The 72,089-nt window shown below is 39.0% G+C and overlaps 1 long non-coding RNA gene across 1 annotated transcript; it reads left to right on the plus strand.

Moving 5' to 3' along the window:
- Window positions 1-21,915: 21,915 nt before the first annotated feature.
- Window positions 21,916-26,049, plus strand: LOC138406480 (uncharacterized). Its single transcript, XR_011239918.1, has 2 exons — window positions 21,916-24,499; window positions 25,522-26,049. It is a non-coding gene; the product is annotated as an uncharacterized lncRNA (long non-coding RNA).
- Window positions 26,050-72,089: the final 46,040 nt, after the last annotated feature.

Raw genomic sequence — 72,089 nt, forward strand, 5'->3', positions numbered from 1 at the left:
ATTTCAAGGTCAGCTTTAATTTGCCTCAATTTGAGATACCTTAAATTAAGTTTAAAGTGAGAATGTCATTGTGGAAATCCTGAACTTGAATATACCTTTGCATGCTTAGTGGGAGGGGGCTGTGAGTTATAAGAACACAGATTCTCCTATGTTCTTTGCTCATTTGTGCATATCAATCAGGTGATGTGTACTAATGAGTCCATCTGCAAATGCTGAATTAAACTTACATAAAGAAGTGTTTGACATTTTGCTTGTTTCACAGAAATTGCCACCACAGCACAGAGTACAAACACGGTTGTGGTAAATCATCTTAACCAAAGTACCTTGCCTGCTACGCCCACTGGGGGGTTCTGCATATGTTCCCTGTTTCATCTTAGCACGCTGCTCGGCTAACCAGGGAACATCCAAAGAATGGAGCCTTCAGCGCCAATCATAACTGTGTCCCCATTTGCAACAAATGGGTAAATCATAACAAAGGGTTCCTGACTGAACTCGGAATTAAATGGTTAATATCTGAAACTATAATAGTTCAACTGAATTGTAGAAATCTAATGTTATTTTAATGCTACCATTACCTGTCTTGACATGTACTGTAGATGCTTGAGAGAGTGTCTGAGCCAGGGACAGTAGACATCACTGAGGTTCCATCAATAAGGTGAGTATTGAAACACATGATATTTTACAATATACTGTGATGTAGATTCTCAGAAAGTTACAGAAATTTGTGGGGAAAAATTGTTTGCAGATGCTATGAATGTCATGTTAATTTCTGACACTCAGTTCACATTTATAGAGTTGGCTTGTTTTGTCAAGAAATCATCCATGTAAAATAAAAGAACTTGGAACAAATTATTTATCATGTATTGCTCTATTTCTTTCTTTACCATTGTCACATTCAGTATGGCCAGAGGCATTATGTTTTCAGGTTGTCCATCCATCTGTCTTGCCCATTCATGTGAATGCGATATCTCATGAACAACTACGTTATGTTAGTCAAAGGTCAAAAGGTCAAGCTCACATGACTTTGCATTGTTTTGAATACAATTTATCAGGATTGTCCAAAGGAAATATCATTACATGTGGCACAAACATTCATTTGGACTCAATGATGACTTGAATAGAATTCAGTTGTCAAAGATCAAACGGCAAGGTCACTAGGACCTCACAAAGTTCACTTCTTGCCTTGTAAATGTGATATATCCGAAATGCCTTCAGGGAATTTTTTCACATTCACATGAATTTGGGTTTCATTTTGGTAGCCAAATGTCACAGTGTTCTCACAAAGTATGTCAATATTTTTCCTTAAATTGATATCTAAAGATCAGCTCATGGGAATGTCGTCAAACTTGGTAAAAATATTAACTTCAATTCAAAGATGAAGGATTCCCTTCGAAGTTAAAGGTCAGAGTAACGTCACTGTGAATGTGATATGTTAGGACTGTCAGTAGGGAATTTCATTATATCTGGTAACTTGGACTGCTTGAGGGAATTTCTTGAGATTATATCAAAGAATAAAGTGATTGAACAGAGTAAGGTATTGAGATGAATCGCATATGATTCAGACTTCACACCAAACACAGCAGATAGTAGATTCAGTAGATGGGACGCGGGACCAAAAATATTTTGGGAACTTTTTAAAAAGAAGACCATCAAAAGTTTTCAGGATCTAAAAAATCAGTATGGATTAAACAATCAAGATTTATACAGATATCTACAGATGCAGCATTATATGGAGTAAACTATAAAAAAGTTTAATTCAGATGAGCCTGAGTCAGGAATCATTAAGTTATTCATCTCAGCATATGATTCAGACCAGGGAAAGAAACTAATCACAAAACTATATAAAGAAGTGGAAAGATTAAAGGGTAACAATATGACATATATAAAAGAAAAGGGGGGAAAAGAGGCTGGGTGGCAGTTATCAGAGGAGGAATGGGACAAGGTAAATGAAGGACAGTGGAAAACAACATGCTCCCTCTCATGGAGAGAATATGGTTGGAGGAACATTGTAAGATACTTTATTACACCAACACAACAGAAATCTCAAGACACGACGTTGGAGACTGTGTGGGGAAAATAAGGCAGACCATTTTCATATCTTTTGGGGATGCCCTTGTATTATACCTTTTTGGCAAGAGTTAAAGAAGAGTATGGAAACAATTCTGAAAGTGCAAATTCCACTTTCATTTGAAGTTTTATATTTGGGAAAAGAGAACCAGGAGATTAAATACATATTTCGAATAATGGTGGTGGTGGCTAAAAAGGCCATCACCAGAAAATGGCTAAAAAAAGATCCACCAAAAATAGAGGATTGGGTAGATGTAATGCTCGATATATATAGAATGGAGAAGCTGACTTTCTCAGCTAGACTAAAATCAGAAACTTTTAAAAACTACTGGGAAAACTGGATTGATTTTGTGTCTCCATTGAGAGCAGACTTTGTGCAATAAGGACAGTGTGTATTGCAGAGTGTTGACCCCCTTGGTTCAGGCTACAAACTTGTTTATTGTTCATTTATTTATTTGATATGTTTACCCCAATCATGAGACAAGGAACAATGCAGGAGAGGTGTGAAAATAAGGACAAGAGTGAAAAAGCGGTTCATTTTACTTCACATTTACTCTACTGTAACTTTACTTGAGAATTCATGTCCAATTATGTCTCTGCTCTGCGGTGGAAGTATAGGAATGTTTTATACTGTTGTAAAATTATACACATTATGTAAAATATTGATGGAATATTGATATGTGGAATCAATAAAAAAGATAATTGAAAAAAAAAAAAAAGCTCTGGGTGTTGCAGGTCAAAAGATCAAATTTGGAGCCTTTTGGGTTCAAATGTCTGGTTAGGGTAACTACACATGCTCTTACTGCTGCTGGTGTTAGAATAACTTTTTGAACATAAAAACACAAGAATAAACAAAAATACTGTTCTCTAAGTGCTGCAACTGAAAGTAAACATTACAACCATAACATGAATATGCTCTAGTATTAGAATATGAGAAATTGAATGTTACTCTGCTACTTCAGCTAACTTGCGGGAGGATGAGGTTGTATTTAAAGAGACCACTTTGGTGAGAGAATGGGCTGTGATTGGTGGGTGACTGACGAGCACCCATAAACCTATCGGTAGCTGAGCACATGACTCTGTGTCCTGCATGAACTAACACAATGCTTCATTAGTCACAATTCAAGTTCAGGATTTCTACGATGACATTCTCACTTTAAACCTCATTTAAAGTATCTTGAATTAAGGCAAATTAAAGCTGACCTTGAATTATGATCAGTCAGAATCAAATTGTGCAGAAATCTGAAATGGATATCTATATCATTGAGCATTGTACAAGTTACATTGTACAAGTACATGTTCTACTGAATAAGGGATCAGCCACTTGCTATCTGTAAACCCCCAACCCCCAAGTGAATCTCCTTATATCATGCTAGGTGTTGTTTGGGCAAAGAAAAAATTAAAAGAAAAAAAGTCTAATTTTTGCATTTTAGCAGGTGCTCTTAATAAAAAGGTTCCCTTTTTAGCACCATGCATCTTATCCACTGAAATATCCACACTTACATCACTGATATAAACATATACCTATTGAGATTTAATTAAAGTAAATGGAGAATTACAGGATTACCTCCACATTTGCTATGGTTTGAGATACTGCTGCTAGTGCGACATCTAGTGGCAGTGAATATCGCTAATGAATATCATATGTACATAAACACTCTCAGAGGTGGGTAGTAGAACCTGTGGTGAACTTCAGCTGACATAAAAACTCAAAAGCTTAAGTTTCTCCAGTTTGGACGCGCTCCTGATGTAAATATAAAGTATTTAAATCTAGCAGGGCCCATTCTGTTCAATCTGTACAATTTTGACGATTGCCCACTGGTGGATTATTTTATATTCAATTCTTGTCAATAGATCACTTTCTCCTAAGTCTTATACACTGGACCTTTTAAGAAAATACTTCATTCAATACATTGTACTCATTTTCTTGTGGACAGTTTTTCATGCTCAAAAATCTTTGCTTTAACCCTCCTTTTAAGTGAATTGTTTTTTACTTTATTTGAAGTAAGAGTAGTTCAGTTAAAGAAGTCAAAGTACATTTCAGAACCTGTACTTTTATACTTTTACTTGGTTAAAGAATCCGAAACAGTGGTTAAACTTCAGCTCAAGTTATTTTTAATACAAGTATCTGTACCTCTACTTGAGTAAAGAATGTGTGTGCTTTTATCACCTCTGCACACACATACACACACACAGTGGATTTTTTTTTAACAACAGGGAGACCACAACTTCGCAATAACACAACGATACCCACAAGCAACAGTTAAATTCGAAAAAACAAGCTGCAAAGCAACCAAACTCACGCCATGCAGTAGCAAACTGCCAATACAACTGCCTGGACACTCCAAACAATTTGTAGAGCAACACATAATGTCCTGAGCACGTAATTACATAGGCATCAGGACAAACACCAAATGTTAGCTCTCAACTTGAACCCGGTTATGATGCTGTGGCAAGACTTTAGAGTACAGCATGAATGTACAGTTCATGCTCAAAAACCTATGTGCTGGATTTTAAAAAGTCCTGCAATGGCAATGGTTCAAAAATTCCTCCACAGGGATGTAAAAGACTTAAAGTTATTGCAAATAGAACAGTATTTAGGTTTTGGGGTGGATTACCTTTCAATGGGGGATTTAGATTAACTCTTTCCTTTCAATAAATCCAATGATGTACTCACATTGTCTTTACCTTATACTGTATTAAAATGTGTTTGATGATCTGCAACATTGCTCAAAAAACATTCCTCTGTTACGTCATGCTGTCAAAAAATAACTTGATGATGTGAAGAGCTATTTTTTTCTCTTATCTGTGAAGATAGTTCTTGATAAATCTTTATAAGGCTATATGTTTGGAGTCATTGCTATGTGCATGATTGTATTATGCATGTTATTAATTATAATATTTTTGCACGGCACTAAATACAAACGATTTCTGCATCATCATGCCACTCTCAATTAACATACAGAAACAGAAGCAAATGAGACAGAACTGTGGTTGTTCTCTAAGATGTGATACAGTTACATTTTGTTCTGTTGTTGCCTTTTAACTGAAGTGCCAGTATGTATGACATGTGTCATATCAGCCTATGTTGTGGTGGCTGGTCATTATACTGTCTGGTCCATCGGCCATCACGGACCAACATCCTGTCTGGTCAACAGACTGAGGCCCCTGCTGAAGAAATACAGAGTCACTGTGTACTTGTCTGGCCATGACCACAATCTGCAGGTATGTAAGTGAGTGCACGCTCAATCATAAAAAATATCATGTGTAAATGATACACATCAAGGAAGTGTATCTCAGTGTGTTGTTATTTGTCTGTCTGTCTCTTTGACAGTTATTTATTCTTTTTCATATCCCACTTATCACACTGTGTTTGAGAAGAGTATGTGCAAGATTGCCCCTCTCTGTACAGGAGGTGGCATTCACTAGTGGGTGCTACAAAGACTGTACTTGTTGATAGTTCAAAGCTAGTTTGCATCATTTTCTGGCACCAAGACTGGCATGTGCCCACATTACACAATCACAGGTTTTATACATTTCCAAAAATTAGAAACCATCCAGATAGTTATTGGGTTAAATGATACTTTGTTTCAACGGATATTACTGGTCAATATAATTAGTCATAAAGATGAAATCTTATTTATTTTATATGAGCCAATGTTGACATATTGTTCCAGGAAGATGAGCATTTGTTTTTCCTGCAGTTGTATAACTTACAGTCCAACAATTGGCTTCAACTTATCTCAATGAAGTAAATGATTGCACAATGTGATGGCTACTGAGTAAAGACAACATTAAGAATGGTACACTGTAAGCCTTATCTTCACTATGCAGGTCTGTATGGCACAAAATGACCGTAAAAAAACTAAAGTCACTGCACAACAGAAGCAGAAAGGGAGGGGGGATTGAAAAGATGGAAACAATTACATAGAATGATACACTGTGATGGAATATATCTGGTAACTTCATCTACCACTTGTATGATATGGTTTTATATTTAATTTTATAATTACCTCAACATTATGAAGTGATCTGTGTGTCTGTAAAACACGTTGGAGCAAGAGGAATCTACTGTGCAACGTGAGTGTTGCAGTCTAAGCATACAGATGTGTTGATTGTCAATATGTGTGTGTCAGTGTAAGAGGGAATCAATGTGCTGCATAAAGCCCTACAATGAAATAAGATTGGAAACAAGTGGTTGATATGAGAACAGTTCAATCAGGAGAGACTTTAACTTGACAGTTGAATATTTTTTTTATTTCTATGCAATTAAGTCTTTTGGCATTTTGACCCCTATGTGATGTCATCGGCATCAGAGGGGTTGATGGAGGAATAATTATGAATGACTCTGCTGGACTGGACCATGGCTTCGGATTAAACCGGAGGAGATTGGGTTGAAGGGGAGTTACAGCGGATCACTAATGACAGCTGACTGCCGGAGAGAGGAGAAAGGATTTCAAATTTGATCACAACCGCACGACTGGCTGGATGAGATTGTGGCAATATCTGAATGGCCATTCAAAATGCCCACAATCAGCTGATTAATAATAAGAAATATATATAGAGAGATAGATTTGTGAGTAATTGAATATTTCAAATTTCAAATTTATATAGCAAGGTATCACAACAAGCAGTTGTCTAAGGGTGCTGCACAAAAGTCCAAGTCCAAGAAGAAACACAAAATCCAACTTGTTCCACACCGAGCAAGCATGAGCAACAGCCGGGAGGAAAAACTCCCAGGTGTAAGAAACCTCCGGCAGAACTGGGCTCTGTGTGGACGGCCTCTGCCAGGAACGGTTTATGAGAAAGTCTTCCTGAATTCCAAAGATGAAAGAGTACCTGTGGCAGCCTTCACTTGTCATAAAAACTCAAGAGGCGTTTAGTTTGTCCAGTTTTTACTACTGTAAAAACATGGTGGCCTCTGTAGAGAGGACCTGCTCCCCATGTAAATATAAAGTATTTAAATATAAATGGCTCATTCTAAGAAAACAACAATCGTACAATTTAGATAAAACACACTAGTGAAAACATCACTAGGATTACTTTGTATTCAGTTTCTGCTCCCTTTCACCTAAATCTTACACACTGAACCTTTAATGAATTTTGTCGCTGTATCTTGGTCTAATTGAGCACAACATTGATGCCTTTAATGCTGTCTGTCTCTGTATTTTTAACAGTTCATCAGAGAGGATGATGGGAGCTCATATGTAGTCAATGGGAGTGGGGTGGTCAGCGATCCTGACACCACTCACAAGGACAGTGTTCCTCAGTCCTGGCAGCTCTACTCCAGTCCTGTCAATCACACAATAGGAGGCGTGGCTTACTTCCAGGTCACTGAGCATAAGATGACAGTCACCTTCATGCAGACTAATGGGAAATGTGTTTACCGCACAGAGCTGCCAAAACGTATAGTCAGAAGTAATGGAATGCTCTAAAACTGAAGATATGATTACTGATATCTTTGGGCGATGGCATGTTACTATTAAGTGAAATGTGTATATATTAAGTGTATATTCATAGTATTTTGTACTGTATGTAATGTTTTACACATGTAACAAAATATAAACTGTTTTATGTCTTTTGTTGTGCATTGTATTTCATGATGGAGGCCTCAATGTGCAGGATGAATTATAGCTCTACTTGCATAGAAGTAAGTAGTAGAGAAATAGTTTAGCCAAGTAGAGCATTGTTAGGTTTGCGACCAAAACATCTGCTCTGCCATTTTCACTCAAAATTGGACCAAATTAATATTTGATTGTCAAATTACTGCTTTTATTTGTTCAAGTTTTTATTTACTTTGCTTGCTTTTCAGTCAAAGCACTTCCGTTTTTTAAAGTGCTATATGAATAAAGTGTATTACTAGCAGTAGTAGTAGTAGTATCAATATTATTATTATTATTATAGTATTCAAGTGAGTTTACTATGAGTGAGTGACGACAACAAGTTTCTGGAATCAGTGTGGGCGCCCATCTGCCTTGACTAGAGGAGAATAATGGAGGAGAGGAGAGATGAGTGGATAAGAGGGGAGAGAAGAGAGAGACAGCGAGAGACTGTTGTTGTCATAAAAATATAAATATAATGAATAGTGATACATTGAGATGCAATTATATTATTAATAATAACAGTTTATCATCATCATCATAATCATAATATGGTGGTAGTATTAGTAGTGAAATTTGGAGAGAGAGGGAGAGAGATAGAGAGATGGAAGCACAAACAATGGACTTTAGTTACATGAAGTAATATGATAAAAATATGGGGCCACAGGCACAGTTCAGTGCATGTTGGGAGTTGTAGAAGAAAATTGTTGTTGTTTTCTCTATTTCTTTTGATATTTTTATGCACCTTTCAAGTTCCTGCTTTTCTTCATGACATCGATCTTTGTGTTTACTGTATCTACTTTCCCAGGAGGATGGCTTTTGAGACAGCTTTCCTGATTACATGTTGTTATGGCCTGGCTGGCTGAGACCATAACAATAATAATAATACATGTATTTATACATAAAATGCAGCTAAAATGTATTATCATAGCAACAGGTCTTGATTTGTTTCTTAAAACTATCAACAGAAGAAACATGTCTGATGTGTGGTGGGAGTTTGTTCCAAACCTTTGGATAGCATAGCATAGGAAAGCATAGCAAGAGAAAGCTGCTTCCCCAAACCTTTTATTGTTTGTTTTGGGGACATTGAGCAAGCCCGCTGTAGACGACCTGAGGGAATGATTCGTAACATATTCCGATAAACAGTCAGAGATGTATGACGGTGCTGTACCATTAAGAGAATTAAAAACAAGTAAAATAATTTTAAAATCAATCCTCAGTGATGCTAGAAGCCAGTGTAAAGACACTAAAATAAGAGTAATATGGAATCTTTTCCTATTTCTCATTAAAACCATGGCTGCTGAATTTTGCAAAAGCTGTAGGCGATCGATGGATTTTTTCGGTAATCCTGAATATAGTGCATTACAGTAGTCCAGGCGAGAAAGTATAAAAGCATGAATCAACTTTTTGGCAGTTTCCAAAGTGAGGTACAGTCTTACTCTTGCAATGTTTCTTAAATGATAAAAGGCAATCTTTGTGACATTGTTTATGTGTGGATTAAAATCTAGTCCTGAGTAACACCCAGGTTCTTTATTTTTGATTTGTTTTGCAGCTCCAACTTTGCCGATAATCTTTTGTCCTTGAACATTACAAGATTTTCAGTTTTATTTTCACAGGCAATTTAGAACTTGGTTTGGCGCATCAGAGTCATCTGGCACTAAATAAGGGAAGACACATGATGGATCAGATTTTTCTAACAAAAAGTAATTTTCAAAGAACTAAAACAAAAAAGAAATTCAACTGATAAGGCTGACAGGAACTGAATTCCAGACCAAAACAAGATCAAATTAATGCTACAGAAATCAAAACTCATCTGAATGGCAGGATGAGCATGGCTTTTATTATATGAGGCAGTGGCCAGCTACCTCTACTTCACTGATGGCCCCCAGCTCCAGCCAAAGCAGGATCTTGCAATACAAGACACACAAGCAAGTATACCTAGGCAAGATGCTGAACCCCAAATTGCCCTTCATTGAAAAAAAAACTGTATGAATATGCGTGTGAATGGGTGAATTGCAAACTGTATTGTAAAGTGCTTTGAGTGATCATCAAGACTAGAAAGGTGCTATATAAATACAATCCATTCACAAGCTCTCACATCACAGTGTGAATTCAATTTACTTGAACCCCCAATGCATACAGATATGCCACATCAGCAGGGGTGCTGAAGGTGTTTATCACATGACTTAGTAAATAATTGGAGCATAATTGTATAATAAATTAGCCTGTCCAGGACTTCCTGGAGTTGTATTCACATTTGTTTTCACAGAGACCCCTCCATCGGCAAAGAAATGAGTAGATAATGAGTGAATTTTCTTTTTGCGTTGAACTATCCATTTAAGTGATGATTCAAAACCTAAACTCTGAATGTTGACCATTAGAAAGAATTGTACCGCCTTGTGTGATGTCTCTCCCCACTCTGCAGTGAGTAAAACACATCTGAACAAGCCACAACATTTTTATTCTTTCACAGAATTCCCCAAGCGGTCGACAGGTAACAAATGCATGGACTACTTTTTCAGCATTCTTTGAGATGAGATCTTTCTCATTTTCATATTTTGTAGGTGGAAGAAGGCTGTCCCAGAGGCTTGTTTTCATGTAACTCCAAGGTTCCCCACAGTAAAGCTGGGGGCCAGGCTTAAGCCATTCAAGATAACTGGGTTCAGACCTCTTTATATACAGTCTATGGTTCAGACAATGTTTCTCTGAGACATTTAAGTACTTCTCTTTTGTTTGCCTAAAACCATATTATATTGTATGGCATCAAGATGTAATTATCTGTAGAAATGTCAGTCTGTGAATGTAACAAATGGTTTCATTTGAGGTTTAATTGATGGGTGCAGAATGGCCCTGAAACACGATATTTCCTTTGATTACTATCCTACCTCATTACCTCTACCTTCACTGTGGCTCTTCATATTGTAGGCATGGACAAGGCTATTCTTAATTCTTGGTTATTTACCCAAATTTGTAAAAGACTATGGTTTATCTTTTCTACTTTGTATTTGTATTTTGGTTTTCTTACATGATGCCCATGGGTGATCATGACCATCTCATTGCTGAATATTAGTTGTGAAACCTTATTGTTGTTTCTATCTTGGCATAGAAATTGTGTTATCTCCCTGCTAAAATTTGTAGAATCAACAAAATGCATTCTGTCCACTTTACTCTTTGGATTGACTAAATGAAAATAATGAAGTTAATCTGGGTAACTTTACAGCTTTAACTGTAACTGGTGAGATTACTCGTCTCTCAAGGCCAGAAGACAAAAAACAAACTAAATTTATGAGGGAGGCTACTAAAGTAGATTACATAACATATAAGTATCTGCTAGAGTGGATTTTTTTCAAACCCATACAGAATTATAGAATCTAGAATTATTAAAGTAAGAGTGTAAAAATATGAATGCCTTTTGTCAAGATTTAATAGACATAAAATGGATCAGGTTTCACTTTTTAGATTTTTTTGTCACCCTTTGATGAAGATGCACAGAACTCCTTTTACAGTAAAGTTCTTAAAACTATAGATGGATGTAAGCCCCCTGGACATCACTTAGGGTTAATTAACAAGTACTATTGTTTATTCAGTGTGTTGGGGTTCTGGGTTCTGCACATTCAGTCCAAGCATTTTTGCAATCCTGACATCTCCAATTCCATCTCTAATAAGGCACAGACACAAATTGTAATATTTGCTATTTTCCATTTAACAGAACTGAAATAATAAATGGTTCTGTTTATAACAATATTTATCAAATGTTAAATATTTTCACCAAATACAAAATTATCTGCAAAAAACAGACGTATAACAAAAGCATCATATACAAATGTGTTAATTTCAATTAAACACTATAAGTTACGCATCAGATACAAAATAATATACACAAAGTCTTGATTTCCCATAAAGTGTTGCTTTCACCAGACTAAAAAAATAAATGTGAAGTTAGAAAGGTCTCTATAAAATGAAATAAATAAAATGAAATGGTAGTCTTTATCTACAATTATCAAATACCACTAAGCAAATACAAAAGAAAATGAATGAAATATAACCGCTTCAGTAAGATGACTATCAGTGTTTCCATCTTTTATTTTTTGCAGCATGAAATGATAGTAGTAGATGAAGTAAGAATAAAATATGTTCAACATATTCAGTTTCACAGAAACTAAAGGAAGGGTGGATTCCAGTGTTTGACAGTGGAACTTTGAACTACTACTTTCGTTGCAGGCCTCAGTCCAGTTCAGCTATACCGCTTGTTCCCACAATAATATGTGTGCATGTGTGTGCATGTGCTGAAACACACACACACTAAACATCCCGGAGTGGCACTCCTTCTTTGTCCTTTCTCAGAGCTTTCTTCCTCCACTTGCAACAGACCACTGCAATGGCAATGATTATGCCAATCAGTAGCAGGATGAGGAAGATGGCAGCAGCAGAGTATGGGTAAACTCTGTAGCCCATACTGCTCACTTTACCTATCATATCTAAAAATGGCTGTCAATGCTCACAATTTTTTGGCCTCTAACATAATTAAAATGGTAACTTCCATGAGAGATACAGTGGTGTACATGCACAGGTGACAGTCTCCCTCCCTTCTCCACAGCTGAGATAGGCAAACCTGACTGATATGTTTATATCAGTGATGTAAGTGTGGATATTTCAGTGGATAAGATGCATGGTGCTAAAAAGGGAACCTTTTTATTAAGAGCACCTGCTAAAATGCAAAAATTAGAGTTTTTTTCTTTTAATTTTTCTTTGCCCAAACAACACCTAGCATAATATAAGGAGATTCACTTGGGGGTTGGGGGTTTACAGATAGCAAGTGGCTGATCCCTTATTCAGTAGAACATGTACTTGTACAATGTAACTTGTACAATGCTCAATTATATAGATATCCATTTCAGATTTCTGCAACATACATTTTGTCCATAATTAATTATGAAAATAAATCCAGTTTATGATTTGTGATATGACAATTTGATTCTGACTGATCATAATTCAAGGTCAGGTTTAATTTGCCTCAATTCAAGATACTTTAAATTAAGTTTAAAGTGAGAATGTCATCGTAGAAATCCTGAACTTGAATTGTGACTAATGAAGCATTGTGTTAGTTCATGCAGGACACAGAGTCATGTGCTCAGCTACCGATAGGTTTATGGGTGATCGTCAGTCACCCACCAATCACAGCCCATTCTCTCACCAAAGTGGTCTCTTTAAATACGACCTCATCCTCCCGCAAGTTAGCTGAAGTAGCAGAGTAACATTAAATTTCTCATATTCTAATACTAGAGCATATTCATGTTATGGTTGTAATGTTTACTGTCAGTTGCAGCACTTAGAGAACAGTATTTTTGTTTATTCTTGTGTTTTTATGTTCAAAAAGTTATTCTAACACCAGCAGCAGTAAGAGCATGTGTAGTTACCCTAACCAGACATTTGAACCCAAAAGGCCCCAAATTTGATCTTTTGACCTGCAACACCCAGAGCTTTTTTTTTTTTTTCAATTATCTTTTTTATTGATTCCACATATCAATATTCCATCAATATTTTACATAATGTGTATAATTTTACAACAGCATAAAACATTCCTATACTTCCAACGCAGAGCAGAGACATAATTGGACATGAATTCTCAAGTAAAGTTACAGTAGAGTAAATGTGAAGTAAAATGAACCGCTTTTTCACTCTTGTCCTTATTTTCACACCTCTCCTGCATTGTTCCTTGTCTCCTGATTGGGGTAAACATATCAAATAAATAAATGAACAATAAACAAGTTTGTAGCCTGAACCAAGGGGGTCAACACTCTGCAATACACACTGTCCTTATTGCACAAAGTCTGCTCTCAATGGAGACACAAAATCAATCCAGTTTTCCCAGTAGTTTTTAAAAGTTTCTGATTTTAGTCTAGCTGAGAAAGTCAGCTTCTCCATTCTTACCATTCTTACTTACTTTGTCTCTCACATCTCCTTTTACCGCCTGCCTCTAAAGGTTGCCTATATAAACTAGTTTATGACAGTGGAGCCAAGCTTTTTGGATCTTTTTATGTTTGTTTTTTTTATCTTTCTATTAATCGTTCTATTACAATATAAATTCTTGTAGAAGGGTCTCTTAAAATTGAGTTTTGATACTTTATTATCATTATTTAAAAGTGCAGTGTGTAAGATTTAGGTTAAAGGGAACTACTGGCAGAAATTTAAGGAAGTACAATCCTCATGATGTTTTCACTAGTTTTCTTTACCCCAGAAAAGGCCCTTTATATTTAAATACTTTATATTTACATGTAGGGGGGTCCTCTCTAAGGAGTCCACCATGTTTTTTACATTAGTCCAGACTGGACAAACTAAACACCTTTTGAGTTTTTATGACAACAAAGGCTACAACAGATTCTTTTTCATGTTTGGAAGGAGAGGGTGAGGTGAGCTGCAACATGAAATTTAAACACTAGATATCACAAAATTCTACACACTGTACCTTTGAGTTGATATGCTAAATATGTTATATTTATATACTTAAGAGATCTGTTTTTATGGGCGCTCTGTGTCTGGACAAAATCTAATGAGGCTGTGTAGTCTGCTGGATGCTGTTTACTTGATGGCTTTTCAAAGGCAACAGGACATATACTGTATAATGCAAAGCAATTAATTGAGGTATGGGGAGGGCAAATGAAAAATAAAATCTACATCAGAGGAATTATCTGGAGCTATTGTTATGGACTTTTAATGGGGATTCATGTGGAACCCCTGTTCTGACACTGTACAAACTGCAGCTGGGCTGTTATATTTCTCTCTATATATATAAGACATAAGCCCCAGAAGCCTCAGGTTCAATCTGCATCATTTCTCTCTACATAATTTGATTAATCAAACATTTGTTAGAAATATACTGCACTAAAGTAGAATATGATTGGATATGAGGATCTACCAAAGATCTTGTGTTCTACTTCTTATTGGTTATTTAACACATCTATTCTTTTACTATCACAGAAAACCATATAGTCGTAAAAGTCAGCCAAAATTGGGGAAAATGCAGTGATGGGTTTGTCATCACCCAATTAATATAATGTGATAATTTATTTAAGAAAATGCCTTGTTTATATTTCTTTTAGCAAATGTAAAATTACTACAGGGTGTATCAATGTATCTATATGTATCAGCTTTTCAAATGTGGACAGAGGCTGTAGCTATTCACAAAGATGTGAGTGCAGTAGTTCGTGTGAGTGGCTCGTGTGAGTAGCCAGAGTTCGTTTCCAGCTGAATGCTCCGATGGTATTTAAAGTTTGTTGTGGCTCAGAGAACAACGGGCCTCACACACATGTACACACACATAACTCTCTTACCATTTCTGTGAGAGGTTCAGGTTTGAACACTGCTGTTATATCGTGCTTCCTTGTTGCATATTTTTGTGCTCTCAAGAGTTTGTTTAAACAAATCGTAAATTAATCAATGTCAACAGAAAATTTATCAGAAAATTAATCTGCACAGGAAACCTTTAAGAAGATTCAAATGAATGGAATTGTCATGTGCTCATGTTTCCCGGTTCCCGGTTCCCGGTTGTTGAGTGAAGTCAAAACCCAAATCGTTCATGAAGGAGCATAACTAACTTCTAGCTCTATAACTACTAATTATTTTTGTTGACCATTATTGGAGGCACTGTAAAATTGTAACATGCTTTTTAAATCCTTTTCTTTTCAGCTACTTGCAGATATACATCTGCATTTAAGGTTTAAAAACATTCCTTTTTGATAAAGCCTATAGTAAGGGCTGGATCAGGTGAGTCCTGAACCATCCCTTAGTTATGCTCCTATAGGGTAGACTGCTGGGGGAACTCCCATCATGCACTGAGCACTTCTCCCCTTCTCTCTGTCTCTCTGCCCCCCCACATTCATTTATTTATTTTAATACATATCAATTACTATGTTTCATTTTTCTTCCATAGTCCCTCTCTCTCTTTCTCTTATTGCAGATATCTCTGACTCCAGAACTGCAGGAGAAAAACTATTATTATTATTTTATTAACAATAATACTTCGGTAATTAATTATTATATGAATTGTTGCTGCTATCATTATTAATCAATAACTTCTTTACACTGTTATTGTTTTCATTATAAGTAGTCAGATCTGATACCTGATGTTGCTCGAATGTTCCTGGTCTCTCTCGCCTCTCTCTCCCCCTCCTCACTATCTCTCTCTCTTCTCTCCCCTCTTTTCCACCCATCTACCCTCTCCTCCCCATTTTTCTCTGCTCACCCCAACTTGTCGAGGCAGATGACCGCCCACATTGAGCCTGGTTCTTCTAGAGGTTTCTCCCTGTTAATGAGGGAGTTTTTCCTCTCCACAGTCTCCAAAGTGCTGCTTATTGAGGGAACTGTTGGGTTTCTCTATATTTAATACAATTTTAAGGTCCTGACCTTTTATATAAAGTGCCTTGAAATAATGTATGATTTGGTGCTATACAAATAAAATTGAATTGAATTGAATTGAATACACTCAACTAGCAAGTGGCTGCAAATGGGTCGTCCCACTATAGAGCTGCACCCAGATAATTGCCAAAAGTAGGATTTTCTAACTTCAGAACCAGGACAATGGAAATGAGCAATAAACTTAAATCTAAGGTTGAAGATAAAATATTTATCAATAAATCAATCAAATTGTATTTGTATAGCCCATATTCACGAATCACAAATTCAACTTGTCTCATAGGGCTTTAACAAGGTGTGACATCCTCTGTCCTTAACCCTCAACAAGAGTAAGGGAAAACTACCAAAAAAACCTTTTTAACAGAGGAAATAGAACTCAGAAAGAGCCACATGTGATGAATCCCTCTCCCAAGATGGACAGAAGTGCAATAGATGCCACGTGTAATGGAGAACATCAGAAAAATAAGAGTATTTACAGCATTGGTTAGAATAAACAGTTTGTAGCATGATGGAAGGTAAATGAATTGAGGAATTATTGTCAGTAATGGTAGCGTATCTGAGTAGACATATTGTATATCAAGCAGTCTTTTTGTAATCATAGTCCACGATCAGCTGCCACCACGATTAGGATACACCATTATAATCCATCATCATGATCCACCACCATCAGCAGCCACCTTAATCATGGTCCACCACTACGATCAGATGCCAGCACGATGCAGGATCCACCATTATGATCACGATCTCTGATTCGCGATCCACCATCATAATCCACGACGAGGCCGCAGTCGCAGCCCTGGATCTGCGAACGATAAGGCACAAGGACTCCGGGAAAGAAGTCAAGTCAGTAACATGAGACATTAAGTTATTTGATGTGATGAGGAGGGAGAAGAGGAAATAGAAGCTTCATGTGTCATGTGTCCCTCGACATTGTAAACCTCGAGGGACACATGACAAAAATTAGCAGCACAACTGAGAGCAGATTTAAGACAAGCCTGGACCAGCTCTAACTATAGCTATATCATGATGTATAAAGAAATAATAGATACATAATAATAATAATAATAACAATAAATAATAGACAGATAGACTGGGACATCCCTGGACTGTTGAAAGAAGGCAGGATGGCTCTATGGATTTTTACAGTTAACTCCAGATTCAGAACATCTGCAGCCTCAGCAGCTCTCAATCCAGTCTACAACTGTACAGTGTTGGACAGTCTTTGTCCACTGCAGCCTCACGTCTGTTCTTGGCTCACAGAGTGGAACCTGATGTATAGACCATCCACCTCAAGGCTGGATGTGTTGTTCATCCTGAAATGCTTCTCTGCTCACCACAGTTGTAAAGAGTAGTTATCTGAGTTACTGCAGCCTTTTTGTCTTCTCCAACCAGTAAGACCATTCTCCTCTGACCTCTCTCTTTAACACTCTGTCTACAGAACAGAAGATCAGCAGTTACAGAAGAAGTCAAACCATGCTGAATACCATACCACAAGTCACTGTAATCACATATTTCATCATTCTGATTTAAAGGTCAAGCTGTATCTGCTTTCCCCAGGCTTTTGGTCTTTGTCCTTACCTGGGCTAAAAAATAGCCCCTAATTTCTTCACTGTACGAGACATGCAGAGATTAATTAATGTGAATTTTTCTTATCTCTGTGTAAGAAAAGATGTATTTCTACAACATCAGTGTGTTCTTTCAGTCATAACATTAACTTGTTTTAAACCTTAAGGAAAATCAAGTCTTGCTGTCACAAAATCATCTGTATGACCTACAGACAGATTATTTTATACTCACATGAAGAATTTGACTACATTCCCTTACAGTGTGCTCAGACAAGGATAGAGATTACTGAATTACAATTTCCCCTCACCATTACTGTCTCTGCCTGCACTTTCACATGTTGCTGGAAAACTGAACAGTGCAGATGATGGATGGATATTGACAATGTATACACCGGCTGTGAAGAACATCACAGCTATAGTTGTATGTTTTAGACAGTGAATGTTATTCTGTGAAGTTGTAGATGTCATTGTGAACTAAGGTTTATTTAGGATGTACAGGATGGTGTATACAAAGTGAAGTGAAGCCAGTGTAGGAGTTTAATGGCAGCTTTGGTGCTGAGTCAATGATGATACTGACCTCCTGTGGATTTTCTCCAGAATTACTATTGTACTTCAGTCAAGGGAACAAGTCCTTCCCTTGAAAATAGAACAACAAAAAGTGCTGCTATTAGATGCACTGTATGTATGAATGTGTGTGTGAATGTGTGAATGGCAACCTGTAGTGTAAAGCGCTTTGGGTGACCAAGTTACCATGACGTAAAAAAATATTTTGTCTTTGGGTTCAGGAGGCAGACACAGTCTCTACATGCCATTCACCCATTCACACACACATTCATACAGTGCATCTATTAGCAGTACTTTTTGTTATTCTATGGGGCAATTTGGGGTTCAGCATCTTGCTCAAGGACACTTTGGCATGCAGATTGGGAAGATTGGGGATTGAATTGCTGACCCCCTGGTTGGAGAATGACCACTCTACCCCTCAGCCACAGCCGCCCTAGTATTAGAGACTTTGTGAAATGGCTACAACCTTTCACAGGCTGGGTGAACTAAATACTTGTTAATGATGGGGATTTTTGGTGCGTAGGGAGATTAATACATAAACTATATGACTCAGCCAGGAGCAATCAGGAGACCAACTGCAATTTCAAAATGTCCCAGTTTGTATAATCAGAGAAGAATTTTCCTGACAACTTTTTACTTTTACTTCCTATATTTAAACACAAATATCTGCACTTTATAGTCCTTAAATTCTCAAAACTGGCTTGTTACTTGTTTCAACCTCCACGGATGATGACACGACGTAAAAGACATAACAAGACAGAGAGGACCTCAGACGACCTCACTAAACCATCCAATCTATGGTAGTGACAGGGGGTGTCTACAAAGGGCAGGGACTAAATCAACACAAATACATTCCCCATCCATTTAATCCCTGTACAAAATGATCCAGGTGCTCATGCAGGACCATGGTTCACTTCAGTCTTTATTACTCTGTCTGAAATTTGGCAGCAAAGCTAGATTGTGTCTAGTTCTGTGCAGGTTGTTACCAATAGAGGAAAACTATCCCATTTTATGTGCCTAGCATTTTTTTTTGGTTTTGCAGGGTTATCAAAATAAAGCATTGTGTATCGTTGAAGTAAAAAATTCATTTTTACTTTTTACTTATGTACTTGAGTACATTTCAGAGCCTGTACTTCCTTACTTTTACTAGAGTAAAGTAGTTGTATCAGTACTTTTACTTTTACCAGAGTCTTTTTTTACTCAAATATCTGTACTTCTACTTAAGTAAAGAATTTGAGTAATTTTGCCACCTCTGCCTAAAACCCCAAAAGATCCTGTTAGTTACTTTACTCCTAGGCTAAAGGCTAAAATTGTCTTTTTTCTCCAATTTAGATTAAAGCTGGAAAAAAAAGTTGGAGACTAAATCTTCATCTTTAAATAAATATGACATTTCTGGTCTTTCAGGTTTATATATAAAATGTCACATTCTTAGCTGAGCTTGGCCAAAACATTTTCCTCATGAGAGCCACCCTATGGAAATGACCCCCCAGATGAACTTGAGGAGATGAATTTTATGTTTATTCAGTGGAGACCTGTAGCTTGAAATCCTCTTCTCTTTTGTTTATTTCCTGTTAGGGCAGGGTGGGCTGCAAAAAACAAGGTTAAACAAATCCAGCAGGATTTGGACAACTCAACATAATGTCACATCCAGGATCAAACAAAACAGAGATGATTCTGAGATAGCCTTACAAAACACGTCGACATGAGACTAGAGACTGAGATTGGAACGTTGTAAAGCTTGTGTTCTGGATATTTTCAGTGAGGCACATAGATGTTTGAGATAGAGACATGAGAATGTCCATGATCTAAATGTCTAAACCTTATTTGGATCTGTTTCCACCCAAAACAGTCACAAAAGTATTAAATAAACCACTGAACACCCCAGATAAGGTTTGTTCTGCTCTCAGCCTCTCCTCCGTGTGAACTGTCATCTCACAACTCATTTAGTAATCAGACAGCTGGAACAACAGACCCTGCTATGCTAACTATACAAGATTGCAGGAAATACTTTGTCAAACTCTCTGAGGGAAAGGTTTGGGGTGCTGTGAAGCTCATGGTATCCTGCTGGTATGCTGCTGACACTTACAAATATACACGCAAATATTTGACATAGTTCAATGATTCCAGTCAGGAGCAGCCTGTGGACAAAAGGTCCTGAATGCTAATAAACATGAAGAAGCACTGAGCACTCTGTCTCTCTGCCCCCATTTATTAATTAATTATGTTAATATACTATGATATAACAATAACAGGTGACAAGGCCTTACATCTATAAGTGTCCGCACATACATATACAGATCAGAAAATACTGTGACTTGCATGCTGTGTCCAAAAACTTCTGAATTTAAGAAGATATCTCTCTATATATACAATAGTGATTTTTATTAATGATTTTTCTGTATATTGTGCTTTATATATACTGTATTTTTTCATTTACCAATACCAGTACACATTTTAGAGACATTACAGTAGTAACAGCTCTACACTGTGTTTGCTTGATAGTAGAGACATCAAGAGGAGTCTGTGCTTCAGAGAGACTCGCTGGGAAACAGTGAACCTCTCAGTTGGATTGATCTCTGCTGTCATCTACAGCCCTGGAGAAGCCAGAGATAACCAACACAGAACCTTATTTAAACTTGGACAGCATTTTTTTGTGTCCCAGATGAGTAGGCTGAGGTAGACATGGAGAGGGAGTTCTTAGTCTGAATGATTGATTTCATTTCAACATTACATTTCTATTGCTGTCTTAATTTCTACTTTGTTTTCATTTTTTGTTGTTTTTATTTTTTCAAATTTGAAATGTTCTATCTGTTACAGCGAAGACACAAATAGGACAGGATAGTAACACTTGTGCTAACTGAGCTGAGACTTGACTGGCTAGTTGCAGTCAACAATTATGTAATACTGAACACCCTATGTTACATTTCCTCAGTGATGGACTCTAATATCTTTGTATGTCTCAAACTGAGATCAGGTTGTTTTCTGGGAAAAACACTAATGGCATCTCTAGTATGTGCGTCTGTGACACTGTACCAAGTGTTTGGAGACTGAATATAATCGTATACAATGAAATAATGACTACTTCAACAAAAATTATTACCACATACTACCACACAAACACCGTTGCTTAAAATGTGAGCTCACAGTTCTCTTGTGTGTCAGAATATTGTTAAAATAATACTTTGTGTGGGGGTCGTGTCTTTTTCAAATGTGCCGGTCTCCATCTCTGAGCGATATTGATTGGAGCACTGGACCTAAAGGGACCAGACTAACGTCACACTGCCAGAATCACAGCCAGATATCTCAAGTTGTCACAATAACACAGACACAAATAACATGCCACTTCCACCATGAACTGTGGTGGCAGTCACACATGAGTGAGTGATGAGATGTCATGCACCCATGGGATTTTTTTTAATGATCTCCATGTAGGCCCAGAGTGAACAACAAGCAGGGTCATGTGAACAATCATCCACAGGATTTTGCATCTATATACAACAAGTAGGTTAATGACTGGACCAGTGAGGCTCTTATGGGTACAACACATTTAAGTGAAACATGGACTTATCCTCTGGGTGCATTAAGAATTTCATGTGTTTCATGTGTTTTACGCAGAATTTACAAGAAGTCATACGGCTTCTTGTGAAGAAAAAAGAAGTGATAGGGCTTCTTGTAAATTTTGCAAGGGCTCCATGTCAATGTCTAGGCATTCAAAGAAACCACAACATCCCTTAGTTCCACTTCCAATATGAAGCAAGAGCTGGATTAGTGGAATTACTTTCACAGATACATTGGAATTTACAGTACTGGTGGTTTGTGCACATGGCACAGATGAAAAAAACACTTAAACGTGGTCAATGAAGATGCAAGTCATGTTTATTTATAGCTTGCTGGCTTCAGAAACTATCCAGTCTCAGCTCCGAAGATGACGAGAAACAGATGAAGTTGATTAAATATTTTGGAACACTAAACAGTCATGACCATGAAAGACCCATTGGAAAATAAAAGACTTGTGTGGGATATAACAAATCAGCCTTTTCAGATCAGTGGCAGGTTATTTTTGGAGAGACGATGCTTCTGTTAAGTGTTGATTTCCACACACCAACTTCTTACTCACATCCGTTGTGCCATTAGCCCACAGTGGGTCCAAGCAGAAGTGATTCAAGATTCAAGGGTTTATTGTCATATGCACAACAATTACATTCAGCAGTTGCTGGCAATGAAATGCTCCCCTCTAGCCTTGCTCAGAAATTACACAAGAAAAAAATACAAATAAAAATAGAATATAAAATATAAAAAATCGTCGGCCAGATGGCAGCAGGCAGGACAGTTAATGGTTTGGGTGCTGGGGTCTTTAACGATCTGGTTGCTCTCTGGGTGTAGCTGTCCTCCATGGATGGCAGCTCTGTCCTGGTAATACACTGAGCAGACTTCACCACTCTCTGTAGAGCCTTGCAGTTCAGGGCGATGCAGCTGCCATACCAGGCGGTGATGCAGCCAGTCAGAATACTCTCAATGGTGCACCTGTAAAAGTTGCAGAGAATCCTTGGGCCCATGTTGAGCCTGGCCGTCCAGGTCAGGTGATGTGAACCCAGAGGAACCTGAAACTGCTGACTCTCTCCAACATAATCCTGTTGATGGAGAGGGGGGCGTGTTTAACTCCCTGTCTCTTCCTGTGTGTCATCAGCAAATTTAATGATGGTTTTGAAGCTGTGGGTGGCCACGCAGTCATGAGTGAACAGGGAGTACAGGAGAGGACTGAGCAGGCAGCCCTGGGGGGCGCTGGTGCTGAGAGTCATTCGGAGAATGTGGTGCTGCCTATCCACACTGGTGTTGAGCCCAAGGTCTCCATGCTTGGTGACGAGCTTCAGGGTCACGATGGTATTGAACTCTGAACTATAGTCAATAAACAGCATTCTCACATGTGTACCTCTGGTCCAGGTGGGTGAGGGCAGTAGGAAGGGTGAGGGAGATGGCATCTGCAGTTGACCTATTTGGCCTGTAGGCAACTGCAGTGGGTCCAATGAGTCATAGAGGGAGTAGGTGATGAAGTGGTTTGCTTTCACAGCAACTCACAGCGTTCCCAACCTCAATGTTCAATAAAGATAACAAACTCCAACAGGCGCTAGGACAAATATGGCGCACCCACTGCAAACACAGGTGTCATCTCTGTCTGAATGTGTGTCTGCACAGTCAGTCACACAGTACAGTTTACTCTCTCAATAAACTAAGAAGGAACATGTGCATACCCTTTACCTGCATGCCAAGAAGCTATGAATCATTTAACCAGGTCAAAGTTCAAATCTAATCTGTAACAATTAAAATGAACAGTTAGGATTAGTGTTTGATGCTTCACCAGACAATACCTGTGACACAGATTTGGGAGAACTGATGATAGCGTCATTGATGATCAGTGATTCATGTTCTGTGGGTTGCTGCCAGTTCCCAATCAGTATGTGATGCATGTTCCGGCACATGTTAATGACATTGTTACTCCCTACCTTGACGAGTGTGCTGGCCTCAATCAAGGAGGCATTCTGGACCAGCACCATGGTTAGGATCTGGTTAGAATTTTTAGAGTTAAGGAATAAATGATAAAATTATAAAATAAAACTAATTTTACTGTTCATGTTTACCTGCCCCACTTAAGATGTCACAATAGTTCCATAATCTTAAATTGTTGACAACAATGTTAGAAATGATGAGGAAATGTGAAAATAAAGCTGAATGAAACTTGTTACAACAAACAGGCATTACCATTATTTATGTTCTTTCTTTTTCTTTTCTTTTTGCTGCGTCATTGGCTGAGGAATGCTCAGTGCTTCTTTTGATGTTAATATACCCTCTTATTTAGAGTCAGTTGTTTTGCTTTATCCTCTTACAGTTTTTTTCTGAAACAGGATTAATCAGGTTTATCAGCTGAGGTCATCTCAGCTCAGACTGGCAAGCCCTTTATCCCATCATAAAGGTACAGTGTGTTCTCACTTCCTTTGAAAAGCTCCTTCTGAATTCCCACACATACCTGACGCCCATCCCATATGCCTCAACAAGAACCAGAGTGTGCTGGTGCCCCTGTGTTGCAGTCATGCAACCTGAATCTTTATCTGATACCAATTCATGCTTTCATACCTGGTTTTGGAAATAATGTGCACACACAGTCATGTTCCAACAGGTGAACACCAACACACCAAACATCCCTCCTCTACATTCCTGGGCAAGCTAGGGCGTCATGTCCCAACCCAGTCTATTAAAGTGGAAATTCACTGCCTACACTCTCGACCTCAGTCTTCAGTATGTTGCAGTAAACCATGTGTCAAACCTGTTTTTTTAGGTATATTTCTGACCATAAGGACAAATCATGTGCAATTGTTTGGCCTCAGCACAGAACATTCAGTACATGAACAATGTAGTCTCACTCTAGAAATGACTCTTCCAGTGATCTGTTGTCGTTCATACTGCATTGGCCGGAACAGGATAGTACAAGTACATTTTTATATTACAGGATAGGCTGTGTGTGTGTGTGTAAAACCCATTAGTGCTACTTAATTGTTGGCATTCTACCTACAGCACACAGAAAGTATGATAAATAGTAGAAAATAACAGGGTGGAAGTAGAAAAGGCTGAAGGAGTGCTGTTCAGTGTCTAAAGTGGATATTTTGCAAACAATAGCTGCATGTTTGGTGGATATTTCTACCAAATACAATCACATGCACATTGGATATTGTAAAAAAAAATGCATTCTTAGCGTTAGCTAAACTTATCGATAACGAAAAAATATCATTTTACTAGTATTAACCAGTTAGCTGTCATTTTTGCTTTTGAACTTCAATAACTAGCTCCACATGAAGCTAGTAAGTTGACTCAAATTATAAAATATGCATGGGAGAGCTAATACAACTTGCTTAGAATTAAATTTCATTGTTTAAAAAAATTTAATTCTTGATGTGGTATAAAAAGGTACAAAAGATTGAGACCAGTTTGAGTGCACAGTACCTTATGATACTGTGAGGTATCAAGGTATTTGCTCATGTATGATGGTTACAGACCAGGATATGGCCAACCCTCAACTCAGACATAATTCTCTGCCTCTGCTCCTGAAAGAGGAGCAAATATTCACACTGTAGTGAATCATCAGTACAGGCAAACAGAAACCTGAGTCAGTTCAGGTGTTTGAAGAAACAACCCAGTGAAAACAAGTTGTCATTCGGTCAAAATCAGCAACATTGTCTCCATTGATGTTCTCTGTTCTTTTATACAATATGTCTTTTCTGAATCTGTCAAAGTTTGTCAACGTTCTTCCTGGCTGTGTTCAGGTGCAGACAGGAAGCTGGAGCAGTAAACACATGAGAACCCAGCCAGCCAGGAAGGCATCACTCTAACAGCTGAATAATGACAGCGGCTCTTCTTCCTCTGCAGGCTGCGGAGGCTCAACATGGGCCCAAGGATTCTCTGCAACTTTTACAGGTGCACTATTGAGAGTATTCTGACTGGCTGCATCACCGCCTGGTATGGCAGCTGCATCGCCCTGAACTGCAAGGCTCTACAGAGAGTGGTGAAGTCTGCTCAGTGTATTGCCAGGACAGAGCTGCCATCCATGGAGGACCGCTACACTTAGCGGTGTAGGAAGAAGAGCAACCAGATCGTTAAAGACCCCAGCACCCAAACCATTAACTGTCCTGCCTGCTGCCATCTGGCCGACGATTTTTTATATTTTATATTCTATTTTTAGTTGTATTTTTTTCTTGTGTAATTTCTGAGCATGGCTAGAGGGGAGCATTTCATTGCCAGCAACTGCTGAATGTAATTGTTGTGCATATGACAATAAACCCTTGAATCTTGAATCACTTCTGCTTGGACCCACTGTGGGCTAATGGCACAACGGATGTGAGTAAGAAGTTGGTGTGTGGAAATCAACACTTAACAGAAGCATCGTCTCTCCAAAAATAACCTGCCACTGATCTGAAAAGGCTGATTTGTTATATCCCACACAAGTCTTTTATTTTCCAATGGGTCTTTCATGGTCATGACTGTTTAGCGTTCCAAAATATTTAATCAACTTCATCTGTTTCTCGTCATCTTCGGAGCTGAGACTGGATAGTTTCTGAAGCCAGCAAGCTATAAATAAACATGACTTGAATCTTCATTGACCACGTTTAAGTGTTTTCTTCATCTGTGCCATGTGCACAAACCACCAGTAATGTAAATTCCAATGTATCTGTGAAAGTAATTCCACTAATCCAGCTCTTGCTTCATTCCGTCTACAAGACGGGCCTGAGCCGGCTTTACTTCCTGAGGAGGCTCGGGTCCTTCAATGTCTGGAACAAAATGCCCGCAGATGTTCTATCAGTCTGTTGTGGCGAGCACCATCTTCTTTGCTGTGGTGTCCTGGGGTGCGGGCATCAGGACAAAGGATGCCAACAGACTGAACAAAATCATAAGGAAAGCAGAGTCTGTGGTTGGCTCTAAGCTTGTCACCATGGAGGAGGTGGTGGAGAACAGGATGCTGGCAAAACTGCTGGCAATCATGGACAATCCCTCTCACCCCCTCCACAAAACACTGGACAAGCTAAAGAGCAGCTTTAGCCACAGGCTCATCCAACCCCGCTGCTCTAAGGAGCGATACAGGAAATCGTTCATTCCAACCGCAATAAGACTCTATAACTCATCTACCTCTGTCAGAGCCACCATCACAGAACTGCACTAATATACCTATCACCCTTGCACCATGTACCCTGTACTACACTACGCCCCATATACTGGAACATTTACTTCTGTGATATGTGTTAATTTAAACCATTTTGATATTACAGACCATTTTATACAACAATATTGTCTTTCGCACACCCAGTCTACATATTCTTACACTGATAGTATATTGTATAGTCAAGTACTTATATTTATACCCTACTATATACTATATATCATATCATATTATATCATACTGTGTATATTCTCTGTATATTCTTCGTATATATAAGTCTATATACACATATTTATACATGTGTACATGTTATTATTATTATATTATTACTACTGCTATTACTATTATTATTATTATATATACTGTTGCTGCCATTATTACTATATACTGCTATTATATTGGTATAATTACTATCTATATAAATATATATTATGTTATATTGTATACTATATATATATATATACTGTACTACTATTCTTATATACTATCTAACAATAACATTACCATCATATCATCATTACTATTACCATCATATTGCCACTGCACTACTTGTCTGCCTATTCATCTTGTGTTTCTGTTTTTGTTCTTTTTACCTCAATGTTTTGTTTTGTTCTATTGTATTGTGTTTTGTTGTGTTCTGATACACAAGCTGCTATCACGACTTAATTTCCCTCCGGGGATGAATAAAGTAATCTATCTATCTTTATGGGAAGTGGAACTAAGGGATGTTGTGGTTTCTTTGAATGCCTAGACATTGACATGGAGCCCTTGCAAAATTTACAAGAAGCCCTATCACTTCTTTTTTTTTTCACAAGAAGCCGTATGACTTCTTGTAAATTCTGCGTAAAACACATGAAACACATGAAATTCTTAATGGACCCAGAGGATAAGTCCATGTTTCACTTAAATGTGTGGTACCCATAAGAGCCTCACTGGTCCAGTCATTAACCTACTTGTTGTATATAGATGCAAAATCCTGTGGATGATTGTTCACATGACCCTGCTTGTGGTTCACTCTGGGCCTACATGGAGCTCATTAAAAAAAATCCCATGGGCGCATGACATCTCATCACTCACTCATGTGTGACTGCCACCACAGTTCATGGTGGAAGTGGCATGTTATTTGTGTCTGTGTTATTGTGACAACTTGAGATATCTGGCTGTGATTCTGGCAGTGTGACGTTAGTCTGGTCCCTTTAGGTCCAGTGCTCCAATCAATATCGCTCAGAGATGGAGACCGGCACATTTGAAAAAGACACGACCCCCACACAAAGTATTATTTTAACAATATTCTGACACACAAGAGAACTGTGAGCTCACATTTTAAGCAACGGTGTTTGTGTGGTAGTATGTGGTAATAATTTTTGTTGAAGTAGTCATTATTTCATTGTATACGATTATATTCAGTCTCCAAACACTTGGTACAGTGTCACAGACGCACATACTAGAGATGCCATTAGTGTTTTTCCCAGAAAACAACCTGATCTCAGTTTGAGACATACACCGATATTAGAGTCCATCACTGAGGAAATGTAACATAGGGTGTTCAGTATTACATAATTGTTGACTGCAACTAGCCAGTCAAGTCTCAGCTCAGTTAGCACAAGTGTTACTATCCTGTCCTATTTGTGTCTTCGCTGTAACAGATAGAACATTTCAAATTTGAAAAAATAAAAACAACAAAAAATGAAAACAAAGTAGAAATTAAGACAGCAATAGAAATGTAATGTTGAAATGAAATCAATCATTCAGACTAAGAACTCCCTCTCCATGTCTACCTCAGCCTACTCATCTGGGACACAAAAAAATGCTGTCCAAGTTTAAATAAGGTTCTGTGTTTGTTATCTCTGGCTTCTCCAGGGCTGTAGATGACAGCAGAGATCAATCCAACTGAGAGGTTCACTGTTTCCCAGCGAGTCTCTGAAGCACAGACTCCTCTTGATGTCTCTACTATCAAGCAAACACAGTGTAGAGCTGTTACTACTGTAATGTCTCTAAAATGTGTACTGGTATTGGTAAATGAAAAAATACAGTATATATAAAGCACAATATACAGAAAAATCATTAATAAAAATCACTATTGTATATATAGAGAGATATCTTCTTAAATTCAGAAGTTTTTGGACACAGCATGCAAGTCACAGTATTTTCTGATCTGTATATGTATGTGCGGACACTTATAGATGTAAGGCCTTGTCACCTGTTATTGTTATATCATAGTATATTAACATAATTAATTAATAAATGGGGGCAGAGAGACAGAGTGCTCAGTGCTTCTTCATGTTTATTAGCATTCAGGACCTTTTGTCCACAGGCTGCTCCTGACTGGAATCATTGAACTATGTCAAATATTTGCGTGTATATTTGTAAGTGTCAGCAGCATACCAGCAGGATACCATGAGCTTCACAGCACCCCAAACCTTTCCCTCAGAGAGTTTGACAAAGTATTTCCTGCAATCTTGTATAGTTAGCATAGCAGGGTCTGTTGTTCCAGCTGTCTGATTACTAAATGAGTTGTGAGATGACAGTTCACACGGAGGAGAGGCTGAGAGCAGAACAAACCTTATCTGGGGTGTTCAGTGGTCAATTTAATACTTTTGTGACTGTTTTGGGTGGAAACAGATCCAAATAAGGTTTAGACATTTAGATCATGGACATTCTCATGTCTCTATTTCAAACATCTATGTGCCTCACTGAAAATATCCAGATGGGGCTCTGAACACAAGCTTTACAACGTTCCAATCTCAGTCTCTAGTCTCATGTCGACGTGTTTTGTAAGGCTATCTCAGAATCATCTCTGTTTTGTCTGATCCTGGATGTGACATTATGTTGAGTTGTCCAAATCCTGCTGGATTTGTTTAACCTCGTTTTTTGCAGCCCACCCTGCCCTAACAGGAAATAAACAAAAGAGAAGAGGATTTCAAGCTACAGGTCTCCACTGAATAAACATAAAATTCATGTCCTCAAGTTCATCTGGGGGGTCATTTCCATAGGGTGGCTCTCATGAGGAAAATGTTTTGGCCAAGCTCAGCTAAGAATGTGACATTTTATATATAAACCTGAAAGACCAGAAATGTCATATTTATTGGGTGGCTATAAAGATGAAGATTTAGTCTCCAACTTTTTTTTCCAGCTTTAATCTAAATTGGAGAAAAAAGACAATTTTAGCCTTTTAACTAGGAGTAAAGTAACTAACAGGATCTTTTTGGGGTTTTAGGCAGAGGTGGCAAAATTACTCAAATTCTTTACTTAAGTAGAAGTACAGATACTTGAGTAAAAAAAGACTCTGGTAAAAGTAAAAGTACTGATACAACTACTTTACTCTAGTAAAAGTAAGAAAGTACAGGCTCTGAAATGTACTCAAGTACATAAGCAAAAAAGTAAAAATGAATTTTTTACTTCAACAATACACAATGCTTTATTTTGATAACTCTGCAAAACTAAAAAAAATGCTAGGCACATATAATGGGATAGTTTTCCTCTTTGGTAACAACCTGCACAGAACTGGACACAATCTAGCTTTGCTGCCAAATTTCAGACAGAGTAATAAAGACTGAAGTGAACCATGGTCCTGCATGAGCACCTGGATCATTTTGTACAGGGATTAAATGGATGGGGAATGTATTTGTGTTGATTTAGTCCCTGCCCTTTGTACACACCCCCTGTCACTACCATAGATTGGATGGTTTAGTGAGGTCGTCTGAGGTCCTCTCTGTCTTGTTATGTCTTTTACGTCATGTCATCATCCGTGGAGGTTGAAACAAGTAACGAGCCAGTTTTGAGAATTTAAGGACTATAAAGTGCAGATATTTGTGTTTAAATATAGGAAGTAAAAGTAAAAAGTTGTCAGGAAAATTCTTCTCTGATTATACAAACTGGGACATTTTGAAATTGCAGTTGGTCTCCTGATTGCTCCTGGCTGAGTCATATAGTTTATGTATTAATCTCCTACGCACCAAAAATCCCCATCATTAACAAGTATTTAGTTCACCCAGCCTGTGAAAGGTTGTAGCCATTTCACAAAGTCTCTAATACTAGGGCGGCTGTGGCTGAGGGGTAGAGTGGTCATTCTCCAACCAGGGGGTCAGCAATTCAATCCCCAATCTTCCCAGTCTGCATGCCAAAGTGTCCTTGAGCAAGATGCTGAACCCCAAATTGCCCCATAGAACAACAAAAAGTACTGCTAATAGATGCACTGTATGAATGTGTGTGTGAATGGGTGAATGGCAAAAACTGTAGTGTAAAGCGCTTTGAGTGGTTTTCAAGACTAGAAAGCGTTATATAAGTACAACCACTTATTAATTACAATTTTCTCAATTAGTGGAGTAGTAAATCAAGGAAGGCAGTTTTGTCCAGTTAAGGGGTGGCTGTGCTCAGGGGCTAGAGCAGTCGTCCTCTAACCAGAAGGTCGGCAGTTTGATCCCAGTCTTCCCTTGGGCAAAATACTGAACCCTCTTCTCATTGAGAAAGAAGAGAAAACTGCACATAGATACACTGTATGAATGGGTAAATGTAAAACAGTACGCTTAACTGCTTTAAGTATTTGTGATCAAGACTATAAGCTCTATAAATACAGACCATTTATATGGAGTTTATGTAATAAGGCCAAGAGGTTACATGTCATGTGTAGTGTGTTTGTGTGTGCATAGATGTTGTAGAGCGTACTATTTCGTAGTCTAATGAGAGTGACTTTTCAAATCAAATATACTATATTGTCCTATAGGGAAATTTGTCTTGGGCCAAAGTACAGCAGTTGCAGAACAGTACATTGAACAACAAACAACAACAACAACTCTACACAGGGTAATAATAATGAAAATATGAAGACAATACAATTTTGATGGGTAGCTGTCTGTTTGCTTTGGGGACTTCGTCAAGGGAGAGAGGGTGAGGGCTGATTAGGTTTGGGTTAGATGTTGATATTATTTGAAAGAGACTCCATGTTTCCTGTCAGTCGGTTGTTTGTGTTAGTTAACAACAGGAAAGTCCTTGGGAGACGTATTTCCTCAGATTTTGGCTCACACAATCTGTAGGCTCTGGCTGTGTTTGTCTCTCTGCTCTGATTGAACCAGACATAAGGAGTGACTAAATATGTGTCTAACAGGAGTGGTGTAATTCCAACTGGTGAAACTGGTGCTGCTATTATTAATAACACAATTACATCTATAAATATCACTCTTATTATTTTCCATTATAACAACCATGACAGAGCTTAAATATAATGGTTGCACAGCTATTCCTGGTATTGCTCACCTCTCTCTTCCCCTTTCTTTCCCCTTCCTTCCCTTTCTCTTTTCTCCCACCTCTTTTCCACCTACTTCTTTACTCTTCCCCATTTTTTTCTCTGCTCAACCCAAAAGGATGAGGCAGATGGCCGCCCACATTGAGTCTGGTTCTGCTATTGGTTACATTCTGTTAAAGGGGAGTTTTTCACTCCACATTTGTCAACGTGCTTGCTCATTGTGGGAACTGTTGGGTTTCTCCATAATTTTGTATGGTCCTGACCTTGAAATAATGTAAATAATGGTTTTGCGCTATACAAATAATACTGAATTGGATTGCAATCCTTTGTATTTCATTCAAAACGTAGAAATAAAAAATACAAACACTGTACTTCTCATAATGAAAATATGAATATAAATGATGATGGAGTTCCCCAAGCAGTCTTCAGGCCTATATCAGCATCACTAGGGGATGGTTCAGGGCCCACCTGAGCAAGCAGTCTTTCCATAAATGTAGAGACTGTGTCTGCCTCCTGCACCCAAAGACAACTAATATTTTTTTACGTCATGGTAACTTGGTCACCCAAAGCGCTTTACACTACAGGTTGCCATTCACACATTCACACACACATTCATACATACAGTGCATCTAATAGCAGCACTTTTTGTTGTTCTATTTTCAAGGGAAGGACTTGTTCCCTTGACTGAAGTACAATAGTAATTCTGGAGAAAATCCACAGGAGGTCAGTATCATCATTGACTCAGCACCAAAGCTGCCATTAAACTCCTACACTGGCTTCACTTCACTTTATATACACCATCCTGTACATCCTAAATATACCTTAGTTCACAATGACATCTACAACTTCACAGAATAACATTCACTGTCTACAACATACAACTATAGCTGTGATGTTCTTCACAGCCGGTGTTCTTTGTCAATATCCATCCATCATCTGCACTGTTCAGTTTTCCAGCAACATGTGAAAGTGCAGGCAGAGACAGTAATGGTGAGGGGAAATTGTAATTCAGTTATCTCTATCCTTGTCTGAGCACACTGTAAGGGAATGTAGTCAAATTCTTCATGTGAGTATAAAATAATCTGTCTGTAGGTCATACAGATGATTTTGTGACAGCAAGACTTGATTTTCCTTAAGGTTTAAAACAAGTTAATGTTATGACTGAAAGAACACACTGATGTTGTAGAAATACATCTTTTCTTACACAGAGATAAGAAAAATTCACATTAATTAATCTCTGCATGTCTCGTACAGTGAAGAAATTAGGGGCTATTTTTTAGCCCAGGTAAGGACAAAGACCAAAAGCCTGGGGAAAGCAGATACAGCTTGACCTTTACATCAGAATGATGAAATATGTGATTACAGTGACTTGTGGTATGGTATTCAGCATGGTTTGACTTCTTCTGTAACTGCTGATCTTCTGTTCTGTAGACAGAGTGTTAAAGAGAGAGGTCAGAGGAGAATGGTCTTACTGGTTGGAGAAGACAAAAAGGCTGCAGTAACTCAGATAACTACTCTTTACAACTGTGGTGAGCAGAGAAGCATTTCAGGATGAACAACACATCCAGCCTTGAGGTGGATGGTCTATACATCAGGTTCCACTCTGTGAGCCAAGAACAGACGTAAGGCTGCAGTGGACAAAGACTGTCCAACACTGTACAGTTGTAGACTGGATTGAGAGCTGCTGAGGCTGTAGATGTTCTGAATCTGGAGTTAACTGTAAAAATCCATAGAGCCATCCTGCCTTCTTTCAACAGTCCAGGGATGTCCCAGTCTATCTGTCTATTATTTATTGTTATTGTTATTATTATTCTTATTATTATTATGTATCTATTATTTCTTTATACATCATGATATAGCTATAGTTAGAGCTGGTCCAGGTTTGTCTTAAATCTGCTCTTAGTTGTGCTGCTAATTTTTGTCATGTGTCCCTCGAGGTTTACAATGTCGAGGGACACATGACACATGGAGCTTCTATTTCCTCTTCTCCCTCCTCATCACATCAAATAACTTAATGTCTCATGTTACTGACTTGACTTCTTTCCCTGAGTCCCTGTGCCTTATCGTTCGCAGATCCAGGGCTGCGACTGCGGCCTCGTCGTGGATTATGATGGTGGATCGCGAATCAGAGATCGTGATCATAATGGTGGATCCTGCATCGTGCTGGCATCTGATCGTAGTGGTGGACCATGATTAAGGTGGCTGCTGATGGTGGTGGATCATGATGATGGATTATAATGGTGTATCCTAATCGTGGTGGCAGCTGATCGTGGACTATGATTACAAAAAGACTGCTTGATATACAATATGTCTACTCAGATACGCTACCATTACTGACAATAATTCCTCAATTCATTTACCTTCCATCATGCTACAAACTGTTTATTCTAACCAATGCTGTAAATACTCTTATTTTTCTGATGTTCTCCATTACACGTGGCATCTATTGCACTTCTGTCCATCTTGGGAGAGGGATTCATCACATGTGGCTCTTTCTGAGTTCTATTTCCTCTGTTAAAAAGGTTTTTTTGGTAGTTTCCCCTTACTATTGTTGAGGGTTAAGGACAGAGGATGTCACACCTTGTTAAAGCCCTATGAGACAAGTTGAATTTGTGATTCGTGAATATAGGCTATACAAATACAATTTGATTGATTTATTGATATATATGTTATCTTCAACCTTAGATTTAAGTTTATTGCTCATTTCCATTGTCCTGGTTCTGAAGTTAGAAAATCCTACTTTTGGCAATTATCTGGGTGCAGCTCTATAGTGGGACGACCCATTTGCAGCCACTTGCTAGTTGAGTGTATTCAATTCAATTCAATTCAATTTTATTTGTATAGCACCAAATCATACATTATTTCAAGGCACTTTATATAAAAGGTCAGGACCTTAAAATTGTATTAAATATAGAGAAACCCAACAGTTCCCTCAATAAGCAGCACTTTGGAGACTGTGGAGAGGAAAAACTCCCTCATTAACAGGGAGAAACCTCTAGAAGAACCAGGCTCAATGTGGGCGGTCATCTGCCTCGACAAGTTAGGGTGAGCAGAGAAAAATGGGGAGGAGAGGGTAGATGGGTGGAAAAGAGGGGAGAGAAGAGAGAGAGATAGTGAGGAGGGGGAGAGAGAGGCGAGAGAGACCAGGAACATTCGAGCAACATCAGGTATCAGATCTGACTACTTATAATGAAAACAATAACAGTGTAAAGAAGTTATTGATTAATAATGATAGCAGCAACAATTCATATAATAATTAATTACCGAAGTATTATTGTTAATAAAATAATAATAATAGTTTTTCTCCTGCAGTTCTGGAGTCAGAGATATCTGCAATAAGAGAAAGAGAGAGAGGGACTATGGAAGAAAAATGAAACATAGTAATTGATATGTATTAAAATAAATAAATGAATGTGGGGGGGCAGAGAGACAGAGAGAAGGGGAGAAGTGCTCAGTGCATGATGGGAGTTCCCCCAGCAGTCTACCCTATAGGAGCATAACTAAGGGATGGTTCAGGACTCACCTGATCCAGCCCTTACTATAGGCTTTATCAAAATGAATGTTTTTAAACCTTAAATGCAGATGTATATCTGCAAGTAGCTGAAAAGAAAAGGATTTAAAAAGCATGCTACAATTTTACAGTGCCTCCAATAATGGTCAACAAAAATAATTAGTAGTTATAGAGCTAGAAGTTAGTTATGCTCCTTCATGAACGATTTGGGTTTTGACTTCACTCAACAACCGGGAACCGGGAATCGGGAAACATGAGCACATGACAATTCCATTCATTTGAATCTTCTTAAAGGTTTCCTGTGCAGATTAATTTTCTGATAAATTTTCTGTTGACATTGATTAATTTACGATTTGTTTAAACAAACTCTTGAGAGCACAAAAATATGCAACAAGGAAGCACGATATAACAGCAGTGTTCAAACCTGAACCTCTCACAGAAATGGTAAGAGAGTTATGTGTGTGTACATGTGTGTGAGGCCCGTTGTTCTCTGAGCAACAAACTTTAAATACCATCGGAGCATTCAGCTGGAAATGAACTCTGGCTACTCACACGAGCCACTCACACGAACTACTGCACTCACATCTTTGTGAATAGCTACAGCTTCTGTCCACATTTGAAAAGCTGATACATATAGATACATAGATACACCCTGTAGTAATTTTACATTTGCTAAAAGAAATATAAACAAGGCATTTTCTTAAATAAATTATCACATTATATTAATTGGGTGATGACAAACCCATCACTGCATTTTCCCCAATTTTGGCTTACTTTTATGACTATATGGTTTTCTGTGATAGTAAAATAATAGATGTGTTAAATAACCAAAAAGAAGTAGAACACAAGATCTTTGGTAGATCCTCATATCCAATCATATTCTACTTTAGTGCAGTATATTTCTAACAAATGTTTGATTAATCAAATTATGTAGAGAGAAATGATGCAGATTGAACCTGAGGCTTCTGGGGCTTATGTCTTATATATAGAGAGAGAAATATAACAGCCCAGATGCAGTTTGTACAGTGTCAGAACAGGGGTTCCACATGAATCCCCATTAAAAGTCCATAACAATAGCTCTAGATAATTCCTCTGATGTAGATTTTATTTTTCATTTGCCCTCCCCATACCTCAATTAATTGCTTTGCATTATACAGTATATGTCCTGTTGCCTTTGAAAAGCCATCAAGTAAACAGCATCCAGCAGACTACACAGCCTCATTAGATTTTGTCCAGACACAGAGCGCCCATAAAAACAGATCTCTTCAGTATATAAATATAACATATTTAGCATATCAACTTAAAGGTACAGTTTGTAGAATTTTGTGATATCTAGTGTTTAAATTTCATGTTGCAGCTCACCTCACCCTCTCCTTCCAAACATGAAAAAGAATCCGTTGTAGCCTTTGTTGTCATAAAAACTCAAAAGGTGTTTAGTTTGTCCAGTCTGGACTAATGTAAAAAACATGGTGGCCTCCTTAGAGAGGACCCCCCTACATGTAAATATAAAGTATTTAAATATAAAGGGCCTTTTCTGGGGTAAAGAAAACTAGTGAAAACATCATGAGGATTGTACTTCCTTAAATTTCTGCCAGTAGTTCCCTTTAACCTAAATCTTACACACTGCACTTTTAAATAATGATAATAAAGTATCAAAACTCAATTTTAAGAGACCCTTCTACAAGAATGAATATTGTAATAGAACGATTAATAGAAAGATAAAAAAACAAACATTAAAAGATCCAAAAAGCGTGGCTCCACTGTCATAAACTAGTTTATATAGGCAACCTTTAGAGGCAGGCGGTAAAAGGAGATGAGTGTGGGAGACAAAGTAAGTAAGAATGGTAAGAATGGAGAAGCTGACTTTCTCAGCTAGACTAAAATCAGAAACTTTTAAAAACTACTGGGAAAACTGGATTGATTTTGTGTCTCCATTGAGAGCAGACTTTGTGCAATAAGGACAGTGTGTATTGCAGAGTGTTGACCCCCTTGGTTCAGGCTACAAACTTGTTTATTGTTCATTTATTTATTTGATATGTTTACCCCAATCAGGAGACAAGGAACAATGCAGGAGAGGTGTGAAAATAAGGACAAGAGTGAAAAAGCAGTTCATTTTACTTCACATTTACTCTACTGTAACTTTACTTGAGAATTAATGTCCAATTATGTCTCTGCTCTGCGGTGGAAATATAGGAATGTTTTATACAGTTGTAAAATTATACACATTATGTAAAATATTGATGGAATATTGATATGTGGAATCAATAAAAAAGATAATTGAAAAAAAAAAAAAGCTCTGGGTGTTGCAGGTCAAAAGATCAAATTTGGGGCCTTTTGGGTTCAAATGTCTGGTTAGGGTTACTACACATGCTCTTACTGCTGCTGGTGATAGAATAACTTTTTGAACATAAAAACACAAGAATAAACAAAAATACTGTTCTCTAAGTGCTGCAACTGACAGTAAACATTACAACATGAATATGCTCTAGTATTAGAATATGAGAAATTTAATGTTACTCTGCTACTTCAGCCAACTTGCGGGAGGATGAGGTCGTATTAAAGAGACCACTTTGGTGAGAGAATGGGCTGTGATTGGTGGGTGACTGACGAGCACCCATAAACCTATCGGTAGCCGAGCACATGACTCTGTGTCCTGCATGAACTAACACAATGCTTCATTAGTCACAATTCAAGTTCAGGATTTCTACGTTGACATTCTCACTTTAAACTTAATTTAAAGTATCTTGAATTGAGGCAAATTAAAGCTGACCTTGAATTATGATCAGTCAGAATCAAATTGTCATATATCACAAATCATAAACTGGATTTATTTTCATAATTAATTATGGATAAAATTACAAAGTATGTTGCAGAAATCTGAAATGGATATCTATATAATTGAGTATTGTACAAGTTACATTGTACAAGTACATGTTCTACTGAATAAGGGATCAGCCACTTGCTATCTGTAAACCCCCAACCCCCAAGTGAATCTCCTTATATTATGCTAGGTGTTGTTTGGGCAAAGAAAAAATTAAAAGAAAAAAACTCTAATTTTTGCATTTTAGCAGGTGCTCTTAATAAAAATGTTCCCTTTTTAGCACCATGCATCTTATCCACTGAAATATCCACACTTACATCACTGATATAAACATATCAGTCAGGTTTGCCTATCTCAGCTTTGGAGAAGGGAGGGAGACTGTCACCTGTGCATGTACACCACTGTATCTCTCATGGAAGTTACCATTTTAATTATGTTAGAGGCCAAAAAATTGTGAGCATTGACAGCCATTTTTAGATATGATAGGTAAAGTGAGCAGTATCAGCTACAGAGTTTACCCATAGTCTGCTGCTGCCATCTTCCTCATCCTGCTACTGACTGGCATAATCATTGCCATTGCAGTGGTCTATTGCAAGTGGAGGAAGAAAGCTCTGAGAAAGGACAAAGAAGGAGTGCCACTCCGGGATGTTTAGTGTGTGTGTGTTTCAGCACATGCACACACATGCACACATATTATTGTGGGAACAAGCGGTACAGCTGAACTGGACTGAGGCCTGCAACGAAAGTAATAGTTCAAAGTTCCACTGTCAAACACTGGAATCCACCCTTCCTTTAGTTTCTGTGAAACTGAATATGTTGAACATATTTTATTCTTCAAGATGAACGTTTCTGGGAATTAAATGCCATTTGTTAAAAGAGTTAAAGGGTGAGGGTTCGGATGCAGGTACTTACGTAGAGTACTCCACAGTGTAGCTGTAAGTGGCTGATGGTTTTGGTTCCCAGGACAAAATGGTTTTAAAGTTGGTTGATTTCCAATTTTGTGCTTGGGGATAGGAGCCTGGAAAATTAGACAATTTGTGTAAGATACTATACTAACATGATTTAAATGAAGGTTATAGTGACACACAAATGTTGACTCCTGTCATTATGAAAGAAAACAATACACCAAAGGTGTTTTATATACTTTATTAACTTATACAAGTAATTTCCATAGGTGAGCTGTACAGGGGACTTTCACACAGTACTTTTACTTTTACCAGAGTCTTTTTTTACTCAAGTATCTGTATTTCTACTTTAGTAAAGAATGTGAGTACCTTTTCCACCTCTGAGTAACACAGTGGAATGTGTAAATATGCAGTGACAACCTGAGCTACTGTCCCGAGATGAGAAGTTCAGTGAAAGGTTTCACAATGAACTACACTGGCCATGCTCTTTCTGCAGATTTATTGCAGAGTTTAAACAGCAACATCATATTGCCACAGCACTACTTGTCTGCCTATTCATCTTGTGTTTCTGTTTTTGTTCTTTTTACCTCAATGTTTTGTTTTGTTCTATTGCATTGTGTTTTGTTGTGTTCCGATACACAAGCTGCTATGACAACTTAATTTCCCTCTGGGGATGAATAAAGTACTCTATCTATCTATCTATCTAAAGAGGCCACAGATCTTTTGTAGGCTTTCGATTTTTTTCATTATACCCAACAATGACTTTAAACATATAGCTCCTACATGTCTATAGGTAGCATAATTAACTTTTAAAAGAGAAAAAAACATGTTACAAACAGTAAACAGCAACAGATCATCTTAAATATTACAATGATTCTTTTCAGTAATCACGGTATAGTACACATAATCATATCAAGCTAATATGTCATTTCAAAAAGAAAAAGAATTTTGTTCTGTAACACTGACGGCAAGTTGACGTTAACAGCATTATCCTAACTGACTTGGAAAGCATGCATGCAATCAGCTGAATGAAAAGTGTTACATTGATTTAACTAACTTAACATTGGATATTTAAATGTTCCTTTAAAAGTTTAAATTAAGCAAGGTATCTGGTATAGTAAATCTTCAGGTGTTGCCGCCATTGTTCTGCCATAATTCTGCTGGAAACATAATCAGGTCATACAAAGATCTCTCTATGGATGTGGTCATGTTGAAAGCGACCTTATATTAACTGAGGGCATTGAACTAAAATCAGTCCGCCAGTGAAATAAACATGTTGTCTGAATCAGGCTTTAGTGGATTGGCTACCTGTATGCTCTGTTGACTTGGTAACAGAACCAAAGTGTTGAGTAGATTTAAGATTTTACACAAGAAAAGTAAGCATCAGTTTCAAGTTTCTTGGCACCAAGTTCCATCCATTATCAAACCTAATTCTGTTAAGAGTTGCGCAAGGGCTGAAGTCAATCCCACCTGACACAGGGCAAGCAAGTAGAGTTACTTTGGGAATTTAATATGTTCATTATATACACCTCTGAAATAAGATCTAGATCTCCACTTCTAGCTATGACCTCAGCGGTGGTGTACAACGATGTTTTGGAGCAGCTATTATCAGTTATTTCTAATTTATCCACATTATCACGCAACACCAAGGATGGAAACAAATTTCCATACTACGCAATAGTGGACAACGAAGAGCATCTTGATAGAGCTCATAAATGGCTATTTAAAAATGTGTGTTACAGAACGGAATTTCAGGTGACCTGGCCTCTACAAACCATCCATAATCACAAAATCTGGCCAAACCACATGAAGGGGCTGTGTGGGTGAAACACTGGAAGAGTCCATGAAGTCATAGAAAAATTCGACACAATTTGTCACAGTCTGTGACAGATGAAATGAGATCAGGCAGCGATGCTAAAAACAAACTCAGCCTTGTTCCAGTGAAGCTGGTAGAGCTGAGGTGTTTGTTCTTTGAACAAAGATAATAACTAAGTGAATAGCAGCCAATGTAGTTAAACATGAGAGGGAGTGTACAAGAGTCATCCATCTCCCACACTGGGTTGCATTTGTGGGAGTTAGTTATTTTTAAAACACAGAGACCATCACTAACTGCAACCTCTGTCATGAGCATGTCATTGAGAGATCTCCTTTTTCAGTGTCACAAAAACCTAAGGATGTGTTTATAATATGAGATTAAATTGACACCAAGATTATTTAAAAAAAAAAAAAGCTTTGTAAAGGGTGTTTCATAAAAGACAATCTTCTATTACACTCATTGATAAAGCCTCAGAGGTTTAATCGTTCAAACAGGGCGTGGACCTCTAAATGTATCAGCATTTGTTTTCACTTCATAACCGTGCAGGTAACTATGACAGTTGAGGGGATACTATGTGTATAAATTCACAGTGAAATAATCAAAATGCAAAATAATTTTTAATATAAAAGGCACTAAATGCTGTGTAACTGCAGCAGTGAGCCTCTGTTAATTCTAGTAGATAATTCTGGAGTCAGGAGTAACATAACTATGTACGTGAGTGAATCTGGTGAGCCCTGGAGCTCTCTCACTATTTCATTGGTATCCTCCAATCTACAGGCTGCAATCAGTATTTATGAAATCTCGTACCAGAAGCTGATAAGTTAATGGGTTTAAGTAAACTGTCTCAGCAACAAACATATCCAGAGGAAGCATGTCAGTCAGTAGTCAGTCATACTGCATTTTCTTATAGCAAGCTAAACTCTACTCTCACAGTACTGAGTGGCTCTGGGACTTTATTTGACAATGTTGGGAAGTTAGTTTGATCGCATATAAAAGCAGAGTACAGAGAATAGATTTTCCTCACGTCAGACTTTGGAATGCAAGCATATGATTACATCCTGGAAACAATACACAGTGTGAACTTGTATTGTAATAAACTTTAAGAAATACCTGTGGAGAAGCTTAGATTGATATCAGCACCAGAGCATTTCAACATATACAGAATTATAGTCATTATTCAGTGGTTAGAGTGATGCCTTCCTGGCTGGCTGGGTTCTCATGTGTTTACTGCTCCAGCTTCCTGTCTGCACCTGAACACAGCCAGGAAGAACGTTGACAAACTTTGACAGATTCAGAAAAGACATATTGTAGAAAAGAACAGAGAACATCAATGGAGACAATGTTGCTGATTTTGACCGAATGACAATTTGTTTTCACTGGGTTGTTTCTTCAAACACCTGAACTGACTCAGGTTTCTGTTTGCCTGTACTGATGATTCACTACAGTGTGAATATTTGCTCCTCTTTCAGGAGCAGAGGCAGAGAATTATGTCTGAGTTGAGGGTTGGCCATATCCTGGTCTGTAACCATCATACATGAGCAAATACCTTGATACCTCACAGTATCATAAGGTACTGTGCACTCAAACTGGTCTCAATCTTTTGTACCTTTTTATACCACATCAAGAATTAAATTTTTTTAAACAATGAAATTTAATTGTAAGCAAGTTGTATTAGCTCTCCCATGCATATTTTATAATTTGAGTCAACTTACTAGCTTCATGTGGAGCTAGTTATTGAAGTTCAAAAGCAAAAATGACAGCTAACTGGTTAATACTAGTAAAATGATATTTTTTCGTTATCGATAAGTTTAGCTAACACTAAGAATGCATTTTTTTTTACAATATCCAATGTGCATGTGATTGTATTTGGTAGAAATATCCACCAAACATGCAGTTATTGTTTGCAAAATATCCACTTTAGACACTGAACAGCACTCCTTCAGCCTTTTCTACTTCCACCCTGTTATTTTCTACTATTTATCATACTTTCTGTGTGCTGTAGGTAGAATGCCAACAATTAAGTAGCACTAATGGGTTTTACACACACACAGCCTATCCTGTAATATAAAAATGTACTTGTACTATCCTGTTCCGGCCAATGCAGTATGAACGACAACAGATCACTGGAAGAGTCATTTCTAGAGTGAGACTACATTGTTCATGTACTGAATGTTCTGTGCTGAGGCCAAACAATTGCACATGATTTTTCCTTATGGTCAGGAATATACCTAAAAAAACAGGTTTGACACATGGTTTACTGCAACATACTGAAGACTGAGGTCGAGAGTGTAGGCAGTGAATTTCCACTTTAATAGACTGGGTTGGGACATGACGCCCCAGCTTGCCCAGGAATGTAAAGGGGGGGTTTTTGGTGTGTTGGTGTTCACCTGTTGGAACATGACTGTGTGTGCACATTATTTCCAAAACCAGGTATGAAAGCATGAATTGGTATCAGATAAAGATTCAGGTTGCATGACTGCAACACAAGGGCACCAGCACACTCTGGTTCTTGTTGAGGCATATGGGATGGGCGTCAGGTATGTGTGGGAATTCAGAAGGAGCTTTTCAAAGGAAGTGAGAACACACTGTACCTTTATGATGGGATAAAGGGCTTGCCAGTCTGAGCTGAGATGACCTCAGCTGATAAACCTGATTAATCCTGTTTCAGAAAAAAACAGTAAGAGGATAAAGCAAAACAACTGACTCTAAATAAGAGGGTATATTAACATCAAAAGAAGCACTGAGCATTCCTCAGCCAATGACACAGCAAAAAGAAAAGAAAAAGAAAGAACATAAATAATGGTAATGCCTGTTTGTTGTAACAAGTTTCATTCAGCTTTATTTTCACATTTCCTCATCATTTCTAACATTGTTGTCAACAATTTAAGATTATGGAACTATTGTGACATCTTAAGTGAGGCAGGTAAACATGAACAGTAAAATTAGTTTTATTTTATAATTTTATAATTTATTCCTTAACTCTAAAAATTCTAACCAGATCCTAACCATGGTGCTGGCCCAGAATGCCTCCTTGATTGAGGCCAGCACACTCGTCAAGGTAGGGAGTAACAATGTCATTAACATGTGCCGGAACATGCATCACATACTGATTGGGAACTGGCAGCAACCCACAGAACATGAATCACTGATCATCAATGACGCTATCATCAGTTCTCCCAAATCTGTGTCACAGGTATTGTCTGGTGAAGCATCAAACACTAATCCTAACTGTTCATTTTAATTGTAACAGATTAGATTTGAACTTTGACCTGGTTAAATGATTCATAGCTTCTTGGCATGCAGGTAAAGGGTATGCACATGTTCCTTCTTAGTTTATTGAGAGAGTAAACTGTACTGTGTGACTGACTGTGCAGACACACATTCAGACAGAGATGACACCTGTGTTTGCAGTGGGTGCGCCATATTTGTCCTAGCGCCTGTTGGAGTTTGTTATCTTTATTGAACATTGAGGTTGGGAACGCTGTGAGTTGCTGTTAAAGCAAACCACTTCATCACCTACTCCCTCTATGACTCATTGGACCCACTGCAGTTGCCTACAGGCCAAATAGGTCAACTGCAGATGCCATCTCCCTCACCCTTCCTACTGCCCTCACCCACCTGGACCAGAGGTACACATGTGAGAATGCTGTTTATTGACTATAGTTCAGAGTTCAATACCATCGTGCCCCTGAAGCTCGTCACCAAGCATGGAGACCTTGGGCTCAACACCAGTGTGGATAGGCAGCACCACATTCTCCGAATGACTCTCAGCACCAGCGCCCCCCAGGGCTGCCTGCTCAGTCCTCTCCTGTACTCCCTGTTCACTCATGACTGCGTGGCCACCCACAGCTTCAAAACCATCATTAAATTTGCTGATGACACACAGGAAGAGACAGGGAGTTAAACACGCCCCCCTCTCCATCAACAGGTGTCAAGGTTAGGGTGGGGGACGTGAGATGAGGAGGACCAAAACGCAGAAACTAATTAAAGTTTAACAAAAAGTGTATTTATTAAACAGGAAGTCTACAGGAAAACAAAAGTCGCACTCAAAAAGAAGAGTGGAACACAGAACAGGGCAGGATACAAACTTACTGGGTAACGTGACGAGAGCTGACGAGACACATGAACAGACAGAACCATGACGACGACGAACCAACAACCACATGGGGGAAACACCAAGACTTATATACAGACTGGAACTAATGAGTAACTGGGGACAGGTGGCACAAGACAAACAGGTGAACCTGATGAGAGCAGGAAGTAAACAGGTGAAAACACACAGGGAGCAAGGACTACAAACTAAAACAGGAAGCACTGAACAAACTTATCAACGAGAACAAAATACAATAACCAAGACAGGGATGAACACAGGAGAGGGACACAGAGCAACACAGGAGGATCACCGGTTGGAACATAGCGAGGGACGAGGGGAACACAGGAGAGGGACAATGAAAATACAAAACTGTGACAGAACCTCCCCCTTAAGGACCGGATTCCAGACAGTCCAAAACTGAATTAAAACAAGGACTAACTCTGAAACTGAGAGGGGTGGGAATCTGGAACAGAGCATGGGGCTCGACCCGGAGGCCAGTCAAAGTCAGAGCACGGGGCTCGGGCGGGCGACCCGGAGGCCGGTCAGAAACTGACCCCGGGGGCTCGGGCGGGCGGCCCGGAGGCCGGTCAGAAACAGAGCCCGGGGGCTCGGGCGGGCGGCCCGGAGGCCGGTCAGAAACTGAGCCCGGGGGCTCGGGCGGGCGGCCCGGAGGCCGGTCAGAAACAGAGCCCGGGGGCTCGGGCGGGCGGCCCGGAGGCCGATCAGAAACAGAGCCCGGGGGCTCGGGCGGGCGGCCCGGAGGCCGATCAGAAACAGAGCCCAGGGGCTCAGGGAAAATCAGCTGCTTCTGCAGTCCAGTCAAAGGAAGCTCTGGGGAAGATAGCAGCTGAGGCTGCTGCTGTGACACAGGAGGCTCTGGAGAAGATAGCAGCTGAGGCTGCTGCTGTGACACAGGAGGCTCTGGAGAAGATAGCAGCTGAGGCTGCTGCTGTGACACAGGAGGCTCTGGAGAAGATAGCAGCTGATGCTGAGGTCGACACTCAGGAGGAGATGACCGATGACGCTGCTGTCGCTTTCCCGGAGATGACGACAGCTGCCGTCGCTGCACCGGAGGAGACGACAGCGACCGCCGCCCCAGCTGTGCCGGCGCCAGCCTAACCCTCGACCGTGGGACAGGAACAGGAACTGAAGCGGAGCCAGGCGAGACCCGCATCCGTGGGACCGGAACCGGAACTGAAGCGGAGCCAGGCGAGACCCGCATCCGTGGAACAGGAACAGGAACTGAAGCGGAGCCCGGCGAGACCCGCAACCGTGGAACAGGAACAGGAACTGAAGTGGAGCCCGGTGAGACCCGCATCCGTGGGACAGGAACAGGAACTGAAGCGGAGCCAGGCGAGACCCGCATCCGTGGGACAGGAACAGGAACAGGAACTGAAGCGGAGCCAGGCGAGACCCGCATCCGTGGGACAGGAACAGGAACCGGAACTGAAGCGGAGCCAGGCGAGACCCGCATCCGTGGAACAGGAACAGGAACTGAAGCGGAGCCCGGCGAGACCCGCAACCGTGGAACAGGAACAGGAACTGAAGTGGAGCCCGGTGAGACCCGCATCCGTGGGACAGGAACAGGAACTGAAACGGAGCCCGGCGAGACCCGCAACCGTGGAACAGGAACAGGAACTGAAGTGGAGCCCGGTGAGACCCGCATCCGTGGGACAGGAACAGGAACTGAAACGGAGCCCGGCGAGACCCGCAACCGTGGAACAGGAACAGGAACTGAAGCGGAGCCAGGCGAGACCCGCATCCGTGGGACAGGAACAGGAACTGAAGCGGAGCCAGGCGAGACCCGCATCCGTGGGACAGGAACAGGAACAGGAACTGAAGCGGAGCCAGGCGAGACCCGCATCCGTGGGACAGGAACAGGAACAGGAACTGAAGCGGAGCCAGGCGAGACCCGCATCCGTGGGACAGGAACAGGAGAGCCGCTCGCCGTAACCCTCAGCCGAGGGACAGGAACTGGCGAGACGACTGCTTGAACCCCCGACCGTGGGGCAGGAACAGGAACTGGAGAGCCGCTCGCCGTAACCCTCAGCCGAGGGACAGGAACTGGCGAGACGACTGCTTGAACCCCCGACCGTGGGGCAGGAACAGGAACTGGAGAGCCGCTCGCCGTAACCCTCTGCCGAGGGACAGGAACTGGCGAGACGACTGCTTGAACCACCGACCGTGGGGCAGGAACAGGAACTGGAGAGCCGCTCGCCGCAACCCTCAGCCGAGGGACAGGAACTGGCAAGACGACTGCTTGAACCCCCAAACGTGGGGCAGGAACAGGAACAGGAGGGCCGCTCGCCGTAACCCTCTGCCGAGGGACAGGAACTGGCGAGACGACTGCTTGAACCCCCGACCGTGGGGCAGGAACAGGAACTGGAGAGCCGCTCGCCGTAACCCTCAGCCGAGGGACAGGAACTGGCGAGACGACTGCTTGAACCCCCGACCGTGGGGCAGGAACAGGAACAGGAGGGCCGCTCGCCGTAACCCTCTGCCGAGGGACAGGAACTGGCGAGACGACTGCTTGAACCCCCGACCGTGGGGCAGGAACAGGAACTGGAGAGCCGCTCGCCGTAACCCTCAGCCGAGGGACAGGAACTGGCGAGACGACTGCTTGAACCCCCAAACGTGGGGCAGGAACAAGAACAGGAGGGCCGCTCGCCGTAACCCTCTGCCGAGGGACAGGAACTGGCGAGACGACTGCTTGAACCCCCCACCGCGGGGCAGGAACAGGAACTGGAGAGCCGCTCGCCGTAACCCTCAGCCGAGGGACAGGAACTGGCGAGACGACTGCTTGAACCCCCGACCGTGGGGCAGGAACAGGAACGGCGACCTCCGAAACCGGAACGTGGGTAGCATCTGCCGGGATCCCCGACGCCGGAACATGGGTGACGTCAGCCGGGACCCCCGACGCTGGAACGTGGGTAGCATCTGCCGGGATCCCCGACGCCGGAACATGAGTGACGTCAGCCGGGACCCCCGACGCTGGAACGTGGGTTGCTTCTGCAAGAATCCACGATATTCTGAATTGAGGTTGCCGCCTGTTAACTGGTGGAGATGGATGGAAACTGAGTGAGGGGGCTCCCCTCCGGCGCCCGCCCCGCGCCGTAGCGTTTCTACGCAGACTACGGGGGCCACCAAAAGCCAGGCGGGTGCCGAGGTAGGGATCTGCAGGGGGAGTTGGGGATGAGAGGATGTCCTGTAGTCTCCTCTCTACGGTCACCAGGTGCGGGACAAAGTGGCTGACCCAGGGTCTGTCCTTAAGCCAATCCCGCACCGGTGCCATTTTCTCCAGGAGCTCTTCACGCTCCTTGGTGCCTGCGGTGCTCAGCTCCTCCACCAGTGAGTCAAAATAAAAAACCTTCCTATAAAAAACATAAAGCTCTGCTTGGTCCATTACTGGTTGGTTCGTACTGTCAAGGTTAGGGTGGGGGACGTGAGATGAGGAGGACCAAAACGCAGAAACTAATTAAAGTTTAACAAAAAGTGTATTTATTAAACAGGAAGTCTACAGGAAAACAAAAGTCGCACTCAAAAAGAAGAGTGGAACACAGAACAGGGCAGGATACAAACTTACTGGGTAACGTGACGAGAGCTGACGAGACACATGAACAGACAGAACCATGACGACGACGAACCAACAACCACATGGGGGAAACACCAAGACTTATATACAGACTGGAACTAATGAGTAACTGGGGACAGGTGGCACAAGACAAACAGGTGAACCTGATGAGGGCAGGAAGTAAACAGCTGAAAACACACAGGGAGCAAGGACTACAAAATAAAACAGGAAGCACTGAACAAACTTATCAACGAGAACAAAATACAATAACCAAGACAGGGATGAACACAGGAGAGGGACACAGAGCAACACAGGAGAATCACCGGTTGGAACATAGCGAGGGACGAGGGGAACACAGGAGAGGGACAATGAAAATACAAAACTGTGACAACAGGATTATGTTGGAGAGAGTCAGCAGTTTCAGGTTCCTCTGGGTTCACATCACCTGACCTGGACGGCCAGACAGCGGCTCTTCTTCCTCTGCAGGCTGCGGAGGCTCAACATGGGCCCAAGGATTCTCTGCAACTTTTACAGGTGCACCATTGAGAGTATTCTGACAGGCTGCATCACCGCCTGGTATGACAGCTGCATCGCCCTGAACTGCAAGGCTCTCCAGAGAGTGGTGAAGTCTGCTCAGTGTATTACCAGGACAGAGCTGCCATCCATGGAGGACCGCTACACCCAGCGGTGTAGGAAGAAGAGCAACCAGATCGTTAAAGACCCCAGCACCCAAACCATTAACTGTCCTGCCTGCTGCCATCTGGCCGACGATTTTTTATATTTTATATTCTATTTTTAGTTGTATTTTTTTCTTGTGTAATTTCTGAGCATGGCTAGAGGGGAGCATTTCATTGCCAGCAACTGCTGAATGTAATTGTTGTGCATATGACAATAAACCCTTGAATCTTGAATCACTTCTGCTTGGACCCACTGTGGGCTAATGGCACAACGGATGTGAGTAAGAAGTTGGTGTGTGGAAATCAACACTTAACAGAAGCATCGTCTCTCCAAAAATAACCTGCCACTGATCTGAAAAGGCTGATTTGTTATATCCCACACAAGTCTTTTATTTTCCAATGGGTCTTTCATGGTCATGACTGTTTAGCGTTCCAAAATATTTAATCAACTTCATCTGTTTCTCGTCATCTTCGGAGCTGAGACTGGATAGTTTCTGAAGCCAGCAAGCTATAAATAAACATGACTTGCATCTTCATTGACCCGGTTTAAGTGTTTTTTTCATCTGTGCCATGTGCACAAACCACCATGACTGTAAATTCCAATGTATCTGTGAAAGTAATTCCACTAATCCAGCTCGTGCTTCATTCCGTCTACAAGAAGGGCCTGAGCCGGCTTTACTTCCTGAGGAGGCTCGGGTCCTTCAATGTCTGCAACAAGATGCTGCAGATGTTCTATCAGTCTGTTGTGGCGAGCACCATCTTCTTTGCTGTGGTGTCCTGGGGTGCGGGCATCAAGACAAAGGATGCCAACAGACTGAACAAAATCATAAGGAAAGCAGAGTCTGTGGTTGGCTCTAAGCTTGTCACCATGGAGGAGGTGGTGGAGAACAGGATGCTGGCAAAACTGCTGGCAATCATGGACAATCCCTCTCACCCCCTCCACAAAACACTGGACAAGCTAAAGAGCAGCTTCAGCCACAGGCTCATCCAACCCCGCTGCTCTAAAGAGCGATACAGGAAATCGTTCATTCCAACCGCAATAAGACTCTATAACTCCTCTACCTCTGTCAGAGCCACCATCACAGAACTGCACTAATATACCTGTCACCCTTGCACCATGTACCCTGTACTACACTATGCCCCATATACTGGAACATTTACTTCTGTGATATGTGTTAATTTAAACCATTTTGATATTACAGACCATTTTATACAATAATATTGTCTTTTGCACACCCAGTCTACATATTCTTACACTGATAGTATATTGTATAGTCAAGTACTTATATTTATACCCTACTATATACTATATATCATATATTATATCATACTGTGTATATTCTCTGTATATTATTCGTATATATAAGTCTATATACACATATTTATACATGTGTACATGTTATTATTATTATATTATATACTGCTATTATATTGGTATAATTACTATCTATATGAATATATATTATGTTATATTGTATACTATATATATATATATATATATATATATATATATATATATATACTGTACTACTATTCTTATATACTATCTAACAATAACATTACCATCATATCATCATTACTATTACCATCATATTGCCACTGCACTACTTGTCTGCCTATTCATCTTGTGTTTCTGTTTTTGTTCTTTTTACCTCAATGTTTTGTTCTATTTGTTTCTATTGTTCTATTGTATTGTGTTTTGTTGTGTTCTGATACACAAGCTGCTATGACGACTTAATTTCCCTCCGGGGATGAATAAAGTAATCTATCTATCTATATTCTTTGAATGCCTAGACATTGACATGGAGCCCTTGCAAAATTTACAAGAAGCCCTATCACTTCTTTTTTTTTCACAAGAAGCCGTATGACTTCTTGTAAATTCTGCGTAAAACACATGAAACACATGAAATTCTTAATGGACCCAGAGGATAAGTCCATGTTTCACTTAAATGTGTTGTACCCATAAGAGCCTCACTGGTCCAGTCATTAACCTACTTGTTGTATATAGATGCAAAATCCTGTGGATGATTGTTCACATGACCCTGCTTGTTGTTCACTCTGGGCCTACATGGAGCTCATTAAAAAAAATCCCATGGGCGCATGACATCTCATCACTCACTCATGTGTGACTGCCACCACAGTTCATGGTGGAAGTGGCATGTTATTTGTGTCTGTGTTATTGTGACAACTTGAGATATCTGGCTGTGATTCTGGCAGTGTGACGTTAGTCTGGTCCCTTTAGGCCCAGTGCTCCAATCAATATCGCTCAGAGATGGAGACCGGCACATTTGAAAAAGACACGACCCCCACACAAAGTATTATTTTAACAATATTCTGACACACAAGAGAACTGTGAGCTCACATTTTAAGCAACGGTGTTTGTGTGGTAGTATGTGGTAATAATTTTTGTTGAAGTAGTCATTATTTCATTGTATACGATTATATTTAGTCTCCAAACACTTGGTACAGTGTCACAGACGCACATACTAGAGATGCCATTAGTTTTTTTCCCAGAAAACAACCTGATCTCAGTTTGAGACATACACCGATATTAGAGTCCATCACTGAGGAAATGTAACATAGGGTGTTCAGTATTACATAATTGTTGACTGCAACTAGCCAGTCAAGTCTCAGCTCAGTTAGCACAAGTGTTACTATCCTGTCCTATTTGTGTCTTCGCTGTAACAGATAGAACATTTCAAATTTGAAAAAATAAAAACAACAAAAAATGAAAACAAAGTAGAAATTAAGACAGCAATAGAAATGTAATGTTGAAATGAAATCAATCATTCAGACTAAGAACTCCCTCTCCATGTCTACCTCAGCCTACTCATCTGGGACACAAAAAAATGCTGTCCAAGTTTAAATAAGGTTCTGTGTTGGTTATCTCTGGCTTCTCCAGGGCTGTAGATGACAGCAGAGATCAATCCAACTGAGAGGTTCACTGTTTCCCAGCGAGTCTCTGAAGCACAGACTCCTCTTGATGTCTCTACTATCAAGCAAACACAGTGTAGAGCTGTTACTACTGTAATGTCTCTAAAATGTGTACTGGTATTGGTAAATGAAAAAATACAGTATATATAAAGCACAATATACAGAAAAATCATTAATAAAAATCACTATTGTATATATAGAGAGATATCTTCTTATTCAGAAGTTTTTGGACACAGCATGCAAGTCACAGTATTTTCTGATCTGTATATGTATGTGCGGATACTTATAGATGTAAGGCCTTGTCACCTGTTATTGTTATATCATAGTATATTAACATAATTAATTAATAAATGGGGGCAGAGAGACAGAGTGCTCAGTGCTTCTTCATGTTTATTAGCATTCAGGACCTTTTGTCCACAGCCTGCTCCTGACTGGAATCATTGAACTATGTCAAATATTTGCGTGTATATTTGTAAGTGTCAGCAGCATACCAGCAGGATACCATGAGCTTCACAGCACCCCAAACCTTTCCCTCAGAGAGTTTGACAAAGTATTTCCTGCAATCTTGTATAGTTAGCATAGCAGGGTCTGTTGTTCCAGCTGTTTGATTACTAAATGAGTTGTGAGATGACAGTTCACACGGAGGAGAGGCTGAGAGCAGAACAAACCTTATCTGGGGTGTTCAGTGGTCAATTTAATACTTTTGTGACTGTTTTGGGTGGAAACAGATCCAAATAAGGTTTAGACATTTAGATCATGGACATTCTCATGTCTCTATCTCAAACATCTATGTGCCTCACTGAAAATATCCAGATGGGGCTCTGAACACAAGCTTTACAACGTTCCAATCTCAGTCTCTAGTCTCATGTCGACGTGTTTTGTAAGGCTATCTCAGAATCATCTCTGTTTTGTCTGATCCTGGATGTGACATTATGTTGAGTTGTCCAAATCCTGCTGGATTTGTTTAACCTTGTTTTTTGCAGCCCACCCTGCCCTAACAGGAAATAAACAAAAGAGAAGAGGATTTCAAGCTACAGGTCTCCACTGAATAAACATAAAATTCATCTCCTCAAGTTCATCTGGGGGGTCATTTCCATAGGGTGGCTCTCATGAGGAAAATGTTTTGGCCAAGCTCAGCTAAGAATGTGACATTTTATATATAAACCTGAAAGACCAGAAATGTCATATTTATTGGGTGGCTATAAAGATGAAGATTTAGTCTCCAACTTTTTTTTCCAGCTTTAATCTAAATTGGAGAAAAAAGACAATTTTAGCCTTTAGCCTAGAAGTAAAGTAACTAACAGGATCTTTTGGGGTTTTAGGCAGAGGTGGCAAAATTACTCAAATTCTTTACTTAAGTAGAAGTACAGATATTTGAGTAAAAAAAGACTCTGGTAAAAGTAAAAGTACTGATACAACTACTTTACTCTAGTAAAAGTAAGAAAGTACAGGCTCTGAAATGTACTCAAGTACATAAGTAAAAAGTAAAAATGAATTTTTTACTTCAACGATACACAATGCTTTATTTTGATAACTCTGCAAAACTAAAAAAAATGCTAGGCACATAATATGGGATAGTTTTCCTCTTTTGGTAACAACCTGCACAGAACTGGACACAATCTAGCTTTGCTGCCAAATTTCAGACAGAGTAATAAAGACTGAAGTGAACCATGGTCCTGCATGAGCACCTGGATCATTTTGTACAGGGATTAAATGGATGGGGAATGTATTTGTGTTGATTTAGTCCCTGCCCTTTGTACACACCCCCTGTCACTACCATAGATAGGATGGTTTAGTGAGGTCGTCTGAGGTCCTCTCTGTCTTGTTATGTCTTTTACGTCGTGTCATCATCCGTGGAGGTTGAAACAAGTAACGAGCCAGTTTTGAGAATTTAAGGACTATAAAGTGCAGATATTTGTGTTTAAATATAGGAAGTAAAAGTAAAAAGTTGTCAGGAAAATTCTTCTCTGATTATACAAACTGGGACATTTTGAAATTGCAGTTGGTCTCCTGATTGCTCCTGGCTGAGTCATATAGTTTATGTATTAATCTCCCTACGCACCAAAAATCCCCATCATTAACAAGTATTTAGTTCACCCAGCCTGTGAAAGGTTGTAGCCATTTCACAAAGTCTCTAATACTAGGACGGCTGTGGCTGAGGGGTAGAGTGGTCGTTCTCCAACCAGGGGGTCAGCAATTCAATCCCCAATCTTCCCAATCTGCATGCCAAAGTGTCCTTGAGCAAGATACTGAACCCCAAATTGCCCCATAGAATAACAAAAAGTACTGCTAATAGATGCACTGTATGAATGTGTGTGTGAATGGGTGAATGGCAAAAACTGTAGTGTAAAGCGCTTTGAGTGGTTTTCAAGACTAGAAAGCGTTATATAAATACAACCACTTATTAATTACAATTTTCTCAATTAGTGGAGTAGTAAATCAAGGAAGGCAGTTTTGTCCAGTTAAGGGGTGGCTGTGCTCAGGGGCTAGAGCAGTCGTCCTCTAACCAGAAGGTCGGCAGTTTGATCCCAGTCTTCCCTTGGGCAAAATACTGAACCCTCTTCTCATTGAGAAAGAAGAGAAAACTGCACATAGATACATTGTATGAATGGGTCAATGTAAAACAGTAAGCTTAACTGCTTTAAGTATTTGTGATCAAGACTATAAGCTCTATAAATACAGACCATTTATATGGAGTTTATGTAATAAGGCCAAGAGGTTACATGTCGTGTGTAGTGTGTTTGTGTGTGCATAGATGTTGTAGAGCGTACTAAATTATTTCGTAGTTTAATGAGAGTCAATTTTCAAATCAAATATACTATATTGTCCCATAGGGAAATTTGTCTTGGGCCAAAGTACAGCAGTTGCAGAACAGTACATTGAACAACAAACAACAACAACAACTCTACACAGGGTAATAATAATGAAAATATGAAGACAATACAATTTTGATGGGTAGCTGTCTGTTTGCTTTGGGGACTTCGTCAAGGGAGAGAGGGTGAGGGCTGATTAGGTTTGGGTTAGATGTTGATATTATTTGAAAGAGACTCCATGTTTCCTGTCAGTCGGTTGTTTGTGTTAGTTAACAACAGGAAAGTCCTTGGGAGACGTATTTCCTCAGATTTTGGCTCACACAATCTGTAGGCTCTGGCTGTGTTTGTCTCTCTGCTCTGATTGAACCAGACATAAGGAGTGACTAAATATGTGTCTAACAGGAGTGGTGTAATTCCAACTGGTGAAACTGGTGCTGCTATTATTAATAACACAATTACATCTATAAATATCACTCTTATTATTTTCCATTATAACAACCATGACAGAGCTTAAATATAATGGTTGCACAGCTATTCCTGGTATTGCTCACCCCTCTCTTCCCCTTTCTTTCCCCTTCCTTCCCTTTCTCTTTTCTCCCACCTCTTTTCCACCTACTTCTTTACTCTTCCCCATTTTTTTCTCTGCTCAACCCAAAAGGATGAGGCAGATGGCCGCCCACATTGAGTCTGGTTCTGCTATTGGTTACATTCTGTTAAAGGGGAGTTTTTCACTCCACATTTGTCAACGTGCTTGCTCATTGTGGGAACTGTTGGGTTTCTCCATAATTTTGTATGGTCCTGACCTTGAAATAATGTAAATAATGGTTTTGCGCTATACAAATAATACTGAATTGGATTGCAATCCTTTGTATTTCATTCAAAACATAGAAATGAAAAATACAAACACTGTACTTCTCATAATGAAAATATGAATATAAATGATGATGGAGTTCCCCAAGCAGTCTTCAGACCTATATCAGCATCACTAGGGGATGGTTCAGGGCTCACCTGAGCAAGCAGTCTTTCCATAAATGTAGAGACTGTGTCTGCCTCCTGAACCCAAAGACAAAATATTTTTTTACGTCATGGTAACTTGGTCACTCAAAGCGCTTTACACTACAGGTTGCCATTCACACATTCATACATACAGTGCATCTAATAGCAGCACTTTTTGTTGTTCTATTTTCAAGGGAAGGACTTGTTCCCTTGACTGAAGTACAATAGTAATTCTGGAGAAAATCCACAGGAGGTCAGTATCATCATTGACTCAGCACCAAAACTGCCATTAAACTCCTACACTGGCTTCACTTCACTTTGTATACACCATCATGTACATCCTAAATATACCTTAGTTCACAATGAAATCTACAACTTCACAGAATAACATTCACTGTCTACAACATACAACTATAGCTGTGATGTTCTTCACAGCCGGTGTTCTTTGTCAATATCCATCCATCATCTGCACTGTTCAGTTTTCCAGCAACATGTGAAAGTGCAGGCAGAGACAGTAATGGTGAGGGGAAATTGTAATTCAGTTATCTCTATCCTTGTCTGAGCACACTGTAAGGGAATGTAGTCAAATTCTTCATGTGAGTATAAAATAAAATGTTGTGACAGCAAGACTTGATTTTCCTTAAAACAAGTTAATGTTATGACTGAAAGAACACACTGATGTTGTAGAAATACATCTTTTCTTACACAGAGATAAGAAAAATTCATATTAATTAATCTCTGCATGTCTCGTACAGTGAAGAAATTAGGGGCTATTTTTTAGCCCAGGTAAGGACAAAGACCAAAAGCCTGGGGAAAGCAGATACAGCTTTACCTTTACATCAGAATGATGAAAAATGTGATTACAGTGACTTGTGGTATGGTATTCAGCATGGTTTGACTTTTTCTGTAACTGCTGATCTTCTGTTCTGTAGACAGAGTGTTAAAGAGAGAGGTCAGAGGAGAATGGTCTTACTGGTTGGAGAAGACAAAAAGGCTGCAGTAACTCAGATAACTACTCTTTACAACTGTGGTGAGCAGAGAAGCATTTCAGGATGAACAATACATCCAGCCTTGAGGTGGATGGTCTATACATCAGGTTCCACTCTGTGAGCCAAGAACAGACGTGAGGCTGCAGTGGACAAAGACTGTCCAACACTGTACAGTTGTAGACTGGATTGAGAGCTGCTGAGGCTGCAGATGTTCTGAATCTGGATTTAACTGTAAAAATCCATAGAGCCATCCTGCCTTCTTTCAACAGTCCAGGGATGTCCCAGTCTATCTGTCTATTATTTATTGTTATTATTATTATTATTATTATTATTATGTATCTATTATTTCTTTATACATCATGATATAGCTATAGTTAGAGCTGGTCCAGGCTTGTCTTAAATCTGCTCTCAGTTGTGCTGCTAATTTTTGTCATGTGTCCCTCGAGGTTTACAATGTCGAGGGACACATGACACATGGAGCTTCTATTTCCTCTTCTCCCTCCTCATCGCATCAAATAACTTAATGTCTCATGTTACTGACTTGACTTCTTTCCCGGAGTCCCTGTGCCTTATCGTTCGCAGATCCAGGGCTGCGACTGCGGCCTCGTCGTGGATTATGATGGTGGATCGCGAATCAGAGATCGTGATCATAATGGTGGATCCTGCATCGTGCTGGCATCTGATCGTAGTGGTGGACCATGATTAAGGTGGCTGCTGATGGTGGTGGATCATGCTACAAACTGTTTATTCTAACCAATGCTGTAAATACTCTTATTTTTCTGATGTTCTCCATTACACGTGGCATCTATTGCACTTCTGTCCATCTTGGGAGAGGGATCCATCACATGTGGCTCTTTCTGAGTTCTATTTCCTCTGTTAAAAAGGTTTTTTGGTAGTTTTCCCTTACTCTTGTTGAGGGTTAAGGACAGAGGATGTCACACCTTGTTAAAGCCCTATGAGACAAGTTGAATTTGTGATTCGTGAATACAGGCTATACAAATAAAATTTGATTGATTTATTGATATATATTTTATCTTCAGCCTTAGATTTAAGTTTATTTCCATTGTCCTGGTTCTGAAGTTAGAAAATCCTACTTTTGGCAATTATCTGTGTGCAGCTCTATAGTGGGACGACCCATTTGCAGCCACTTGCTAGTTGAGTGTATTCAATTCAGTTCAATTCAATTTTATTTGTATAGCACCAAATCATACATTATTTCAAGGCACTTTATATAAAAGGTCAGGACCTTAAAATTGTATTAAATATAGAGAAACCCAACAGTTCCCTCAATAAGCAGCACTTTGGAGACTGTGGAGAGGAAAAACTCCCTCATTAACAGGGAGAAACCTCTAGAAGAACCAGGCTCAATGTGGGCGGTCATCTGCCTCGACAAGTTGGGGTCAGCAGAGAAAAATGGGGAGGAGAGGGTAGATGGGTGGAAAAGAGGGGAGAGAAGAGAGAGAGATAGTGAGGAGGGGGAGAGAGAGGCGAGAGAGACCAGGAACATTCGAGCAACATCAGGTATCAGATCTGACTACTTATAATGAAAACAATAACAGTGTAAAGAAGTTATTGATTAATAATGATAGCAGCAACAATTCATATAATAATTAATTACCTAAGTATTATTGTTAATAAAATAATAATAATAGTTTTTCTCCTGCAGTTCTGGAGTCAGAGATATCTGCAATAAGAGAAAGAGAGAGAGGGACTATGGAAGAAAAATGAAACATAGTAATTGATATGTATTAAAATAAATAAATGAATGTGGGGGGGCAGAGAGACAGAGAGAAGGGGAGAAGTGCTCAGTGCATGATGGGAGTTCCCCCAGCAGTCTACCCTATAGGAGAATACTCACCTGATCCAGCCCTTACTATAGGCTTTATCAAAAAGGAATGTTTTTAAACCTTAAATGCAGATGTATATCTGCAAGTAGCTGAAAAGAAAAGGATTTAAAAAGCATGTTACAATTTTACAGTGCCTCCAATAATGGTCAACAAAAATAATTAGTAGTTATAGAGCTAGAAGTTAGTTATGCTCCTTCATGAACGATTTGGGTTTTGACTTCACTCAACAACCGGGAACCGGGAAACATGAGCACATGACAATTCCATTCATTTGAATCTTCTTAAAGGTTTCCTGTGCAGATTAATTTTCTGATAAATTTTCTGTTGACATTGATTAATTTACGATTTGTTTAAACAAACTCTTGAGAGCACAAAAATATGCAACAAGGAAGCACGATATAACAGCAGTGTTCAAACCTGAACCTCTCACAGAAATGGTAAGAGAGTTATGTGTGTGTACATGTGTGTGAGGCCCGTTGTTCTCTGAGCCACAACAAACTTTAAATACCATCGGAGCATTCAGCTGGAAACGAACTCTGGCTACTCACACGAGCCACTCACACGAACTACTGCACTCACATCTTTGTGAATAGCTACAGCTTCTGTCCACATTTGAAAAGCGGATACATATAGATACATAGATACACCCTGTAGTAATTTTACATTTGCTAAAAGAAATATAAACAAGGCATTTTCTTAAATAAATTATCACATTATATTAATTGGGTGATGACAAACCCATCACTGCATTTTCCCCAATTTTGGCTTACTTTTATGACTATATGGTTTTCTGTGATAGTAAAAGAATAGATGTGTTAAATAACCAAAAAGAAGTAGAACACAAGATCTTTGGTAGATCCTCATATCCAATCATATTCTACTTTAGTGCAGTATATTTCTAACAAATGTTTGATTAATCAAATTATGTAGAGAGAAATGATGCAGATTGAACCTGAGGCTTCTGGGGCTTATGTCTTATATATAGAGAGAGAAATATAACAGCCCAGCTGCAGTTTGTACAGTGTCAGAACAGGGGTTCCACATGAATCCCCATTAAAAGTCCATAACAATAGCTCCAGATAATTCCTCTGATGTAGATTTTATTTTTCATTTGCCCTCCCCATACCTCAATTAATTGCTTTGCATTATACAGTATATGTCCTGTTGCCTTTGAAAAGCCATCAAGTAAACAGCATCCAGCAGACTACACAGTCTCATTAGATTTTGTCCAGACACAGAGCGCCCATAAAAACAGATCTCTTAAGTATATAAATATAACATATTTAGCATATCAACTTAAAGGTACAGTGTGTAGAATTTTGTGATATCTAGTGTTTAAATTTCATGTTGCAGCTCACCTCACCCTCTCCTTCCAAACATGAAAAAGAATCCGTTGTAGCCTTTGTTGTCATAAAAACTCAAAAGGTGTTTAGTTTGTCCAGTCTGGACTAATGTAAAAAACATGGTGGACTCCTTAGAGAGGACCCCCCTACATGTAAATATAAAGTATTTAAATATAAAGGGCCTTTTCTGGGGTAAAGAAAACTAGTGAAAACATCATGAGGATTGTACTTCCTTAAATTTCTGCCAGTAGTTCCCTTTAACCTAAATCTTACACACTGCACTTTTAAATAATGATAATAAAGTATCAAAACTCAATTTTAAGAGACCCTTCTACAAGAATGAATATTGTAATAGAACGATTAATAGAAAGATAAAAAAACAAACATAAAAAGATCCAAAAAGCTTGGCTCCACTGTCATAAACTAGTTTATATAGGCAACCTTTAGAGGCAGGCGGTAAAAGGAGATGAGTGTGAGAGACAAAGTAAGTAAGAATGGTAAGAATGGAGAAGCTGACTTTCTCAGCTAGACTAAAATCAGAAACTTTTAAAAACTACTGGGAAAACTGGATTGATTTTGTGTCTCCATTGAGAGCAGACTTTGTGCAACAAGGACAGTGTGTATTGCAGAGTGTTGACCCCCTTGGTTCAGGCTACAAACTTGTTTATTGTTCATTTATTTATTTGATATGTTTACCCCAATCAGGAGACAAGGAACAATGCAGGAGAGGTGTGAAAATAAGGACAAGAGTGAAAAAGCGGTTCATTTTACTTCACATTTACTCTACTGTAACTTTACTTGAGAATTCATGTCCAATTATGTCTCTGCTCTGCGGTGGAAGTATAGGAATGTTTTATGCTGTTGTAAAATTATACACATTATGTAAAATATTGATGGAATATTGATATGTGGAATCAATAAAAAAGATAATTGAAAAAAAAAAAAAAAGCTCTGGGTGTTGCAGGTCAAAAGATCAAATTTGGGGCCTTTTGGGTTCAAATGTCTGGTTAGGGTAACTACACATGCTCTTACTGCTGCTGGTGTTAGAATAACTTTTTGAACATAAAAACACAAGAATAAACAAAAATACTGTTCTCTAAGTGCTGCAACTGACAGTAAACATTACAACCATAACATGAATATGCTCTAGTATTAGAATATGAGAAATTTAATGTTACTCTGCTACTTCAGCTAACTTGCGGGAGGATGAGGTCGTATTTAAAGAGACCACTTTGGTGAGAGAATGGGCTGTGATTGGTGGGTGACTGACGAGCACCCATAAACCTATCGGTAGCTGAGCACATGACTCTGTGTCCTGCATGAACTAACACAATGCTTCATTAGTCACAATTCAAGTTCAGGATTTCTACGATGACATTCTCACTTTAAACTTAATTTAAAGTATCTTGAATTGAGGCAAATTAAAGCTGACCTTGAATTATGATCAGTCAGAATCAAATTGTCATATATCACAAATCATAAACTGGATTTATTTTCATAATTAACTATGGATAAAATGTATGTTGCAGAAATCTGAAATGGATATCTATATAATTGAGCATTGTACAAGTTACATTGTACAAATACATGTTCTACTGAATAAGGGATCAGCCACTTGCTATCTGTAAACCCCCAACCCCCAAGTGAATCTCCTTATATTATGCTAGGTGTTGTTTGGGCAAAGAAAAATTAAAAGAAAAAAACTCTAATTTTTGCATTTTAGCAGGTGCTCTTAATAAAAATGTTCCCTTTTTAGCACCATGCATCTTATCCACTGAAATATCCACACTTACATCACTGATATAAACATATCAGTCAGGTTTGCCTATCTCAGCTTTGGAGAAGGGAGGGAGACTGTCACCTGTGCATGTACACCACTGTATCTCTCATGGAAGTTACCATTTTAATTATGTTAGAGGCCAAAAAATTGTGAGCATTGACAGCCATTTTTAGATATGATAGGTAAAGTGAGCAGTATCAGCTACAGAGTTTACCCATAGTCTGCTGCTGCCATCTTCCTCATCCTGCTACTGACTGGCATAATCATTGCCATTGCAGTGGTCTATTGCAAGTGGAGGAAGAAAGCTCTGAGAAAGGACAAAGAAGGAGTGCCACTCCGGGATGTTTAGTGTGTGTGTGTTTCAGCACATGCACACACATGCACACATATTATTGTGGGAACAAGCGGTACAGCTGAACTGGACTGAGGCCTGCAACGAAAGTAATAGTTCAAAGTTCCACTGTCAAACACTGGAATCCACCCTTCCTTTAGTTTCTGTGAAACTGAATATGTTGAACATATTTTATTATTACTTCATCTACTACTATCATTTCATCCTGCAAAAAAGAAAAGATGGAAACACTGATAGTCATCTTACTGAAGCGGTTATATTTCATTCATTTTATTTTGTATTTGCTTAGTGGTATTTGATAATTGTAGATAAAGACTACCATTTCATTTTATTTATTTCATTTTATAGAGACCTTTCTAACTTCACATTTATTTTTTTAGTCTGGTGAAAGCAACACTTTATGGGAAATCAAGACTTTGTGTATATTATTTTGTATCTGATGCTTAACTTATTGTGTTTAATTGAAATTAACACATTTGTATATGATGCTTTTGTTATACGTCTGCTTTTTGCAGATAATTTTGTATTTGGTGAAAATATTTAAGACTTGATAAATATTGTTATAAACAGAACCATTTATTATTTCAGTTCTGTTAAATGGAAAATAGCAAATATTACAATTTGTGTCTGTGCCTTATTAGAGATGGAATTGGAGATGTCAGGATTGCAAAAATGCTTGGACTGAATGTGCAGAACCCAGAACCCCAACACACTGAATAAACAATAGTACTTGGTAATTAACCCTAAGTGATGTCCAGGGGGCTTACATCCATCTATAGTTTTAAGAACTTCACTGTAAAAGGAGTTCTGTGCATCTTCATCAAAGGGTGACAAAAAAATCTAAAAAGTGAAACCTGATCCATTTTATGTCTATTAAATCTTGACAAAAGGCATTCATATTTTTACACTCTTACTTTAATAATTCTAGATTCTATAATTCTGTATGGGTTTGAAAAAAATCCACTCTAGCAGATACTTTTAGGTAATCTACTTTAGTAGCCTCCCTCATAAATTTAGTTTGTTTTTTGTCTTCTGGCCTTGAGAGACGAGTAATCTCACCAGTTACAGTTAAAGCTGTAAAGTTACCCAGATTAACTTCATTATTTTCATTTAGTCAATCCAAAGAGTAAAGTGGACAGAATGCATTTTGTTGATTCTACAAATTTTAGCAGGGAGATAACACAATTTCTATGCCAAGATAGAAACAACAATAAGGTTTCTCAACTAATATTCAGCAATGAGATGGTCATGATCACCCATGGGCATCATGTAAGAAAACCAAAATACAAATACAAAGTAGAAAAGATAAACCAGAGTCTTTTACAAATTTGGGTAAATAACCAAGAATTAAGAATAGCCTTGTCCATGCCTACAATATGAAGAGCCACAGTGAAGGTAGAGGTAATGAGGTAGGATAGTAATCAAAGGAAATATCGTGTTTCAGGGCCATTCTGCACCCATCAATTAAACCTCAAATGAAACCATTTGTTACATTCACAGACTGACATTTCTACAGATAATTACATCTTGATGCCATACAATATAATATGGTTTACGGCAAACAAAAGAGAAGTACTTAAATGTCTCAGAGAAACATTGTCTGAACCATAGACTGTATATAAAGAGGTCTGAACCCAGTTATCTTGCATGGCTTAAGCCTGGCCCCCAGCTTTACTGTGGGGAACCTTGGAGTTACATGAAAACAAGCCTCTGGGACAGCCTTCTTACACCTACAAAATATGAAAATGAGAAACATCTCGTCTCAAAGAATGCTGAAAAAGTAGTCCATGCATTTGTTACCTGTCGACCGCTTGGGGAATTCTGTGAAAGAATAAAAATGTTGTGGCTTGTTCAGATGTGTTTTACTCACTGCAAAGTGGGGAGAGACATCACACAAGGCGGTACAATTCTTTCTAATGGTCAACATTCAGAGTTTAGGTTTTGAATCATCACTTAAATGGATAGTTCAACGCAAAAAGAAAAATCACTCATTATCTACTCATCTCTTTGCCGATGGAGGGGTCTCTGTGAAAATAAAAGTGAATACAACTCCAGGAAGTCCTGGACAGGCTAATTTATTATACAATTATGCTCCAATTATTCACTAAGTCATGTGATAAACACCTTCAGCACCCCTGCTGATGTGGCATATCTGTATGCATTGGGGGTTCAAGTAAATTGAATTCACACTGTGATGTGAGAGCTTGTGAATGGTTTGTATTTATATAGCACCTTTCTAGTCTTGATGATCACTCAAAGCACTTTACAATACAGTTTGCAATTCACCCATTCACACACATATTCATACAGTTTTTTTTTCAATGAAGGGCAATTTGGGGTTCAGCATCTTGCCTAGGTATACTTGCTTGTGTGTCTTGTATTGCAAGATCCTGCTTTGGCTGGAGCTGGGGGCCATCAGTGAAGTAGAGGTAGCTGGCCACTGCCTCATATAATAATAGCCATGCTCATCCTGCCATTCAGATAAGTTTTGATTGCTGTAGCATTAATTTGATCTTGTTTTGGTCTGGAATTCAGTTCCTGTCAGCCTTATCAGTTGAATTTCTTTTTTGTTTTAGTTCTTTGAAAATTACTTTTTGTTAGAAAAATCTGATCCATCATGTGTCTTCCCTTATTTAGTGCCAGATGACTCTGATGTGCCAAACCAAGTTATAAATTGCCTGTGAAAATAAAACTGAAAATCTTGTAATGTTCAAGGACAAAAGATTATCGGCAAAGTAGGAGCAGCAAAACAAATCAAAAATAAAGAACCTGGGTGTTACTCAGGACTAGATTTTAATCCACACATAAACAATGTCACAAAGATTGCCTTTTATCATTTAAGAAACATTGCAAGAGTAAGACTGTACCTCATTTTGGAAACTGCCAAAAAGTTGATTCATGCTTTTATACTTTCTCGCCTGGACTACTGTAATGCACTATATTCAGGATTACCGAAAAAATCCATCGATCGCCTACAGCTTTTGCAAAATTCAGCAGCCATGGTTTTAATGAGAAATAGGAAAAGATTCCATATTACTCTTATTTTAGTGTATTTACACTGGCTTCTAGCATCACTGAGGATTGATTTTAAAATTATTTTACTTGTTTTTAATTCTCTTAATGGTACAGCACCATCATACATCTCTGACTGTTTATCGGAATATGTTACGAATCATTCCCTCAGGTCGTCTACAACGGGCTTGCTCAATGTCCCCAAAACAAACTATAAAAGGTTTGGGGAAACAGCTTTCTCTTGCTATGCTTTCCTATGCTATGCTATCCAAAGGTTTGGAACAAACTCCCACCACACATCAGACATGCTTCTTCTGTTGATAGTTTTAAGAAACAACTCAAGACCTGTTGCTATGATAATACATTTTAGCTGCATTTTATGTATAAATACATTTATTATTATTATTGTTATGGTCTCAGCCAGCCAGGCCATAACAACATGTAATCAGGAAAGCTGTCTCAAAAGCCATCCTCCTGGGAAAGTAGATACAGTAAACACAAAGATCGATGTCATGAAGAAAAGCAGGAACTTGAAAGGTGCATAAAAATATCAAATGAAATAGAGAAAACAACAACAATTTTCTTCTACAACTCCCAACATGCACTGAACTGTGCCTGTGGCCACATAATTTTATCATATTACTTCATGTAACTAAAGTCCATTGTTTGTGCTTCCATCTCTCTATCTCTCTCCCTCTCTCTCCAAATTTCACTACTAATACTACCACCATATTATGATTATGATGATGATGATAAACTGTTATTATTAATAATATAATTGCATCTCAATGTATCACTATTCATTATATTTATATTTTTATGACAACAACAGTCTCTCTCTGTCTCTCTCTTCTCTCCCCTCTTATCCACTCATCTCTCCTCTCCTCCATTATTCTCCTCTAGTCAAGGCAGATGGGCGCCCACACTGATTCCAGAAACTTGTTGTCGTCACTCACTCATAGTAAACTCACTTGAATACTATAATAATAATAATAATATTGATACTACTACTACTACTACTAGTAATACACTTTATTCATATAGCACTTTAAAAAACGGAAGTGCTTTGACTGAAAAGCAAGCAAAGTAAATAAAAACTTGAACAAATAAAAGCAGTAATTTGACAATCAAATATTAATTTGGTCCAATTTTGAGTGAAAATGGCAGAGCAGATGTTTTGGTCGCAAACCTAACAATGCTCTACTTGGCTAAACTATTTCTCTACTACTTACTTCTATGCAAGTAGAGCTATAATTCATCCTGCACATTGAGGCCTCCATCATGAAATACAATGCACAACAAAAGACATAAAACAGTTTATATTTTGTTACATGTGTAAAACATTACATACAGTACAAAATACTATGAATATACACTTAATATATACACATTTCACTTAATAGTAACATGCCATCGCCCAAAGATATCAGTAATCATATCTTCAGTTTTAGAGCATTCCATTACTTCTGACTATACGTTTTGGCAGCTCTGTGCGGTAAACACATTTCCCATTAGTCTGCATGAAGGTGACTGTCATCTTATGCTCAGTGACCTGGAAGTAAGCCACGCCTCCTATTGTGTGATTGACAGGACTGGAGTAGAGCTGCCAGGACTGAGGAACACTGTCCTTGTGAGTGGTGTCAGGATCGCTGACCACCCCACTCCCATTGACTACATATGAGCTCCCATCATCCTCTCTGATGAACTGTTAAAAATACAGAGACAGACAGCATTAAAGGCATCAATGTTGTGCTCAATTAGACCAAGATACAGCGACAAAATTCATTAAAGGTTCAGTGTGTAAGATTTGGGTGAAAGGGAGCAGAAACTGAATACAAAGTAATCCTAGTGATGTTTTCACTAGTGTGTTTTATCTAAATTGTACGATTGTTGTTTTCTTAGAATGAGCCATCTATATTTAAATACTTTACATTTACATGGGGAGCAGGTCCTCTCTACAGAGGCCGCCATGTTTTTACAGTAGTAAAAACTGGACAAACTAAACGCCTCTTGAGTTTTTATGACAAGTGAAGGCTGCCACAGGTTCTCTTTCATGTTTGGAAGAGGAGGGTAAGATGAGGGGTATTCAGCTGCAACATGAAGCTGCGCAGTATAAGTAGGAAGTATAATTCAGGAAGACTTTCTCATAAACCGTTCCTGGCAGAGGCCGTCCAAACAGAGCCCAGTTCTGCCGGAGGTTTCTTACACCTGGGAGTTTTTCCTACCGGCTGTTGCTCATGCTTGCTCGGTGTGGAACAAGTTGGATTTTGTGTTTCTTCTTGGACTTGGACTTTTGTGCAGCACCCTTAGACAACCGCTTGTTGTGATACCGTGCTATATAAATTTTAAATATTCAATTACTCACAAATCTATCTCTCTATATATATTTCTTATTATTAATCAGCTGATTGTGGGCATTTTGAATGGCCATTCAGATATTGCCACAATCTCATCCAGCCAGTCGGACGGTTGTGATCAAATTTGAAATCCTTTCTCCTCTCTCCGGCAGTCAGCTGTCATTAGTGATCCGCTGTAACTCCCCTTCAACCCAATCTCCTCCGGTTTAATCCGAAGCCATGGTCCAGTCCAGCAGAGTCATTCATAATTATTTCTCCATCAACCCCTCTGATGCCGATGACATCACATAGGGGTCAAAATGCCAAAAGACTTAATTGCATAGAAATAAAAAAAATATTCAACTGTCAAGTTAAAGTCTCTCCTGATTGAACTGTTCTCATATCAACCACTTGTTTCCAATCTTATTTCATTGTAGGGCTTTATGCAGCACATTGATTCCCTCTTACACTGACACACACATATTGACAATCAACACATCTGTATGCTTAGACTGCAACACTCACGTTGCACAGTAGATTCCTCTTGCTCCAACGTGTTTTACAGACACACAGATCACTTCATAATGTTGAGGTAATTATAAAATTAAATATAAAACCATATCATACAAGTGGTAGATTAAGTTACCAGATATTCCATCACAGTGTATCATTCTATGTTATTGTTTCCATCTTTTCAATACCCCCTCCCTTTCTGCTTCTGTTGTGCAGTGACTTTAGTTTTTTTACGGTCATTTTGTGCCATACAGACTTGCATAGTGAAGATAAGGCTTACAGTGTACCATTCTTAATGCTGTCTTTACTCAGTAGCCATCACATTGTGCAATCATTTACTTCATTGAGATAAGTTGAAGCCAATTGTTGGACTGTAAGTTATACTACTGCAGGAAAAACAAATGCTCATCTTCCTGGAACAATATTTCAACATTGGCTCATATAAAATAAATAAGATTTCATCTTTATGACTAATTATATTGACCAGTAATATCCGTTGAAACAAAGTATCATTTAACCCAATAACTATCTGGATGGTTTCTAATTTTTGAAAATGTATAAACCTGTGATTGTGTAATGTGGGCACATGCCAGTCTTGGTGCCAGAAAATGATGCAAACTAGCTTTGAACTATCAACAAGTACAGTCTTTGTAGCACCCACTAATGAATACCACCTCCTGTACAGAGAGGGGCAATCTTGCACATACTCTTCTCAAACACAGTGTGATAAGTGGAATATGAAAAAGAATAAATAACTGTCAAAGAGACAGACAGACAAATAACAACACACTGAGATACACTTCCTTGATGTGTATCATTTACACATGATATTTTTTATGATTGAGCGTGCACTCACTTACATACCTGCAGATTGTGGTCATGGCCAGACAAGTACACAGTGACTCTGTATTTCTTCAGCAGGGGCGTCAGTCTGTTGACCAGACAGGATGTTGGTCCGTGATGGCCAATGGACCAGACAGGATAATGACCAGCCACAACAACATAGGCTGATCTGACACGTCATACATACTGTCACTTGAGTTAAAAGGCAACAACAGAACAAAATGTAACTGTATCACATCTTAGAGAACAACCACAGTTCTGTCTCATTTGCGTCTGTTTCTGTATGTTAATTGAGAGTGGCATGATGATGCAGAAATCGTTTGTATTTAGTGCCGTGCAAAAATATTATAATTAATAACATGCATAATACAATCATGCACATAGCAATGACTCCAAACATATAGCCTTATAAAGATTTATCAAGAACTATCTTCACAGATAAGAGAAACAAATAGCTCTTCACATCATCAAGTTATTTTTTGACAGCATGACGTAACAGAGGAATGTTTTTTGAGCAATGTTGCAGATCATCAAACACATTTTAATATAAGGTAAAGACAATGTGAGTACATCATTGGATTTATTGAAAGGAAAGAGTTAATCTAAATCCCCCATTGAAAGGTAATCCACCCCAAAACCTAAATACTGTTCTATTTGCAATAACTTTAAGTCTTTTACATCCCTGTGGAGGAATTTTTGAACCATTGCCATTGCAGGACTTTTTAAAATCCAGCACATAGGTTTTTGAGCATGAACTGTACATTCATGCTGTACTCTAAAGTCTTGCCACAGCATCATAACCGGGTTCAAGTTGAGAGCTAACATTTGGTGTTTGTCCTGATGCCTATGTAATTACGTGCTCAGGACATTATATGTTGCTCTACAAATAGTTTGGAGTGTCCAGGCAGTTGTATTGGCAGTTTGCTACTGCATGGCGTGAGTTTGGTTGCTATGCAGCTTGTTTTTTCGAATTTAACTGTTGCTTGTGGGTATCGTTGTGTTATTGCGAAGTTGTGGTCTCCCTGTTGTTAAAAAAAATCCACTGTGTGTTTGTATGTGTGTGCAGAGGTGATAAAAGCACACACATTCTTTACTCAAGTAGAGGTACAGATACTTGTATTAAAAATAACTTGAGCTGAAGTTTAACCACTGTTTCGGCTTCTTTAACCAAGTAAAAGTATAAAAGTACAGGTTCTGAAATGTACTTTGACTTCTTTAACTGAACTACTCTTACTTCAAATAAAGTAAAAAACAATTCACTTAAACGGAGGGTTAAAGCAAAGATTTTTGAGCATGAAAAACTGTCCACAAGAAAATGAGTACAATGTATTGAATGAAGTATGTTCTTAAAAGTTCCAGTGTATAAGACTTAGGAGAAAGTGATCTATTGGCAAGAATTGAATATAAAATAATCCACCAGTGGGCAATTGTCAAAATTGTACAGATTGAACAGAATGGGCCCTGCTAGATTTAAATACTTTATATTTACATCAGGAGCGCGTCCAAACTGGACAAACTAAAGCTTTTGAGTTTTTATGTCAGCTGAAGTTCACCACAGGTTCTACTACCCACCTCTGAGAGTGTTTATGTACATATGATATTCATTAGCGATATTCACTGCCACTAGATGTCGCACTAGCGTGGATATTTCAGTGGATAAGATGCATGGTGCTAAAAAGGGAACCTTTTTATTAAGAGCACCTGCTAAAATGCAAAAATTAGACTTTTTTTCTTTTAATTTTTTCTTTGCCCAAACAACACCTAGCATAATATAAGGAGATTCACTTGGGGGTTGGGGGTTTACAGATAGCAAGTGGCTGATCCCTTATTCAGTAGAACATGTATTTGTACAATGTAACTTGTACAATGCTCAATGATATAGATATCCATTTCAGATTTCTGCAACATACTTTGTAATTTTATCGATAATTAATTATGAAAATAAATCCAGTTTATGATTTGTGATATATGACAATTTGATTCTGACTCATCATAATTCAAGGTCAGCTTTAAGTTGCCTCAATTCAAGATACTTTAAATGAGGTTTAAAGTGAGAATGTCATCGTAGAAATCCTGAACTTGAATTGTGACTAATGAAGCATTGTGTTAGTTCATGCAGGACACAGAGTCATGTGCTCAGCTACCGATAGGTTTATGGGTGCTCGTCAGTCACCCACCAATCACAGCCCATTCTCTCACCAAAGTGGTCTCTTTAAATACGACCTCATCCTCCCACAAGTTAGCTGAAGTAGCAGAGTAACATTAAATTTCTCATATTCTAATAGTAGAGCATATTCATGTTATGGTTGTAATGTTTGCTGTCAGTTGCAGCACTTAGAGAACAGTATTTTTGTTTATTCTTGTGTTTTTATGTCCAAAAGGTTATTCTAACACCAGCAGCAGTAAGAGCATGTTTAGTTACCCTAACCAGACATTTGAACCCAAAAGGCTCCAAATTTGATCTTTTGACCTGCAACACCCAGAGCTTTTTTTTTTTTTTTCAATTATCTTTTTTATTGATTCCACATATCAATATTCCATCAATATTTTACATAATCTGTATAATTTTACAACAGTATAAAACATTCCTATACTTCCACCGCAGAGCAGAGATATAATTGGACATGAATTCTCAAGTAAAGTTACAGTAGAGTAAATGTGAAGTAAAATGAACCGCTTTTTCACTCTTGTCCTTATTTTCACACCTCTCCTGCATTGTTCCTTGTCTCCTGATTGGGGTAAACATATCAAATAAATAAATGAACAATAAACAAGTTTGTAGCCTG

Source organism: Paralichthys olivaceus, chromosome 22 (genome assembly GCF_024713975.1).
Source record: "Paralichthys olivaceus isolate ysfri-2021 chromosome 22, ASM2471397v2, whole genome shotgun sequence".
In the NCBI taxonomy this organism is placed as follows: domain Eukaryota; kingdom Metazoa; phylum Chordata; class Actinopteri; order Pleuronectiformes; family Paralichthyidae; genus Paralichthys; species Paralichthys olivaceus.